Source organism: Cherax quadricarinatus, chromosome 18 (assembly GCF_038502225.1).
Source record: "Cherax quadricarinatus isolate ZL_2023a chromosome 18, ASM3850222v1, whole genome shotgun sequence".
NCBI classification, from domain to species: domain Eukaryota; kingdom Metazoa; phylum Arthropoda; class Malacostraca; order Decapoda; family Parastacidae; genus Cherax; species Cherax quadricarinatus.
The window spans coordinates 41,699,453-41,771,541 of NC_091309.1; the positions used below are offsets into that span (position 1 = coordinate 41,699,453).

At 42.7% G+C, this 72,089-nt stretch overlaps 1 protein-coding gene across 2 annotated transcripts; it reads left to right on the top strand.

Moving 5' to 3' along the window:
• The first annotated feature begins 7,735 nt into the window (after window positions 1-7,735).
• Window positions 7,736-58,126, top strand: LOC128689247 (protein spaetzle 5). Of its 2 annotated transcripts, XM_070086445.1 has the most exons (7): window positions 7,736-7,904; window positions 15,611-15,750; window positions 31,498-31,582; window positions 32,118-32,308; window positions 39,176-39,331; window positions 41,239-41,278; window positions 56,784-56,920. In XM_070086445.1, the coding sequence occupies exons 1-6, from the start codon at window positions 7,782-7,784 to the stop codon at window positions 41,276-41,278; spliced, it is 735 nt and encodes a 244-aa protein (XP_069942546.1). In that variant the 5' UTR covers window positions 7,736-7,781; the 3' UTR covers window positions 56,784-56,920. The 2 variants fall into 2 exon arrangements, with proteins under 2 accessions (XP_069942546.1, XP_069942545.1); XM_070086444.1 differs by lacking the exon at window positions 41,239-41,278 and having other exon boundaries at window positions 7,737-7,904; window positions 56,784-58,126.
• The last annotated feature ends 13,963 nt before the right edge of the window (window positions 58,127-72,089 follow it).

The window sequence follows — 72,089 nt, forward strand, 5'->3', positions numbered from 1 at the left end:
ACCTAGGTTTATACCAACAATAAAGACACCCAAGTGTTGCACATGTGTCTCGGTCATCAACTTACAGGTAATTCACACCATTTTCAACCTAACTATCTCTCTCTCTCTCTCTCTCTCTCTCTCTCTCTCTCTCTCTCTCTCTCTCTCTCTCTCTCCCTCTCTCTCTCTCTCTCTCTCTCTCTCTCTCTCCCTGGTGATGAGCAGGTGTTCATCACATGCTCCTAGACTGAGGGACTGATTACCTCAGCTTCCACTATTTGCTGTATACATTTTTATCACCATGTATTGTACTGATAAAGCCACTGGATGGTGATAGATCTTTAAGTAAAGATACCCAGATGTTCCACATGTATCTAATTGATCAGTCCTACAGTTCCCTATAACCCTACGTCTCTGCAACACTCAACAGCTTACCACACAAACTAGCGTGTTGCATCATCCGTCACACTGCTTCCCTATCCACCCATTTATGCATGAACAGTGTCCGTCTTATCTGAGTGTTGCTAGCTTATCTGTGTGTTGCTAGCTTATCTGAGTGTTGCTAGCTTATATGTGTGTTGCTAGCTTATCTGAGTGTTGCTAGGTTACCTGTGTGTTGCTAGGTTACCTGTGTGTTGCTAGGTTACCTGTGTGTTGCTAGGTTACCTGTGTGTTGCTAGGTTACCTGTGTGTTGCTACCTTACCTGTGTGTTGCTAGGTTACCTGTGTGTTGCTAGGCTACCTGTGTGTTGCTACCTTACCTGTGTGTTGCTAGGTTACCTGTGTGTTGCTACCTTACCTGTGTGTTGCTAGGTTACCTGTGTGTTGCTAGGTTACCTGTGTGTTGCTAGCTTATCTGAGTGTTGCTAGCTTATCTGTGTGTTGTTAGCTTATCTGTGTGTTGCTAGCTTAAGTGAGTGTTTCTAGCTTATCTGAGTGTTGCTAGCTTATCTGAGTGTTGCTAGCTTATCTGAGTGTTGCTAGCTTATCTGAGTGTTGCTAGCTTATCTGTGTGTTGTTAGCTTATCTGTGTGTTGCTATCTTAAGTGAGTGTTTCTAGCTTATCTGAGTGTTGCTAGCTTATCTGAGTGTTGCTAGCTTATCTGAGTGTTGCTAGCTTATCTGTGTGTTGCTAGCTTATCTGTGTGTTGCTAGCTTATCTGTGTGTTGCTAGCTTAAGTGAGTGTTTCTAGCTTATCTGTGTGTTGCTAGCTTATCTGTGTGTTGCTAGCTTATCTGTGTGTTGCTAGCTTATCTGTGTGTTGTTAGCTTATCTGTGTGTTGCTAGCTTATCTGAGTGTTGCTAGCTTATCTGTGTGTTGCTAGCTTATCTGAGTGTTGCTAGCTTATATGTGTGTTGCTAGCTTATCTGAGTGTTGCTAGCTTATCTGTGTGTTGCTAGCTTATCTGTGTGTTGCTAGCTTATCTGAGTGTTGCTAGCTTATCTGTGTGTTGCTAGCTTATCTGTGTGTTGCTAGCTTATGTGTGTTGCTAGCTTATCTGTGTGTTGCTAGCTTATCTGTGTGTTGCTAACTTAAGTGAGTGTTTCTAGCTTATCTGTGTGTTGCTAGCTTATCTGTGTGTTGCTAGCTTATCTGTGTGTTGCTAGCTTATCTGTGTGTTGCTAGCTTATCTGAGTGTTGCTAGCTTATGTGTGTTGCTAGCTTATCTGTGTGTTGCTAGCTTATCTGTGTGTTGCTAGCTTATCTGTGTGTTGCTAGCTTATCTGTGTGTTGCTAGCTTATCTGAGTGTTGCTAGCTTATCTCTCAGTAGTAGTAACCAGTTACCAGTAACCAGTTACCAGTAACCTGTCCGTTGACTCAACGACCAACCGTCTTGAGTCACGGTCTGTGCTGAGCTGACAATATTTCAAAAGACCCATTACGGGGTACTGGCCAGCCGGCTAGTCAGTTTGACGAGTGTAACCAAGGAGATAGGTAACGGCTGCGGGCTCCCTCCACATAACAGCAATTATAAGTAATAACAGCCTACGTGAGTATTTCTACCCTAATCCACGTATCGAACTCCCACATGATAAATGGTGTACAGCGGTGTGGAGCGTGGATTTACGTTTTTAAGGGTAATTCAAGGCGTTTGAAGACTGTTGTGAGTAGCCGGCAGGGTCAAAGGTGAATCTCCAGCCAGCCAACCTCCCCTCACACCCTCTAGCCAGCCGTTTATACCTTCACTCACAACCTATTGCCTGCAAGCCTGTTGCAGCCGTTTCAAGCTTCCTGGCTTAGTTCGTGTGCTAATTGCTTCAATCTCCGAGGGGTTGACCCGGATTTTGCAATTAAGCCAGTCAGTAAGCCAGACTGTGGAAGTGAACGCCAGTCAGCCTATCATCCAGCCTGTCTCCTGTCATCCAACTGCTCCTCCGTGCTTTGTGCATCGTTACACGTCTTCCAGTCAGCCATTCTCGTGGGGTAAGCCAGTCAGCCAACCCAGCTTCTAACCCAGCTGAGAGAGAGAAGTAAGCCACGCAGTAAGAAGTAAGCCAAGCTCCTCTGAGGTATTGTTTATATCGCTTTGTGCTCCCTGTTGGATGCTAAGAGTGGTTTTCACCATTCCTGTGGCATAGAGTGGGTTAAGCCACCTTCGTGGGTAGTGGAGTGAGCGCGTCCGCCAGAGAGTCTTCTCCCCACCATTCTCTCACACCACCCGGGGTGCGCGGCAGAAGCAACCACCCCACCACCACCACCAGCCATCCACCCATCTACCTGTGGTTGTTTGCACCCTTGTACCGGGTCCTAGTACTGTTTTGGCTCACATAATTGGTCAAGAGATTGTAGCTGGTGCCAACGAGATAAAGCCAGTTATGTGAGTTCGCCTAGAAAGCACATCTCTTCACAACAACAGTGAATGTCGGAGGCGTCATCACCACGCGGGACACCATACACCCGCCCCCACCAGTACTCACCGTCCGTCTCCTACTCCCGACTTCAGTGATAATTTTCTTGAGACATTTTTCTTGCATTTAAAGACATTTGCGTGTGTGAGACATTTATAGTAAATTGTTTGTGTACTCTAAACCTTGTGTTTTTCAGTGTAAACGCAGTATTCTTTGACTCAGTATTTTTTACAATATTTTTCAGTGTTTTCACTTATCTTATAATATTTTTATTCTGTGTGTTTTTTTTTTCTTATGCTACTCCTGTCTCTAGTAAGTATTATTGTGTAGTGTACCAGTCAGTCACTCTGTGTGAAGTGATTCATTTTTTTTTATTGTATTCTTTCAGCATACCAAATTATCCATTTATTTCTATGTGTGTCTTTTTTTTCGTATGCCAGCAGTGTCTCATTCCTCTAATTTTTTCGCAGACTGTGTACCATTATTTTTGCCAGCAAATTTTTGTCGTATCAGTCACAGCAAGATTTTGTTGTATCAGTCACAGCAGGAATTTGTTGTAAGAATAAACTAATACTGTTGGGTGCTCCGCCACTGTAAGTGTTATATTCCCTGTTTTGTTCCTGTGTTTTATTTTTTTTCATATTTTTATATTCTTGAACAAATTCACTCTTGATGCAATTTCAATTACTTTTAACGTAAAGTGTTTTCTTACTCTGTTTGAGTAAATTGTTTTGTCTAATTTACAATTAAGAGTTAAAGTGTTCAATCAGTTTATTTTTTTTTTTTCTTCTTAATTTTAATTCATTATTTTACCTGAGTTTTCCCAGTGACACTTTATTACTGCAGTGATTGTTTCTACACCTTATTTTGTTGCACTTGTTCTGAAGTGAATTATTTTGTTGAACTGTTCTGCAGTGAATTATTTTCTTTTATTGCTATTTTTATGATTTATATTTTAATTTTGTCTATGCATTCTTAGAAAATACTTAAATTTCCCAGTTAACAATTTAATAATTTTATTTTACACTTTCACATTGATTTAAATAATTTAATTAATTAATTTTTTATTAGCAAGAGTAAAGACAGCTCATTTTGAATTTAATTCAGTCTCCAGTAATATTTTTACTTGTATATTTCAATGTAAATTTTTTTTTTCTTGGTCAATAGTCCTTTAAATTGAGTTTTCCTTCCTCTTGCAGTGTATTTAGACATTATTCTGCAGAATTAGTTGTATATCTTTTCATTTCAATTCTAGAATTTTATATCATTTTATTGTTCATTATTTTTGCTTTATTTGTTCTCGTGTTACTTTGCCATTATGTCTCACATACCGTCAAGTGATACTTTAGTGAATGTCGACACTCAGACCTCTCAGGCTACTACTGCTGGTCCTGTCATCAGTCCTTACATTCCCTTACTGACTGACAGACAATACCTAGCCCTCGAGCAATGTGTTTGTTCTCACAGCTTGTATCTGAGATTTGTTAAAGTGCTGCGAAATGTGAAGTTCAGATTAAGTTCCTATAGATCCGTGAATTACTATTAACGTAGCCGAGCGGTCAGGCACTAGTATACTGTCACTCCTGTCTGGACTCCAGCCACAATATCATGCACGCAGGATAGTGCTACTATCCTTGCGATGGCGACTTGTTCAAGTATTCGTTCCTTCCCAGGGGACGCTTTGAGAAGAACTTTACTTGCAACGAGTTATGCCATCTCTTGCTGATGCCACAAGCCGTGCAGAAAGACGTTTCTGTGGCTAGTGTGCTCACTTGAGTGTTTGTTGTCCCTTGTGTTTCAGATTGTGATCCCATCCTAGTTGACAGTAATCAGTGCATTGTAAGAAGTTATTTCTCGAGTAACTTCCACGTTGTTAAAGTTTGTAAGTGTAGTTTCTTTATAGTTGATACCTCGTGTCACTGTGTGCGACTCAGAATATCAGCATTGTTCACCGTGTTCATTTCTTTTCTCCTGTGCTTGCAGTTTGAGATAGTAGATTCGTTCTCCCTTGCTCATATTGCGTGTTATAGCGTTAATTTTTCAACCGGGGGGAGTCATCCACTCCACCGAGTTTGTTCATTCCTCCAGTAAGAAAGAACCGATCCCTTGTGGTCTGGTGTGATTCGATTCCTGCTCCAGGAAGATCTTATTCTGAATGTGAAGCCACCAGCTCCCATCAGTGACTTTCTCATGAACCAAGAATTACTGTATCGAACAGCCGAGTTGGGTACTCCTAGCAGAAGAGTATACCAGTTAGTAATTCCACAGTCACTAGTGAATGTAGCCTTACAGCTAGTTCACGATGTACCAGGTGTTGCACACCCTGGTATGGATCGTTCAGTAAAACAAGCCAGATTGAAATACTTTTGGCCTCGTATGGCAACTGATATTTCTGAGTATGTTAAGAAATGTAGTGTCTGCATGCAACATAAAGGCAATGCTAATGGTCCTAATCCAATCCAAGTGTATCCAACTACTAGCGAACCTTGGGAAAGAGTTGCGCTAGATTTGTTAACTAATTTCCGATGTTCCCTCCAAGGTAACAAACATCTGTGTGTTATGGTAGACCATTTCACCAGATATTGTGAGTTAGTTCCTATTGCAGATAAGACTGCCGAGACAGTAGCTAAAGCGTTTAAAGAACGCATTATCTGCAGGCATACCACCCCTAAGTCCCTAGTAACAGATAATGGAGGTGAATTCTGTAATGAAATTCTTGAAAATTTGTGTACCTTGTACAAGATCTCTAAGCCCACCATTGTTCCTCATCATCCTGCCAGCAATGGGTTAGCGGAACGAACCAATAAGAAAGTACTTGATGTATTGAGAGCCACTATCAATCCCAATAGTGAAACTTGGGATGAAGTTATACCTGATGTGCAGTGTGCTATAAATTCTGCTTACAATGTTTCTATAGGTGACACTCCACATTATGCATTGTACGGTGTAGATAAACGTTTGCCTTATGAGTTGTTATATTCTAATCCGAAACCAAATTACAACCCTGATGATTTCATAGCAACTCGTACCAGCTTAGCTCAAAGTGTTTTTAGAAGAATCCGTGAAACACTTCATAAATCAACAGCTGAATTCACAAGAGTCGCAAACACTCGATCAAAGCCATCCAAAATCAAAGTAGGTTCGAGAGTTATGCTGACTAATTTTAACAAAACGTCTGCAATGCCAAAGCTTGATCAAAAGTTTGTTGGTCCTTATCGCGTAGTTGAACATATCACTGGTAATAAGTATAAGGTTAGAGAGATTAGTACTGGTCAGTATAAAGAATCGCATTTGGATCATATGAAGTTAGTATGTGATGATAATGATGTTCCAACCCAGACTAATGTGACAGACTCTGACAGTCCTCCTGATCCTGTACTCTCTTCCTCTGATACTCAGTCAGATGATCAACCTGAATGTCGTTATTCCCTACGTACACGACAGGTATTGAGAAATCCTCAAGTATCATTTGTAACTTCCAATTCAGATTTGCCTCAAATACAGCATGAGTTAGCCAATGCTACAGAGTTTGATCCTCCCAGAGATGACACCCATTCTGCATATGCCAATCTTACCTTAGCAGAGTTGGGGATAAATGTAAATAACCTGTATAGATGAATAATTACAGTATCAACTTATCAGTATTCAAGAATTTTTTTTTTGTGTGTTCGTGTTCTCTCCGCATTCTGAGAGTTAACAGTCTAGATTTGCGTGCACCGAATCTGCCTTTCTGTTAAACACTCTTTCTTTGTATATATTCCTTCCTCAGAATCCGTAGATCACACGAATACAGATCGATCGATCAAAATTTTTTTTTATCACTTGTAATCTCAATGTTGAGTTCGTTGTTCATTTGTTGAGTTTTAAGTTGTACTATAGTATACCTTGTATTGCATTACAGTTTCAGTTACGTAAGCTTTCATTCCAATGTTCTACTTATGTATCTATAATGTTTCATGTTGTGTACTTTGACATTGTATAGAATCAGCCCAAGCCGTATACCTGCCATCTCTAGTTTGTATTAGTTGTATGTCGGGACGACATACGTTAGCGTCGCCGAGCTCTCAGTAGTAGTAACCAGTTACCAGTAACCAGTTACCAGTAACCTGTCCGTTGACTCAACGACCAACCGTCTTGAGTCATGGTCTGTGCTGAGCTGACAATATTTCAAAAGACCCATTACGGGGTACTGGCCAGCCGGCTAGTCAGTTTGACGAGTGTAACCAAGGAGATAGGTAACGGCTGCGGGCTCCCTCCACATAACAGCAATTATAAGTAATAACAGCCTACGTGAGTATTTCTACCCTAATCCACGTATCGAACTCCCACATGATATATCTGTGTGTTGCTAGCTTATCTGTGTGTTGCTAGCTTATGTGTGTTGCTAGCTTATCTGTGTGTTGCTAGCTTATCTGAGTGTTGCTAGCTTATCTGTGTGTTGCTAGCTTATCTGTGTGTTGCTAGCTTATGTGTGTTGCTAGCTTATCTGTGTGTTGCTAGCTTATCTGTGTGTTGCTAGCTTATCTGTGTGTTGCTAGCTTATCTGAGTGTTGCTAGCTTATCTGAGTGTTGCTAGCTTATCTGAGTGTTGCTAGCTTATCTGTGTGTTGCTAGCTTATCTGAGTGTTGCTAGCTTATCTGAGTGTGGCTAGCTTATCTGAGTGTTGCTAGCTTATCTGAGTGTGGCTAGCTTATCTGAGTGTTGCTAGCTTATCTGAATGTTGCTAGCTTACCTGAGTGTTTCATTTATCTGAATGCTAACAACTGCAGTCTGAGTTTATTTCTCCCGGAGTGTTACACTTCAGAGCTCAGTAGTTTTGTGCTCCAGATTATCACCAGACAAACAACACCAAATTCCTCACTAATAATGAGTCAGCAACAAACTGACTAAAACTCACCTCCTGTGTTGATGATAATATTCGTGTATTGTGTTGACAGGTTGCAGCGGTGATGACGGTGGTGATAGCATCAAGCAGCAGCAGCGGTGCAGCGTGGTCACAGCACAACCCTACTCACAGCATTTCCTTGCCTAGCGGAGGTCGCAGCAGCGGCTCCAGCATTACTTTTCTAGAGGTAACTGCATATCATCGATGTGGTCAGTCCATCAATCTACTCAAGATTGATGGACTGAACACATCGACTCAAGGTTGAGGGACTGATTACCTCATTCTCCTCCTGTTCTTCAAGTTTCTCCTATGTATGGACTGATGAAGCCACTGTGTGGCGAAACGTTTCCTCAATAAAGATACCCAAGAGTTGCACATGTGTCTAATTTATCAACATGTCGGTTCTCTGAACCATTCATCTACAAACCTTTACTGAAGAAGTTTCTATCCTGGGCCCTTGATGTTTCAGATGTAGAGTCAAACCTGCTGGATTTGGTTATAGCTGACAAAATAAGCCTTGTTAAGTAATCTGCAGACTGCAGAGAAAATGGTATAAAATACCGACAGGTTGTTAGGTAAGACACATATGCAACAGTTAGGTATCTTTATTTAGAAACGTTTCGCCTACACAGTATAAAATACAGTATAAAATACCTGTCGGTATTTTATACCATTTTAATGTTCACGCTGTCAGACACTGCAACACAAGGGTAACTTGGTACAGACCTGAAATCAACTTCTACTAGTGAGAATGGCTGGATTTGAGAGGGACGTGACCTCCCAACGACTACATTCTTACAGCTACTAGCGGCCTACATCTCACCTCCTGGCGGTATATAAGGCTCCATCCTGTCACTTCAACTGAGTGCAATACTAGTGGTAGTAGTAGTAGTAGTAGTGAGATAAGTTGTAGTAGTAGTAGTAATGCAATATGTAGAACAATTTACTCGCACAAGAGTACATGTTGGCCTTGTTGCGCACACTAAGGCACTGCTGTCTTGGCTTTAGATTTCTGCTTACCATGACTCCCAAGTCTTTTTCACATTCTGTATGATCAAGCTCTACTTCACCTAGATTATAGCTTCGAGGGTTATTTTCATTACCAAGGGCAAGTACCTTACACTTATCCACATTGAACTTCATCTGGCATTTTGAAGATTAGGACATTAATTTGTTCAAATCCTCATGGAGTTCATTGCTTTCCTCCTCAGAATGAATTATATGGTCTATCTTTGTATCATCAGCAAACTTACTCATGTCACTCGTAATCCCTTCATCAAGGTCATTAATGTAAATTATGGACAAGAGAGGGCCTAAAACTGATCCTTGTGGAACGCCACTAGTGACTAATCCCCAGTCAGATTTCACCCCATTAATGGTAACTCTCTGCTTTCTATTGGTAAGCCATGCCTAGAACTTTACCTCCTATACCATGAGCTGCCACTTTTCTTAAGAGTCTCTTGTGAGGTACTCTGTCGAAGGCTTTACTAAAATCCAAATAAACAATATCATATTCCTTATCACTGTCAACTGCCTCAAATGTTCTATTGAAGAACGTCAGTAAGTTTGTCAGGCAGGAACGACCTCTCGTGAATCCATGCTGAGATTCATTTATCAAGTTATGCTTTTCAAGATGACTTCTAATAATGTCAGCTATAATTGATTCTAATAACTTGCCCACTATAGATGTCAGGCTTATTGGACGGTAATTTGAAGGAGTGGACTTATCCCCTGATTTGAATATAGGAACCACATTCGCCATCTTCCACAACTCTGGCACAACACCGGTAAGAATGGACGCATTAAACACACTCGTTAATGGCTGACTAAGCTCCATCTTGCATTCCTTAAGTACTCTGGAAAACAACTCATCTGGTCCCGGGGACTTATTTTGCTTCAGTTTGTCTATCTGTTTAATAACCATGTCCCTCGTGACAGTAATATTAGTTAATTTAAATTCATCAGGAACTAAATAATTGTTAATTACTGGAATCTCATTTACATCTTCCTGTGTAAAAACTGACAAAAAATAGTCATTAAATAAGGAACACATTTCCAGTTCGTTATCCGTCAGCTGTCCATTTCCAGATTTCAGAGGTCCTACTTTTTCCTTCACCTTCGTCCTATACACTTGAAAGAACCCCTTTGGATTAGTCTTTGATTCATTAGCAACTCTAATTTCATAGTCACGTTTAGCCTTTCTAATCCCCTTTTTCACTTCTCTTTTAAGCTGAACATATTGGTCAGTAAGGTTAACCTCTCCTCTTCTGATGCGCCTATAAATTCCCCTTTTCTCCCCTAATAGATGCTTTAGCCTACTGTTAACCCATTTGGGATCGTTATTATTAGACCTAATTTCTCTCTGGGGAATGTATATACTCTGGGCACGGTGTACATTATTAAGAAAACAATCATAAAAGCAGATCCCTTCATAATCATAAGTATGATCATCGCCAATAAAATCATTAGCTAGATAACCCCAGTCAAGATTAGACAGGTGTTCCCTAAGTCCATTATAATCGGCAGAACGGAAATCAGGGATTTTTACTATATTATCATTATTCTTGCATTCCCAGTTAATGCTAAAGGTGATGGATTTGTGATCACTTGCGCCAAGCTCTTCAGTGATCTCCAGATTATTTACGAGTGTTTCCTTATTTGACAAGACTAGGTCTAGCGAATTATTACCCCTGGTAGGCTCTGTTACACACTGCTTCAGAAAACAGTCCTGAACTGTTTCCATAAAGTCACTGGACTCTAGATTACCTGTCAAAGAATTCCAGTCAATTTGACTAAAGTTAAAGTCCCCTACTATGACTATGTTGTTGTGTCTAGAAGCCCTAACAATTTCGTCCCAAAGAAGTCTCCCTCTATCGTGGTCCAAGCCTGGAGGTCGGTATATTACACCTAGAATTAGTTTTTCTTGACCCTCTACAAACTCTACCCAAACAGATTCTGTTACTGTTCCATCTATTTTTATACCTGTTTTTGTGCAACAATTAATATTTTCTCGAACATATAATGCAACTCCTCCCCCCTTCCCATTACATCTATCCACATGGAAGAGCTTAAACCCTTGAATATTACACTCAGCAATCATATCCCGACTCCTTAAATCATACCAAGTTTCAGTTAATGCAATGATATCAAAGTTCCCAGCACATGCTACCAAACGTAGTTCATTAATTTTATTTCTTGCACTTCGACTGTTAGCTTAAAATACCATCATATGTTTTTTCTTCTGCGCATTTTTCCTATTCATCTTTGTTTTTACACAATTTCTGAAGTTATCATTACCCAGAGTTACTCCATGACAGTTACTATTAAGATTCTTAATATCAGAGCATAAGTCAATATATCCATACTCATTATTAATCATTTCTAAACCCATACCTCTAACTAATCCTAGTTTAAAGTCCTAACAACCCCCTCAACTGAGTTAGCAAGAAAACCCACACCTGCCCTGGATAAGTGAACCCCATCCCTGGCATACATGTCATTTCGGCCATAGAAGTTGTCCCAGTTGTCAATGAATGGTACTGCATTATTCTTACAGTGTTTATCCAGCCAACAATTAATACCAATTGCTCTGGACAACCATTCATTACCAACACCTCTTCTTGGCAAAATGCCACATATAACATGGCGCCCCCCCTTCTTCCTAATTATGTCTATAGCTGTCCTGAACTTTCTAACTAAATCCTCACTTCTACGCTTGCCTACATCATTGCCTCCAGCACTGAGGCAAATAATAAGATTGATCCCATTACCGTTCATGATGTTGTCAAGCCGGCTAACAATGTCCACCATCCCAGCCCGAGGAAAGCAAACCCTCTGTCTCCTATTCCTGTCCTTCAAGCAGAACGCCCTATCCATGTATCTAACCTGGCTATCCCCAACAACAACAATATTCTTACCTTCCTTGGTGTCGTTCGTCGTGACGTTCCCAGTAGTCGACTCACATTCGTCGGGTAGCACGGAGAATGCATTAGATGTTTCCACAGCAGTCTCTTCTTCATCGTTTCTGTCTTTCCATTCTTCTTGATCGTCAACTTTGTTCCATGCTGTCCAGCCACTGACCACGTTCCCTTCTTGACCTGAGGACTCAAAACAGGAGGACTACTACGAATCCTCTTGTTTTCCTCAGTCAACCGCCGTATCTCCATCTTCGCTACTCTCAATTCTTCCTTAAGCTTTGTAGATGAATGGTTCAGAGAACCGACATGTTGATAAATTAGACACATGTGCAACTCTTGGGTATCTTTATTGAGGAAACGTTTCGCCACACAGTGGCTTCATCAGTCCATACGTAGGAGAAACTTGAAGAACAGGAGGAGAATGAGGTAATCAGTCCCTCAACCTTGAGTCGATGTGTTCAGTCCATCAATCTTGAATAGAATACGGCATATCAGCGGAGAAGCAGCTTATAAACCGTATGGCAGGAGAGGTGCAGCAGTCATAGGTCGTGTCACATTTGTTCAATGTACAATAAGAAAATGCCTTGATAATCATACTTTGATTCACGAGTGTCAACACTGACTCACATGGTTCCTCCCACCTGTCAAGGGGGCTGTAGGGCAAATTTCAGCGCGCGCACACCCAAAAACGAAAAATTATGGAAATTGAGTTATATATACCGAAAAATAGCTTAACTCTTTGGCAATACAATGGTACCAGAATGAATGTTCTACGACGTTTCTACAAGAAATTATAGTCATTTATATCAGGTATGGTGACGGTGATATTGGTAGCGAGTCTGCTCACGGCCCGTATATTTTTTGGATTTTTTTCCTTGTTTTTTATCGCTTTTTCTTGCATTATTCTTTCTAATATAATAACTGACTATTTGGCATCATATAAGAGTAGGCGGAGCTTATAATTAGACTTAGAGACAACCAGGAACCAGATGGGAACGCTCGGCAGTGTTCCCGCTACAGAGAGTGCCAGGAGAAATCACTTCATTATTACACTTATATATCAACTCTACGGCTTATTTGTCTATCAGAATTGATCTAATATGATATAATAAACACTCTAAATAACATACAAACATGTTATATACTCTAGACTGAATAAAATAGGCCATAATATGGCGAGAGATTATCGGGAATATTTCGATATTATTGAGCTACTCCTCTCCTTGTCGTATTCTTTTGTCTCTGAGTAAGAGAAAACGGTGTTTTGAAAAGGATAACTACACTAGAACATCAGTTTACTAAGAAATACACCCAAACAAATGCGATTTTCGCGATTTTTTTTTTTTTTTTTTTTTTTTTTTTTTTTTTTTTTTTTTTTTTTTTTTTTTTTTTTTTTGAGACGGGGGCCGGCCGGCGCTCCCGGCCGATATCTCGGAAGTAACTTCCCCTCAAGGAAGGTTCCTTGATGTTGGTGAGGGGCTCTTGATTTAGGGAATTGGATCTGTGCTCCAGTTCCCCGGCCTGAATGCCTTCCACATCCCCCCCCGGCGCTCCCGGGTTTAGGCTTCCCGGCCGATATCTCGGAAGTAACTTATTCACCTAAAGTCCATAATTCTTCCTTTATTACTTAATTAAAAGGAATAATATTCACAGAAATTGTAGAATAATGATTTCTCTAATTTCCAATAAGAAATTTTTGGAAATATTCCAAATACTTTGGGAGTTATACACCTCAGTCGTATTTCTCCTAACTGTATGCCTTTCCAGAGATGCAGATCCAGTGCTCTCAGTTCATCCTCGTAGGATAGGTTTCTGATGCATGGGATCACTTTTGTCATCCTTCTCCATGTTTTCCAGTGCATTCATGTCCATTCTATAATATGGAGACCAGAATTACCAAAGATGATATAAATGAAGCCATAACAAGCATAAATAAAGCTGAGGTAAAACCTGAGGTCTCCTCTTATTTAAACTTTTTGAAAAGAGGCCAATATTTTTATTTACTTTATTACGATCAGTTATACACTGGTAGGAAATACCGACATGTTGATGAGTAAGACATGTCCAACGGTTGGGTATCTTTATTGTTGAAACGTTTCTCCTACGTGGTAGGCTTCGTCAGTGCTCCTCAGTTTATGCTTTCTTGCTTCTGCTGATGAACTCCCTTCCCTACAGGGTCTTCGAGATCTTCCACTTCACCGTCGATAGTATTAAGGCTCCATTCTCATGCTTCAGTCAGCTTCATATCGTTCCAAACTGCAGAGCTGAACTCTTCTCCAGGCTGAGGGACTGACCACCTCAAACTATTTCTCAAAGGTTAATGGACTGATTACATTATCTTTTCCTCGCCACTACTACTGCTGCCTACAATACACTCTCCTCTGTATTTGACTGATGCGTATATATGTCCTATCAACTTATGAACTGTTGTCTTGGCTTTAGATTACTGCTAACCAGAACTCCCTCAGCTTTGGAGTTGGTGTGAAGAGTTGTATACTATTCATGTACAACCTGTCAGACACTGCAATATCATGGAATCTTGGTTCAGAGGACATCTCCACAACCTTCTTCACTACTAACTTGTCCCTCGGGTATGACCTACTTCCACTGGGGAATCCCACCTACCAGTGACAATGCCTTCGTCTGCTACCTGTCCCTTTCCACCTGACGCCAGTATATAAGTGCCAGCATTCTTGCCTGTGCTCCAGATTCTTCACGACTACGGTGCTCTTCACACCAGCTCCAAGGCTGAGGGACTGATTACCTCATCTTTTGTATATAGTTCTACTGTCTTCCAATAATGTTCTTGAATTTATATTGACAAAGCTACTGGATGGCGAAACGTCTACATTAAAGATACCCAGATGTTGCACATGTGTCTAATTTTCATCTTGTCGGTATTTTATACCATACATGTGCAATCTTACATTTACCTAAACTAAACAACGTCTGCCACTTCACTGACCACTGCATCAGTATATCCAGATCTTCTTGCAGAACTCTAATATTCTCATCAGAACTAATGTGTCGGCCTATTTTAGCGTCACGGGCAAACCTGTTTATGTCGCTGTTTATTCCCTCATTTATGATGTTTATGTATATTGTGAACAACAAAGGTCCCAGTACCTAGATGGGGTACCTCTGCCATAATGTAAACAACAAAGGTCCCAGTACCTAGATGGGGTACCTCTGCCATAATGTAAATAACAAAGGTCCCAGTACCTAGATGGGGTACCTCTGCCATAATGTAAGATAAGATAAGATTTCGTTCGGATTTTTAACCCCGGGGGGTTAGCCACCCAGGATAACCCAAGAAAGTCAGTGCGTCATCGAGGACTGTCTAACTTATTTCCATTGGGGTCCTTAATCTTGTCCCCCAGGATGCGACCCACACCAGTCGACTAACACCCAGGTACCTATTTGCTGCTAGGTGAACAGGACAACAGGTGTAAGGAAACGTGTCGAAATGTTTCCACCCGCCGGGAATCGAACCCGGGCCCTCCGTGTGTGAAGCGGGAGCTTTAGCCACCAGGCCACCAGGCCACCACCATGTAAATAACAAAGGTCCCAGTACCTAGATGGGGTACCTCTGCCATAATGTAAATAACAAAGGTCCCAGTACCTAGATGGGGTACCTTCGCCATGATGTGAACAGTGGACCTCTGACAGCTGTCTTGTTCGATATCTGTCTCACTATAAATAAAAAAAATAAAAAAAAGGCACAATACCGTGATTGGGACGATACTATATTAAACACTTGATTCTTTTCCCAGAAAAATGTTCCATATTTTTTTCCTTTCATTTCTCAGGACACATTATTATTATTATTATTATTATTATTATTATTATTATTATTATTATTATTATGTCAAATGTTGAACCCGTATGGGCCACTGACGGAGAAGAGTAGGGTCGAGGTTTAGTTCGCAAGTGTCGGTGTTTTCTTTCTGACTTTCTCTCTGCTACTCCTGTCCAGAACAGGAACGACGGTGCAGCATCAGGACGCATCATGGCCCCCATGCTCCGCACCAAGGAGAAACCAAACTGTGCCTCAGCCCGAGGACCTAACGAGGGAGAACCCTGCATGGATGACACCGACTACGACAAATCTGTGAAGTAAGTGGCTTGATGTTGGGAGATAGGGGTGGGGGGTAATAACAACAATAAATAATAATAATAATAATAATGGTCAGTGAGATGGAGAGAGGGGAGAGAGAGAGCCAAAATACAAACACGAAGTAAATTTTGTAGGGAAATTAGATATATCTGTAGTGTACTGCAGCCATATTTTATGTGATAGTTACACGATGGGAACACAAGCTATGTTACCGTTCATATAGCATCACAAGGAACAGATTACAAACGTAGTGTTGAAGTCTGTTTAGCCTGAGCTGGACGACTTCAGTTTTCCCTCAAGAGTTTAGCAGCTATGGGAGTTTCAGAGTATTTATTCCAGCAAAGCTGCAGTTACTTGAGAATTACCAATTCTCAGGATGGCTTATCCTGAGAGTTGGTAATTCTCAAAATATTTTTTTTTATGAGCATATGTCCATCACAGAGAGCGGCAACAAAAATTATAATATAAAGAGTGGGAAGGAAATTTTGACTAAATTATGTCTCTAAGACTTCACAAATATGTTTGCAATACAATTTCGATAATTGAAAACTAAGTTATATACCTAAGAAAACCTACAAATAGACACTGGGTAAATAATTAATTGCTGCACTAGCAATTAATATCGCCAGCCATAATGTCACCAAGCACTGCTACGCCAGCGCTAAGCAACGCCCCTTAAATATAAGCCGGGCTAAGGGATATATAATACATAAATTTATCAGGGTAAGTACAGGTAGCTACGTTAGTTTGGTGACCACACAAATAACCTGCAGACGGGAGACTGAAACATATGATGACGTTTCTGTCTGACTTGGACCATTGACTGACTTGTCATTGGTCGAAGCGAAACCTAAATGTCGTCCAAGTTTTACTCTCCTGCATGTAGGTTATTTATCTTGTTATTGTCCTTTATTATTTATAGTTTGGTGGAAAAGGAGGCACACCATGTTAATTTACATTGATACATACACTGCAGAATAGTCATCACACACACCCACACACACAAGCATGAGCACTCACACACATGCGCACTCACACACATGCGCACTCACACACATGCGCACTCACACACATGCGCACTCACACACATGTGCACTCACACACATGCGCACACTATAAACGATTATCAACGATAACCAGCAGGGATTCATGGAAGGCAAATCCTGTGTCACAAACCTCCTGGAGTTTCATGACACGGTAACGGACGTAAGACACGAGAGAGACGGGTGGGTTGACTGCATTTTCTTGGACTGCAAGAAGGCCTTTGACACAGTTCCTCACAAGAAGCTAGAGGATCAGGCGGGTATAACAGGAAGGGCACTGCAATGTATCAGAGAATACCTGACAGGGAGGTAACAATGAGTCATGGTACGTGATGAGGTATCACAGTGGGCGCTTGTGACGAGAGGAGTCCCAGAGGGGTCAGTCCTAGGACCAGTGTTATTTTTGATATATGTGGATGACATGATGGAAGGGATAGACTCTGATGTGAAGTTAATGAGAAGAATTAAATCAGATGAGGATCAGGCAGGACTTCAAAGAGACTTGGAAAGGCTGGACACGAATTCAACCCTGCCAAATGCAAAGTCATAAAGATCGGGGAAGGGCAAAGAAGACCGCAGACAGAGTATAGGCTAGGTGGACAAAGACTGCAAACCTCACTCAAGGAGAAAGATCTTGGGGTGACCATAACACCGATCACGTCTCCGGAGGCACACATCAACCAGATAACTGCTGCAGCATACGGGCGCCTGGCAAACCTGAGAATAGCATTCCAAGAATAGCATTCAAGACACTAAACACTGTGTACGTCAGGCCCATACTGGAGTATGCAGCGCCAGTTTGGAACCCACACCTGGTCAAGCACGCCAAGAAATTAGAGAAAGTGCAAAAGTTTGCAACAAGGTTAGTTCTGGATCTCAGGGGAATGTCCCACGAAGAAAGGTTGAGGGAAATCTGCCTGACGACACTGGAGGACAGAAGGGTAAGGGGAGACATGATAATGACATACAAAATTCTGCATGGACAGAGGCAGGATGTTCCAGAGAGGGGACACAGAAACAAAGGGATGTTAGGAAGTATTTCTTCAGTCACAGAGTTGTCAGGAAGTGGATTAGTCTAGCAAGTAGTGTAGTGGAAGCAGGAACCATACATAGCTTTAAAACAAGGTATGATAAAGCTCATGGAGCAGAGAATGGACCCGGTAGCAAACAGTGAAGAGGCGGGGCCAGGAGCTGAATCTCGACCCCTGCAACAAGTAGGTGAGTACTCGTATGAAGAAAGACATCGGGGTTGGAGAGAGATTGAAAATATCATCAAACACATATATATATATATATATATATATATATATATATATATATATATATATATATATATATATATATATATATATATATATATATATATATATATATATATATATATATATATATATATATATATATATATATATATATATATATATTATTTATTTATTAACACATCGGCCGTTTCCTACCATCACTGTCTTGCCAGAGGCATGCTTACACTACAGTTATAAAACTGCAACATTAACACCCTTCCTTCAGAGTGCAGACACTGTACTTCCCATCTCCAGGACTCAAGTCAAGCACTGCCGGTTTCCCTGAATCCCTTCATAAATGTTACCTTACTTACACTCCAACAGTACGTCAAGTCCTAAAAACCATTTGTCTCTAACCTGTCTAACACGCTCACGCATGCTTGCTGGAAGTCCAAGCTCCTCGCACACAAAACCTCCTTTACCCCCTGCCTCCAACCTTTCCTAGGCCGACCCATACCCCACCTTTCCTCCATTACAGATTTGTATACTCTCAAAGTCATTCTATTTCGTTCCATCCTCTCTACATATTCAAGCCATCTCAATAACCTCTCCTCAGCTCTCTGGATAATGGTTTTGGTAATCCCACACCTCCTCCTAACCTCCAAACTACGAATTCTCTGCATTATATTCATACCACACATTGCCCTCAGACATGACATCTCCACTGCCTCCAGCCTTCTCCTTGTTGCAACACCTTACAACAAATTCAAGTGTACTAATATTGGATATAATTATTATAATCAAACAGAAGACTAATATTGTATAAATATTACATTTGTCACATGACTTCATTATACTCCATGTTTCTTAACATGGCTTATATAATTATATGTAGATTTAATAAATCGTTTTTAATAATCATACTAAAATAATTAACAAGACTGAGAATGAACAATAACGTACATTGAATGTGTGCGCCGCAGGTAGAGTCTGCTGTCCGTACTTGACTTCCCAAGCAGTAAGAAGGGTAGTGTGCATGAGAAAGGTCTATCTGGTACAATGTTGTAACTACTGGTGGGGTCTATTAGATGTTTTATGTACTTTGTAAACTCATCATTGTGTGAAAAGTAGTAGTTCTTGAATCAGTGTTATGCAGCCACCCAAAACCCTGTCCAGAATCTACATGTCTACCAATAGATTCATAATCTTAATTTGCAACACGTCAAAAAAAATGTATTGGTTCTAAAAAAAGTTTGACAAAAGCAACAGGAAATCTTAATGAATATCAGTAAGAGTCTATAATATAGCAGTTATTCAATTAGTGGATTGTGGTATCGTCGTAGACGTGTCAGTAATCCCCAGCACTTCAGGGATTTAACGAACTCCTCATATCGGGGGGTGATTTAGATGATAGACGGCTTCTTGTCTTTATGACTGAGTGCTGAAAATCTTGCCTCACACAGGAAAGATGTAACAAAGGGGAGGAACACTTTCAGGATTTCACCTTCAAGAATCTGATTATCTACGTAAATTCGATTCAGAATGAAGTCCGATTCTTTTTTTCCACTAAAATTTATAACGAAGTTTTGCGTCATCCTAAATCTCGATGAGCTGCTCCTGAAGTTTGCTGATGCTGGAAATATCGTCAGGTTCAGTGATGAAGGGGGTCCTTACCTAGGTGTATTTCATCTCAATCTCTGAAACGCAGTGATCAAACTTTGTGATCAGTTTGGGAATATGTTCCACGATGATGCTGAGGACCTGAGTGATAATGTTTCCTCCTCCAGACATTCACTCAAGGATGGAAATGACGCAGTCTTCCCAGCCTCAGTTTTTCTCTTCGACAACTTCCATTTTCTTCTTGATTGCTGTTAGCTTCACCTGAAAGCCAAACAAACGTTTTGATCTCCAGTCTATATTGAAATGTTGAAGACGTTAATCTCAGTAAAAATATTGGCAAGACAAGTAACTTGCATCATCCATTTTGAATCTGAGAATTTTGAGGGGCCAATGGATTATTTCTTTCAGCCAAAAATATCTCAGACTTGATCCGTATTTCAAGCAATCGTTGGAGCAACTTTCCTGGTGATACCACCTGACCTCAGGGGAACATCGTTGGAGCAACTTTCCTGGTGATACTCCTGACCTCAGGGGAACGTCGTTGGAGCAACTTTCCTGGTGATACCACCTGACCTCTGGGGAACATCGTTGGAGCAACTTTCCTGGTGATACCACCTGACCTCAGAGGAACATCGTTGGAGCAACTTTCCTGGTGATACCACCTGACCTCAGGGGAACATCGTTGGAGCAACTTTCCTGGTGATACTCCTGACCTCAGGGGAACGTAGTTGGAGCAACTTTCCTGGTGATACCACCTGTCCTCAGAGGATCGTCGTTGGAGCAACTTTCCTGGTGATACCACCTGACCTCAGGGGAACATCGTTGGAGCAACTTTCCTGGTGATACCACATGACCTCAGGGGAACATCGTTGGAGCAACTTTCCTGGTGATACCACATGACCTCAGGGGAACATCGATGGAGCAACTTTCCTGGTGATACCACCTGACCTCAGGGGAACATCGTTGGAGCAACTTTCCTGGTAATACTCCTGACCTCAGGGGAACGTCGTTGGAGCAACTTTCCTGGTGATACCACCTGTCCTCAGAGGATCGTTGTTGGAGCAACTTTCCTGGTGATACCACCTGACCTCATGGGAACATCGTTGGAGCAACTTTCCTGGTGATACCACCTGACCTCAGGGGAACATCGTTGGAGCAACTTTCCTGGTGATACCACCTGACCTCAGGGGAACATCGTTGGAGCAACATTCCTGGTGATACCACCTGACCTCAGGGGAACATCGTTGGAGCAACTTTCCTGGTGATACCACCTGTCCTCAGGGGAACATCGTTGGAGCAACTTTCCTGGTGATACCACCTGACCTCAGGGGAACATCGTTGGAGCAACTTTCCTGGTGATACTCCTGACATCAGGGGAACATCGTTGGAGCAACTTTCCTGGTGATACCACCTGTCCTCAGGGGAACATCGTTGGAGCAACTTTCCTGGTGATACCACCTGACCTCAGGGGAACATCGTTGGAGCAACTTTCCTGGTGATACCACCTGTCCTCAGGGGAACATCGTTGGAGCAACTTTCCTGGTGATACCACCTGAACTCAGGGGAACATCGTTGGAGCAACTTTCCTGGTGATACTCCTGACCTCAGGGGAACGTCGTTGGAGCAACTTTTCTGGTGATATCACATGACTTCAGGGGAACATCGTTGGAGCAACTTTCCTGGTGATATCACCTGACCTCAGGGGAATATCGTTGGAGCAACATTCCTGGTGATACCACTTAACCTCAGGGGAACATCGTTGGAGCAACTTTCCTGGTGATACCACCTGACCTCAGGGGAACATCGTTGGAGCAGCTTTCCTGGTGATACCACTTAACCTCAGGGGAACATCGTTGGAGCAGCTTTCCTGGTGATACCACCTGACCTCAGGGGAACATCGTTGGAGCAACTTTCCTGGTGACACTACCTGACCTCAGGTGAACATCTTCCCAACCAAAACCTGAAGACATATTAGTGAACATCCCGGAATTAACTACCAGAGCTTTAATAAAATTAACCTCCTAAATGACCTATTGCAACACATTCTGCAACTCACTTGACAAACTCTGAGAAGCTAGATTTTCATGGTGGAGACAGAACAGTTAGCACTTGCGGATTTTCCCTTTCGCTCTAGCAGTTAAACCTGATGTGCTTCTAACATTGCTGGTGCACCATCACGACGGACACTAAAACACTGAATCCACTGAAGACATCTTCTCCAGTTGTGTGTAATGGTCAGCAGAACAGAAATTCTACCATATACACTGGACCATGTTACTTTAGGTAAGAGTTGGGCATCATCACTAGCATTTGAAGAATCGTCCAGCTGGACACTAAATTGTCACACATTTGTATGACTGCAATCACCCGGTTTTTTATGTCACACATGTTCTTAAATCGTTGACTAATTGTATCATTTGATAAAGCGAGTATTACTTGTTGCAAATAAACACCTGTGTTGGGAGGAGCATCCAGTCTTGGATGCTCCTCCAGTTCTTGTATTTATCTCCCAAGTACCTCGTAAGCTTGTTCTGCTTGAGTGGTTCATTACTGAAGACTTCCCCACAAATAACACACTGTGGTTTATGTACCCCACGTTGAGTGATGAATCTGAAGCCAACATTAACATGTTCCTCCTCGTACTGAATTTTGCCATAATTTTCAAGTTATACTGCTATTAATAATAATAATGATAATATTTATTTCTAAAGTTTTTAATACAACTTATTCAGTCAGAGAAATGCCTTCTGAATGCAGCATACAGGGTTATAAACTATCCCACACTGATAGGGTCAACAGGAAGGGTGGTGGAGTGGCGATGTATGTCAGAGATAATTTAAATATTTGTCTTAGACATGATATAAGATTAGAAACATCGAACACAGAATCTGTTTGGCTACAGCTTCTGGAGGGTCGTGAAAAATTAATTTTGGGTGTGATTTATAGGCGCCCAAACCTTGATAGGGAGTGCAGTAAGCTGTTATGGGACGAAATTCATAAGGCGTCTAGATACGAAAATGTTGTGATAATGCGAGATTTTAACTTTAGACAAACTGATTATAACAATACGGCAGGAAATCTTGAGTCTAGTGACTTTCTTGATACGGTTCAGGATTGCTTTTTAGAACAGTTTGTGACAGAACCAACTAGAGGAAACAATCTGCTTGACTTGGTTCTTGCCGACAAAGATTCACTAATTAATGATCTTAAGGTTAATGATGATCTTGGGGAAAGTGATCATAAGTCACTTAGATTCAATATGTAATGGAATTACCCGGATAACTGCAGTCAAATCTCTGTCCCAGACTTTCGCTTGGCCGATTTCATGGGTCTGATAAATAACCTGGGTGGGCTAAATTGGGATGACCTGACTATGGGTCAGGTAGGTGATCTTGGTTGCCAATATGACTTTTTTCAGAGTATAGTTATAGCTGCCCAGACAACTTTTGTTTTGAGTAGGGAAATTAGATCTAACAAAAATGATCCCAAATGGATGAACAATAGATTAAAACATCTCATTGGTCAAAAGAGAGGCATATATAGACGTATCAAAAGAGGGAAGGGCCAGTTAAGAAATCAATGTATTCAATTAAAGAGAGAAATAAAAAAAAAAAGAATAAGAAAAGCAAAAAAGGATTATGAGGCTAAGGTCGCAAGGGATTCAAAGACAAACCCAAAAGGGTTCTTTCAGGTATAAAGAAGTAAGATTAGGGACAAGATTGGCCCACTTAAGAGTAACTCTGGTCAGATCACTGACAGTGAAAAGGATATGTGAGAAATTTTCAGTACTTTCTACTTCTCCAGGAAAATACTAGCGAAATTTCTTAAATAATAAATTATGTAGAACAGGACGGCAATAAACTATGCACGATTCCGGTAACTAGTGACATTGTGATATAGTTCAGCTGGGTTTGTGAGGTCTCTAGGGCGACCTAATTATTTGGTCACCTTGCCTTGGCAAATAGCTGTAAAAGCCACGCCTTTTCGGCTTAGGTCTCAGCTCCTTTGTTTGTCACTGGCGCCAGATCTCGGCGTCAGGTCAAGACACGTGGTGCACACCCAATTGTGGGGGTTGCTTGGACCACCATATAAGCCCAAGGAACAGCTGAGCAGAAGAGATTCGTGCTGAGCTCTGGCCTGGGTGCAGAGCTCTGAGCAGAGATATTCGAGAAGGGCTCTGGCCGGTGAGCAGAGTTCAGGATAAGGCTGCTGGAGAGTCGAGCAGAGCTCTGGCCTGTGAGCAGAGCTGAGCTGGAGAGTCTCGGGAGGAGAGACTGTGGGAGACATTAGGCAGAGTACTGGCTTGGAGCAATACTCGTGCTGTGTAGGTTTTGGGACCTGTGGCTTAGTTCCTGTGGTGAACTGTCCTCTGAACTATATTATAAGTTATATTCATTTTCGTCAAGTTGATTGTGTTCCCTGTCTCACTGCTTATGTGTACCATCCCATTTATCTAAACCCAACAATGTTCTCCTGTTCCCAAATATATTATTGTACAAGGACTTAATAATAAACTGTGTTTGAGTGGAATAGTAATATTCACTGTCCCCTTTATTTGTTCTTTTATTCATTAATTTATTTCAAGTAGTGAGAGGGTGAGTAGTGTGGTGGTAGAGTAATGAGAGGTGATGGTGTTGTCGTCAGTGACCTCACATTACCTGCCTCCGCTAATCATCTCTCCTACCACCTCGCCTGCATTTCCCCTGCCTACATAACCCCCGTACTCCCATATTCCCCGATTAATAATTACGTTCCATTACCCCCCTCCCCGACATGACAACATGGTCCTCAGACAAATAGAGAAATTTAAACCTAACAAATCCCCAGGCCCTGATGAACTGTTTGCAAGAATGTTAAAGGAATGTAAAGAGAAACTTAGCATACCTTTGGCTAATCTTTTCAACATATCACTATAAACTGGCATAGTGCCTGGTAAGTGGAAAATGGTAAATGTAATACCTATTTACAAGGCAGGTGACAGGTCCTGGGCTTCGAACTATAGACCAATAAGCTTTACCTTCATAGTAGGAAAATTTATGGAATCAATAATTGCCGAAGCAATTAGTAGCAATCTTGATAGGCATAAATTGATTAATGAATCTCAACACGATTTTACAAAGGGGCGTTCTTGTCTTAGGAATTTACTAGCTTTTTCACTAAGGTGTTTGAGGAGGTAGATCATGGTAATGAATATGATATTGCGCATATGGACTTCAGTAAGGCTTTCGATAGAGTTCCACATCCGAGGCTATTGAGGAAACTTAATTAAGGCACACGGAATAACATAAGAACATAAGAACGAAGGAACACTGCAGAAGGCCTACTGGCCCATGCGAGGCAGGTCCAAGTCTCCTACCGGCTTAAGCCAATGCACCCAACCTAGTCAGGTCAGGTCACATTGACTTAAGGGAGGAACACGGCAACCGACCTGGTAGCACAAGCTATCAGGTCTAACTCACACCCACCCACATCTACTCATGTATTTATCCAACCTATTTTTAAAGCTACACAACGTTCTAGCCTCTATAACGGTACTTGGGAGTTTGTTCCACTCATCCACAACTCTATTACCAAACCAGTACTTTCCTATATCCTTCCTGAATCTGAATTTTTCCAACTTAAAACCATTGCTGCGAGTCCTGTCTAGGTTAGATATTTTCAGCACACTATTTACATCCCCTTTATTTATTCCTGTCTTCCATGTATACACCTCAATCATATCCCCCCTAATTCTACGTCTTTCTAGAGAGTGCAGTTTCAGGGCCCTTAGTCTATCCTCATAGGGAAGGTTTCTGATACATGGGATCAACTTTGTCATCCTCCTTTGTACATTTTCCAGAGAATTTATATCCATTCTGTAATACGGTGACCAAAACTGTGCAGCATAATCTAAATGAGGCCTAACCAAGGATGTATAGAGTTGAAGAACAACCTGAGGACTCCTATTATTTATGCTTCTTGATATGAAGCCAAGGATTCTATTAGCTTTATTGCGAACACTTATGCACTGTTGTCTTGGTTTCAGATTACTGCTAACCAGAACTCCTAAATCTTTTTCGCAATCCGTACTATTAAGATCTACATTATTTAGTTTATATGTGGCATGGTTATTGTCCTGTCCAACATTTAGAACTTTGCATTTGTCTATATTAAACTGCATCTGCCACTTCTCCGACCACTGCATCAGTCTATTCAAATCTTCCTGGAGTGCTCGAATGTCCTCGTCAGAATGAATTCGACGGCCTATTTTGGTGTCATCGGCAAACTTGCCGATGTCGCTCTTTATGCCCTCATCTATGTCGTTTATGTAGATTGTGAACAGCAGGGGGCCCAACACTGACCCCTGAGGAACACCGCTCGTGACACTTCCCCACTCTGATTTCTCCCCATTTATGCAAACTCATTGCTGCCTATTTGTCAACCATGCCTCTATCCAGGAAAAAATTTCTCCTCCTATTCCATGTGCTTTAATTTTCCTCAACAGTCTCTGATGTGGGACCCTGTCAAAAGCCTTACTGAAGTCCATATACACAATATCATATTCATTACCATGATCTACCTCCTCAAATACCTTAGTGAAAAAAGTTAATAAATTCGTAAGGCAGGAACGCCCCTTTGTAAAACCATGCTGAGATTCGTTGATTAATTTATGCTTTTCAAGGTGGCTACGAACTGCCTCGGCAATTATTGATTCCATAAATTTTCCCACTATGGAGGTCAGGCTTATTGGTCTATAGTTCGAAGCTAAGGACCTGTCACCTGTTTTGAAAATAGGTATCACATTTGCCATTTTCCACTTATCTGGCACCATGCCAGTTTGTAGTGATATGTTGAAAAGATTAGCCAAAGGTGTGCTAAGCTCCTCTTTACATTCCTTTAGAACCCTTGCATACAGTTCATCAGGGCCTGGGGATTTGTTAGGTTTTAATTTATCTATTTGCCTAAGGACCATGTCACTTGTGACCCTAATAGTGCACAGTTTATTATCGTCCTGTTCTACATAATTTATCATTACTGGAATATCGCTGGTATCCTCCTGTGTAAAAATTGAGAGGAAGTGTGTGTTAAAAATTCTACACATTTCCTTATCACTGTCAGTGAGCTGACCCGAGGAACTTTTGAGTGGGCCTATTTTGTCCCTGATCTTACTTCTGTATACCTGAAAGAATCCTTTTGGGTTAGTCTTCGATTCTCTTGCAACTTTAACCTCATAATCTCTTTTTGCTTTTCTAATTCCTTTTTTTATTTCTCTCTTTAACTGAATATATCGATTTCTCAATTGCCCCTCTCCTCTTTTGATTTGCCTATATATGCCTCTCTTTTGACCAATCAGATATTTTAATCTATTGTTCATCCATTTAGGATCATTTTTGTTTGATCTGATTTCCCTATTTGGAACATAATTTGACTGAGCAGCTAGAACTATGCCCTGGAAAGCATCATATCGGCAACCATCACCACCTACCTGACCCTTAGTCAGGTCATTCCAGTTCAGCCCACCTAAGTAATTTTTCAGTCCTATGAAATCAGCCAAGCGAAAGTCAGGGACGGAGACTTGATTGCCATTATTAGGGGAATTCCATGATATATTAAAACTGAGTGATTTGTGATCACTTTCCCCAAGCTCATCATTAACCTCAAGATTATTAATTAGTGTTTCCCTACTGGCAAGAACCAAGTCAAGGAGGTTATTTCCCCTAGTTGGCTCTGTCACAAACTGTTTTAAAAAACAATCCTGGATCGTATCAAGAAAGTCACCTGACTCTAAATTTCCTGTCAAATTGCTCCAGTCAATCTGTCTATAGTTGAAATCTCCCATTAGCACAACATTTTCGTATGTAGATGCCTTACGAATTTCGTCCCATAGAAGTTTACTGCACTCCCTATCAAGATTTGGGGCCCTGTAAATCACACCCAAAATTAGTTTTTCTCGGCCCTCGAGAAGCTGTAACCAAACAGATTCAGTGGCTGACGCTTCTAATTTAATATCTTGTCTAACACAACAATTTAAATTGTCTCTGACATACATCGCTACTCCACCACCTTTCCTGTTGACCCTGTCAGTGTGGAATAATTTATAGCCTTGTATGTGACATTCAGAGGGCATCTCTCTATCTTTCAGATTGAGCCAGGTCTCTGTTATAGCAATAATATCTATGTTTCCTGCACTTGCAATTAATCTTAGCTCATCTATCTTATTTCTTACACTCCTGCTATTAGTATAGTAAACCTTAAGGGAGCTAGTCCCTTGCTGCCCTCTGCTGTCCCCCTTTGTTTGCTGACCTGATCTATTGTCTTTATTTATAACTTCATGCTGAATGCCTTTTATACATTTACTGTTTCCAACCCAAGTGTTGCAACCTGCTTGTTTCCCACACACACCCATTCCTCTATCTTCCATCAGTTTAAAATCATAGGCATTTCACCAATGGCCTTCTCAATCGAGTCTGCAAGTGCTACCACCCCAGCCCCAGAGAGATGTACCCCATCCCTTGCATACATATCATGTTTGCCATAAAAGTTGTTCCAGTTGTCAATGAATGGGATTGCAAGTTCCTTGCAGTATCTGTCTAGCCAGCAATTTACACCAATTGCCCTAGACAACCATTCATTTCCTACTCCCCTTCTAGGCAAGATGCTACATATGATTGGGATCCCTCCCTTAGACTTAATGAAATCTATATCTGACCTGTACTTATCTAGCAGCTCTTCTCTCCTACCCTTCCCAATATCATTTCCACCAGCACTGAGACAGATAATGGGCTTGTTCCCATTACCTGACATGATATTATCCAGCCTGTTGACAATGTCCCCAACACCAGCTCCAGGGAAGCACACTCTATCTCTCATCTTCTTATTCCTATTACAAAAAGCACGGTCAATATATCTTACCTGAGAGTCACCAACCACAAGAATGCGCTTACCTCCATTAGCAGGGGCAGTAGTACCCTTACCTTCACTGGCCACTGAAGTACATTCATCCTGAAGAACAGAGAAGCGATTTCCTACCTTCAGATCTTCACTCTTAACTTTCCTTACTCTGATGCGCCTTCCATTACTGTGAACCACTCGCCACTTGTAGCAGGTGCTGGACTGCACCTCACTGCTGGTAGCCGTTGCTACCTCCCCAACTACAGCCTCCTCACAGCGAGAGACAGACTGCACCTCACTTGAAGCCTCATTCCCCACAACTCCAGCCACCTCACACTCTCTCCCAGACCCATTGAAGTGGTCCTTCAGCCTCCTAATCTCCTCCTGGAGAAGCAAGACCTCCTCCTTCAACTCTCCAACCTCAATTTTTAAAACACTGCAGAAGCAAGCCATGCTTTGTAACCGTCCACACTAATCCCCAAAGCAGCTCAGGGTCTGTGACCTCACGTGACGACTGACCACTGACGACTCCCAAGGTGGAGAAATTTTTTCCTGGGTAGAGGCATGGCTGACAAATAGGCAGCAGAGAGTTTGCGTTAATGGGGAGAAATCAGAACGGGGGCACGCTCAAGTGGTGTTCCGCAGGGGTCAGTGTTGGGCCCGTTGTTGTTCACAGTTTACATAAACGACATAGATGAGGGAATAAATAGTGACATAAATGCATTAGTGTTCGCAATAAAGCTAACAGAATCCTTGGCTTCATATCTAGAAGTATAAATAATAGAAGTTCTCAAGTTGTTATTCAACTCTATATATCTTTGGTTAGGCCTCATTTAGACTATGCTGCACAGTCCTGGTCACCGTATTACAGAATTGATATAAATGCTCTGGAGAAATCTTCCCTATGAGGATAGACTGAGGGCCCTGAATCTGCACTCTCTCGAAAGGCGCAGAATTAGGGATGATATGATCGAGGTGTATAAATGGAAAACAGGAATAAATAAAGGGGATGTAAATAGCGTGCTGAAAATTTCCAGCCAAGACAGGACTCGCAGCAATGGTTTCAAGTTGGAAAAAATCAGATTCAGGAAGGATATAGGAAAGTACTGGTTTGGTAACAGAGTTGTGGATGAGTGGAACAAACTCCCGAGTACAGTTATTGAGGCTAAAACGTTGTGTAGTTTTAAAAATAGGTTAGATAAATACATGAGTGGGTGTGGGTGGGTGTGAGTTGGACCTGACTAGCTTGTGCTACTAAGTTTGATGCCGTGTTCCTTCCTTAAGTGGAAGTGACCTGACTAGGTGGGTCATTGGGCTAATCCGGGGGGACATGAGCTTGCTTCGCATGGGTCAGTAGGTCTGCTGCAGTGTTTCTTCATTCTTATGTTCTAACTGACATCAGTGACATACTATGTAGAAAGCCCCTTGTTATCCACAGCATTTCCGGGAAATTAGGTTCAGTTTGCCCCCAGGATGCGACCTACATCAGTCGGCTAACACCGATGTACCTATTTACTACTAGGTGAACAAGGACAGCAGGCGTCTTAAGGAAACACGCCTTAATTAATGTTTACAGCCGTACCGGGGATTGAATCACAGACCTCAGGGTGGTAGCTGAGTGCGCTACCAACCCAGCTATCAACCTGAGAAGCAGCGAGTTGGTATCGCCAAGTGTGACTCAGAGTTGAGCAGAAATGTTCCGTCTACGTCTGAAATTTATAACAAAATATTGGCTTCTGGAGATAAATTTCAAGCAGAGATGTATTATAAAAGCAGACAGCAGAGATGTATTATAAAGGCAGGCAGCAGAGACGTATTATAAAAGCAAGCAGCAGAGACGTGTTATAAAGGCAGGTAGCAGAGACGTATTATAAAGGCAGGCAGCAGAGATGTATTATAAAAGCAGACAGCAGAGATGTATTATAAAGGCAGGCAGCAGAGATGTATTATAAAGGCAGGCAGCAGAGACGTATTATAAAAGCAGACAGCAGAGATGTATTATAAAGGAAGGCAGCAGAGATGTATTATAAAAGCAGACAGCAGAGATGTATTATAAAGGCAGACAGCAGAGATGTATTATAAAAGCATACAGCAGAGATGTATTATAAAGGCAGGCAGCAGAGATGTATTATAAAGGCAGACAGCAGAGATGTATTATAAAAGCAGACAGCAGAGATGTATTATAAAGGCAGGCAGCAGAGATGTATTATAAAAGCAGACAGCAGAGATGTATTATAAAAGCAGACAGCAGAGATGTATTATAAAGGCAGACAGCAGAGATGTATTATAAAGGCAGGCAGCAGAGATGTATTATAAAAGCAGACAGCAGAGATGTATTATAAAAGCAGACAGCAGAGATGTATTATAAAGGCAGGCAGCAGAGATGTATTATAAAGGCAGACAGCAGAGATGTATTATAAAAGCAGACAGCAGAGATGTATTATAAAGGCAGGCAGCAGAGATGTATTATAAAGGCAGGCAGCAGAGATGTATTATAAAGGCAGACAGCAGAGATGTATTATAAAGGCAGGCTGCAGAGATGTATTATAAAGGCAGACAGCAGAGATGTATTATAAAAGCAGACAGCAGAGATGTATTATAAAGGCAGGCTGCAGAGATGTATTATAAAGGCAGACAGCAGAGATGTATTATAAAGGCAGGCTGCAGAGATGTATTATAAAGGCAGACAGCAGAGATGTATTATAAAAGCAGACAGCAGAGATGTATTATAAAGGCAGGCTGCAGAGATGTATTATAAAGGCAGACAGCAGAGATGTATTATAAAAGCAGACAGCAGAGATGTATTATAAAGGCAGGCAGCAGAGATGTATTATAAAGGCACGCAGCAGAGATGTATTATAAAGGCAGACAGCAGAGATGTATTATAAAGGCAGGCAGCAGAGATGTATTATAAAAGCAGGCAGCAGAGATGTATCATGACTCTCATATCTAAGACGTAGGTATCTTTCAGGGATTATGTGTCATTCCTGATAAAGAGGAACAAGAGACTGAACGACTTAGTAGCTGATCCAGTCCTCAGCAACATTCTCAATGATGTAAGTATCATAATGATGTATCATTAAGATGTCAAGAGTTTTTTTCAAAACACACTTTCATTGAGAGAACGTTTCGCTCTATGTAGAGCTTTGAAAGATAATGAGATAATAAAGCTGTATGTAAAGCAAATCGTTATCTGGATAAAGGCTTTCTTCACCACGTGTGATTTTCTTCAGTATATCCGGCAGTCTGCCAGTTGGAGTCTCCTCACTGGACTCCCTCTGCCAGACTCATCGCAACAATCTTCACTTTATATATAACCTACTTATATTTTCCAAGCTATAACATAAGCGTTGTTAATTTTATTCGATATATAGTGAGTGGTTTGCCTTAATATGCGGCACTCAGAATGGCCGCCTCCAAAATGTAATTCTCTAGTAATGTTAGATGTTTATATGAAGGCAGTAAAGTTCGGCCTAAAAGTCAGATAATGTAATATTGTGGGTTGGACTTATAGGTGGGTGGGAATGGTTGGTTTAGGCCTTGTATAGGCCAGTAGTCCTTCTACAGTGTTCTTACGTTATGTTCTCACAGTCACCTGCTCCAGTAGAAGAGTCAGTGCTGAGCACTCGGTTCGGTGGAGACCTGGAGCAGGAGTCCCCAGTGTGCGCCTCCAAGGAAACACTTATATATCCCAAGAGAGGCAAGACAACAAAGGACGACTGGGTGTTCGTAGTGAACCAGGAGAACGTGCAGCAAGCTCTTAGAGTGGAGAAATGCATCAAGTAAGTGCTGACCTGGGACACAGCTCTGTTTGTTTGGTGGGAATGATATTGAATCTTCTTATGAAAGAGATGGATAAATAAGATAACTTTTGATTACTCCTTCACAATCACCTTAAAATGCACCAACACTCACATACATATCTTCAAAACCTATTTTTTTTTTCGCTATACAACCGAGCTACAAGTAGGACTCAGCCCACGATGCCTCTTTCACCGGCCACATATGTCACTGCGCATGATGCTTCCCTCTTCTCGATGCCTGATGCCCAGGATGATCCACTCCTGATGAATCGTGCTTCTGAAGAGTCTGTCATTTGTCCCAGATGAATCTTGTCAGTCATGATGCGAGAATGACTTGAAGAATGTTGTGTGAGACAAACTTGAAGAATGTTGTGTGAGACAAACTTGAAGAACGTTGTGTGAGACAAACTTGAAGAATGTTATGTGAGACAAACTTGAAGAATGTTGTGTGAGACAAACTTGAAGAACGTTGTGTGAGACAAACTTGAAGAATGTTGTGTGAGACAAACTTGAAGAACGTTGTGTGAGACAAACTTGAAGAACGTTGTGTGAGACAAACTTGAAGAACGTTGTGTGAGACAAACTTGAAGAATGTTGTGTGAGACAAACTTGAAGAACGTTGTGTGAGACAAACTTGAAGAATGTTGTGTGAGACAAACTTGAAGAATGTTGTGTGAGACAAACTTGAAGAACGTTGTGTGAGACAAACTTGAAGAACGTTGTGGGGAGCAGAGGGGTGAGTTGTATTGGCAGGGGAATGAGTTGTAGGGGCAGGGAAGTGAGTTGTAGGTAAATGGGATTGAGTTGTAGGGGCAGAGGATTGAGTTGTAGGGGCAGGGGATTGAGTTGTAGGGGCAGGGGATTGAGTTGTAGGGGCAGGGGATTGAGTTGTAGGGGCAGGGGATTGAGTTGTATGGACTGGGGAGTGAGTTGTATTGGCAGGGGAGTGAGTTGTATGGGCAGGGGAGTGAGTTGTAGGGGTAGAGAAGTGAGTTGTATGAGCAGGGGATTGATTTGCAGGGGCAGGGGATTGAGTTGCAGGGGCAGGGGATTGAGTTGTATGGGCAGGGGAGTGAGTTGTATTGGCAGGGGAGTGAGTTGTATGAGCAGGGGAGTGAGTTGTAGGGGCAGGGGATTGAGTTGTAGGGGGAGGGGAGTGAGTTGTAGGGGCAGGGGAGTGAGCTGTAGAGGCAAGGGAGTGAGTTGTAGAGGCAGGGGAGTAAGTTGTAGGGGCAGGGGATTGAGTTGAATGGGCAAGGGATTGAGTTGAAGGGGCAAGGGGTGAATTGTATTGGCAGGGGAGTGAGTTGTATGGGCAAGGGATTGAGTTGTAGGGGCAGGGGAGTGAGTTGTAAGGGCAGGGGAGTGAGTTGTAGGGGCAGGGGATTGAGTTTAGGGGCAGGAGAATTAGTTGTAGGGTCAGGGGATTGAGTTGTAGGAGCAGGGGAGTGAGTTGTAGGGGCAGGGGATTGAGTTGTAGGGGAAGGGGAGTGAGTCGTAGGGGAGTGAGTTGCAGGGGCAGGGGAGTGAGTTGTAAGGGTAGGGGATTGAGTTGTAGGGGCAGGGGGTGAGTTGTAGGGGTAGGAGAATGAGTTGTAGGGGCAGGGGGGTGAGTTGTAGGGGCAGGGGGTGAGTTGTACGGGCAGGAGGATGAGCTGTAGGGGCAGGGGAGTGAGTTGTATGGGCAGGGGATTGAGTTGTAGGGGCAGGGGATTGAGTTTAGGGGGTTGAGGATTGAGTTGCAGGGGCAGGGGAGTGAGTTGCAGGTTCAGGGGAGTGAGTTGTAAGGGCAGGGGGTGAGTTGTATTAGCAGGGGAGTGAGTTCTATGGGCAGGGCGTGAGTTGTAGGGGCAGGGGGTGAGTTGTAGGGGCATGTGAGTGAGTTGTATGGGTAGGGGATTGAGTTGTAGGGGCAGGGAATTGAGTTGTAAGGGCAGGGGAGTGAGTTGTAGGGGCAGGGGATTGAGTTGTAGGGGCAGGGGATTGAGTTGTAGTGGCAGGGGAGTGAGTTGCAAGGGAAGGGGATTGAGTTGTAGGGGCAGGGGATTGAGTTGTAGGGACAGGAAATGAGTTGTAGGGGCAGGGGAGTGAGTTGTAGGGGCAGGGGAGTGAGTTGTATGGGCAGGAGAATTAGTTGTAGGGTCGGGGGTGTGAGTTGTAGGGACAGGGGTGTGAGTTGTAGGGGCAGGAGAATGAGTTGTAGGGTCAGGGGAGTGAGTTGTAGGGGCAGGGGTGTGAGTTGTAGGGGCGGGGGGGTGAGTTGCAGGGGCAGGGGAGTGAGTTGTAGGGGCAGGGGGTGAGTTGGGGCAAGGGTGTGAGTTGTAGGGGCAAGGGTGTGAGTTGTATGGGAAGGGGAGTGAGTTGTAGGGTCAGGGGAGTGAGTTGTACGGGCAGGGGTGTGAGTTGCAGGGGCAGGGGAGTGAGTTGTAGGGGCAGGGGGTGAGTTGTAGGGGAAGGGGAGTGAGTTGTAGGGGCAGGGGAGTGAGTTGTAGGGGCATGGGGGTGAGTTGTAGGGGCAGGGGAGTGAGTTGTAGGGGTAGGGGGGTGAGTAGTAGGGGAGGGGAGTGAGTTGTAGGGGCAGGGGGTAAGTTCTAGGGGCAGGGGGTTGAGTAGTAGCGGCAGGGGAGTTGTAGTTGCAGGGGAGTGAGTTGTATGGGCATGGGGTGAGTAGTAAGGGCAGGAGAGTGAGTTGTATGGGCAGGGGAGTGAGTTGTAGGGACAGGGGGTGAGTTGTAGGGGCAAGGGAGTGAGTTGTAGAGGCAGGGGAGTGAATTGTAGGGGCAGGGGGGTGAGCTGTTGGGGCAGGGGAGTGAGTTGGAGGGGCAGGGGGTGAGTTGTAGGGGCAGGGGAGTGAGTTGTAGGGGCAGGGGGGTGAGTTGTAGGGGCCGGGGGGTGAATTGCAGGGGCAGGGGAGTGAGTTGTAGGGGCAGGGGATTGAGTTGTCTGGCCTGGGGAGTGAGTTGTATTGGGAGGGGAGTGAGTTGTATGGGCTGGGGAGTGAGTTGTAGGGGCATGGGAGTGAGTTGTATTAGCCGGGGAGTGAGTTGTAGGGGCAGGGGATTGAGTTGTAGGGGCAGGGGAGTGAGTTGTATGGGCAGGGGATCGAGTTGTAGGGGCAGGAGGGTGAGTTGTATGAGGGCAAAGGAGTGAGTTGTAGGAGCAGTGGGTGAATTGTATTGGCAGGGGAGTGTGTTGTATGGGCAGGAGAATGAGTTGTAGGGTCAGGGGATTGAGTTGTAAAATCATGGGAGTGAGTTGTAGGGGCAGGGGATTGAGTTGTAGGGCAGGGGAGTAAGTTGTAGAGGTATGGGAGTGAGTTGTAGGGGCAGGGGAGTGAGTTGTAAAGACAGGGGATTGAGCTGTAGGGGCAGGAGAATGAGTTGTAGGGTCAGGGGTGTGAGTTGTAGGGGCAGGGGAGTGAGTTGTAGGGGCAGTGGAGTGAGTTGTAGGGGCAGGGGGGTGAGTTGTTGTGGCAGGATAATGAGTTGTGGGTGCAGGAGAATGAGTTGTAGGGTCAAAGGAGTGAGTTGTAGGGGCAGGGGAGTGAGTTGTAAGGGCAGGGGATTGAGTTGTAGGGGCAGGAGAATGAGTTGTAGAGTCAAGAGAGTGAGTTGTAGGGGCAGGGGAGTGAGTTGTAGGGGCAGGGGATTGAGTTGTAGGGGCAGGAGAATGAGTTGTAGGGTCAGGGGAGTGAGTTGTAGAGGCAGGGGAGTGAGTTATAAGGGAGTGAGTTGTAGGGGCAGGGGATTGAGTTGTAGGGGCTGGGGATTGAGTTGTAGGGGCAGGGGATTGAGTTGTAGGGGAAGGGGAGTGAGTTGTAGGGGAGTGAGTTGCAGGGGCAGGGGAGTGAGTTGTATGTGTAGGGGATTGAGTTGTAGGGGCAGAGGGGTGAGTTGTAGGGGCAAGGGGGTGAGTTTTAGGCGTAGGGGAGTGAGTTGTAGGGGCAGGGGGGTGAGTTGTAGGGGCAGGAGGATGAGCTGTAGGGGCAGGGGATTGAGTTGTAGGGGCAGGGGATTGAGTTTATGGGGTTGAGGATTGAGTTGCAGGGGCAGGGGAGTGAGTTGCAGGTTCAGGGGAGTGAGTTATAGGGGCAGGGTGTGAGTTGTATTAGCAGGGGAGTGAGTTGTATGCGCAGGGGGTGAGTTGTAGGGGCAGGGGGTGAGTTGTAGGGGCATGGGAGTGAGTTGTATGGGTAGGGGATTGAGTTGTAGGGGCAGGGAATTGAGTTGTAAGGGCAGGGGAGTGAGTTGTAGGGGCAGGGGATTGAGTTGTAGGGGCAGGGGATTGAGTTGAAGTGGCAGGGGAGTGAGTTGTAAGGGAAGGGGATTGAGTTGTAGGGACAGGAAATGAGTTGTAGGGGCAGGGTAGTGAGCTGTAGGGGCAGGGGAGTAAGTTGTAGGGGCAGGAGAATGAGTTGTAGGGTCAGGGAAGTGAGTTGTAGGGGCAGGGGAGTGAGTTGTAGGGGCAGGGGTGAGAGTTGCAGGGGCAGGGGAGTGAGTTGTAGGGGCAGGGGGGTGAGTTGTAGGGGCATGGGAGTGAGTAGTAGGGGCAGGGGAGTGAGTTGTAGGGGCACGGGGGTGAGTTATAGGGGCAGGGGAGTGAGTTGTAGGGGCAGTGGGGTGAGTAGTAGGGGGAGGGGAGTGAGTTGTAGGGGCAGGGGGTAAGTTCTAGGGGCAGGGGGTTGAGTAGTAGCGGCAGGGGAGTTGTAGGGGCAGGGGAGTGAGTTGTATGGGCATGGGGTGAGTAGTAAGGGCAGGAGAGTGAGTTGTATGGGCAGGGAAGTGAGTTGTAGGGACAGGGGGTGAGTTGTAGGGGCAAGGGAGTGAGTTGTAGAGGCAGGGGAGTGAATTGTAGGGGCAGGGGGGTGAGCAGTAGGGGCAGGGGAGTGAGTTGGAGGGGCAGGGGTGACACCGTGACCTGGTGACACCGTAGCCTGGTGACGCCGTGGCCTGGTGACACCGTGGCCTGGTGATACCGTGGCCTGGTGACACCGTGGTCTGGTGACACCGTGACCTGGTGACATCGTGGCCTGGTGACGCCGTGGCCTGGTGACACTGTGGCCTGGTAACACCGTGGCCTGGTGACACCGTGGCCTGGTGACGCCATGGCCTGGTGACACCGTGGCCTGGTGATACCGTGGCCTGGTGACACAGTGGCCTGGTGACACAGTGGCCTGGTGACACCGTGGCCTTGTGACACCGTGGCCTGGTGACACCGTGGCCTGGTGACACCGTGGCCTGGTGACGCCGTGGCCTGGTGACACCAGGCCACTGTCAGTGAAGACAGTAACTGTATCATTCAACTTGTTATCTTCCACAGTGAAGACAGTAACTGTATCATTCAACTTGTTATCTTCCACAGTGAAGACAGTAACTGTATCATTCAACTTGTTATCTTCCACAGTGAAGACAGTAACTGTATCATTCAACTTGTTATCTTCCACAGTGAAGACAGTAACTGTATCATTCAACTTGTTATCTTCCACAGTGAAGGCAGTAACTGTATCATTCAACTTGTTATCTTCCACAGTGAAGGCAGTAACTGTATCATTCAACTTGTTATCTTCCACAGTGAAGGCAGTAACTGTATCATTCAACTTGTTATCTTCCACAGTGAAGACAGTAACTGTATCATTCAACTTGTTATCTTCCACAGTGAAGGCAGTAACTGTATCATTCAACTTGTTATCTTCCACAGTGAAGACAGTAACTGTATCATTCAACTTGTTATCTTCCACAGTGAAGGCAGTAACTGTATCATTCAACTTGTTATCTTCCACAGTGAAGGCAGTAACTGTATCATTCAACTTGTTATCTTCCACAGTGAAGACAGTAACTGTATCATTCAACTTGTTATCTTCCACAGTGAAGGCAGTAACTGTATCATTCAACTTGTTATCTTCCACAGTGAAGACAGTAACTGTATCATTCAACTTGTTATCTTCCACAGTGAAGGCAGTAACTGTATCATTCAACTTGTTATCTTCCACAGTGAAGACAGTAACTGTATCATTCAACTTGTTATCTTCCACAGTGAAGGCAGTAACTGTATCATTCAACGTGTTATCTTCCACAGTGAAGACAGTAACTGTATCATTCAACGTGTTATCTTCCACAGTGAAGACAGTAACTGTATCATTCAACTTGTTATCTTCCACAGTGAAGACAGTAACTGTATCATTCAACTTGTTATCTTCCACAGTGAAGACAGTAACTGTATCATTCAACTTGTTATCTTCCACAGTGAAGACAGTAACTGTATCATTCAGCAACGTGTTATCTTCCACAGTGAAGACAGTAACTGTATCATTCAACGTGTTATCTTCCACAGTGAAGACAGTAACTGTATCATTCAACGTGTTATCTTCCACAGTGAAGACAGTAACTGTATCATTCAGCAACGTGTTATCTTCCACAGTGAAGACAGTAACTGTATCATTCAACGTGTTATCTTCCACAGTGAAGGCAGTAACTGTATCATTCAGCAACGTGTTATCTTCCACAGTGAAGACAGTAACTGTATCATTCAACTTGTTATCTTCCACAGTGAAGACAGTAACTGTATCATTCAGCAACGTGTTATCTTCCACAGTGAAGACAGTAACTGTATCATTCAACGTGTTATCTTCCACAGTGAAGGCAGTAACTGTATCATTCAGCAACGTGTTATCTTCCACAGTGAAGGCAGTAACTGTATCATTCAACTTGTTATCTTCCACAGTGAAGACAGTAACTGTATCATTCAACGTGTTATCTTCCACAGTGAAGGCAGTAACTGTATCATTCAACGTGTTATCTTCCACAGTGAAGGCAGTAACTGTATCATTCAACTTGTTATCTTCCACAGTGAAGGCAGTAGCTGCAACTTTGGAATGCCACTACCGGGGAATGCAAGAGCAGTGTGTCGCCAGAAGTACGTGTACCGGAGAATGCTGACTGTAGCCAGCAACAGCATTGATCCCGAGGAGGTGCTTATGCCCTCCTGCTGTGTTTGTTATGCCAGGTGAGCCCATTATAAGGCTAGTGAGAGGTAGGTATTCAGTAAGTAATCCCAGGTGTGTCAGGTCACCACCATCCTTGACCTTACCTTCAAGGTCTTCACCAGAGTTCGTCATAAGAACATAAGAACGAAGGAACACTGTAGAAGGCCTACTGGCCCATGCGAGGCAGGTCCAAGTCTCCTACCGGCTTAAGCCAATGCACCCAACCTAGTCAGGTCAGGTCACATTGACTTAAGGGAGGAACACGGCAACCGACCTGGTAGCACAAGCTATCAGGTCCAACTCACACCCACCCACATCCACTCATGTATTTATCCAACCTATTTTTAAAGCTACACAACGTTCTGGCCTCTATAACTGTACTTAGGAGTTTGTTCCACTCATCCACAACTCTATTACCAAACCAGTACTTTCCTATATCCTTCCTGGGAGACTGAGAAAATGGTTTTGGCAATGTTTGTATCAGCGGTCGGCAGCTAGGCAAGGCTTGTTGCCTCTGTTAGTTACACAGACTGACACTTATTATTGCGTAGAGACATAGATGTGCAGGGAGTTAACTTTGGTATTTTGGTATTAATTTTCAATGGCCTTTATATACTCTTGAACTATAATTATGGTTATATCCATTTATATTTTGGATATATACTTATTACGTGATGTTCAATGATACAGTAGTGTGTTGGTTATGTCACGTTTAATAAGGCACAGAGTGTGATTTTGGCTGGTAAAGCAACGATATAAAGCAACGACATAAAGCAACGACATAAAGCAACGACATAAAGCAACGACATAAAGCAACGACATAGTTATAGAGGTTTTGTATTAATTAATGCTGACTGTTTTGTGGCCGAGAGTATTAGGTTAAACTATGTTAAACTATGTTATGTTCATGTTAGTCAAGGTGAGTCATGATGTCAAGTTGGTTTTGGGGTAAAAACAAATTATATCATTATTTTTCACAATGTATATTAATATGCAAGGGAAAAATTTCCGGGATTAATTTATATACTTTTTTTGGCCAGTTCTACTTATCTGATCGACAGCTTAAAACCATAACGCTAACGTAAGCTGCAAGATTAGTTATGTTAATAACGCCGTAGAGCTACTCTTGGTTGACGTCGTGAATGTCTCACTTCAGTTGTGCTTCACGTCGTGAATGTCTCACTTCAGTTGTGCTTCACGTCGTGAATGTCTCACTTCAGTTGTGCTTCACGTCGTGAATGTCTCACTTCAGTTGTGCTTCACGTCGTGAATGTCTCACTTCAGTTGTGCTTCACGTCGTGAATGTCTCACTTCAGTTGTGCTTCACGTCGTGAATGTCTCACTTCAGTTGTGCTTCACGTCGTGAATGTCTCACTTAAGTTGTGCTTCACGTCGTGAATGTCTCACTTCAGTTGTGCTTCACGTCGTGAATGTCTCACTTCAGTTGTGCTTCACGTCGTGAATGTCTCACTTCAGTTGTGCTTCACGTCGTGAATGTCTCACTTCAGTTGTGCTTCACGTCGTGAATGTCTCACTTCAGTTGTGCTTCACGTCGTGAATGTCTCACTTCAGTTGTGCTTCACGTCGTGAATGTCTCACTTCAGTTGTGCTTCACGTCGTGAATGTCTCACTTCAATTGTGCTTCACGTCGTGAATGTCTCACTTCAGTTGTGCTTCACGTCGTGAATGTCTCACTTCAATTGTGCTTCACGTCGTGAATGTCTCACTTCAGTTGTGCTTCACGTCGTGAATGTCTCACTTCAGTTGTGCTTCACGTCGTGAATGTCTCACTTCAGTTGTGCTTCACGTCGTGAATGTCTCACTTCAGTTGTGCTTCACGTTGTGAATGTCTCACTTCAGTTGTGCTTCACGCCATGATTCTCATATCAGCCGTGTCCAGTCATAAGAAACATTTTTCTCTTCACAGGGACCAGACTTTCGACATATCTGCCTTGGTCAGGAAGTAGGTACGGTTATCACCATTCCTCTTTTATATGTATTATGTAGATTATACAAACTTTATCACTGTATCTAAACAATGCTTTATCACCCTGTGCTATACTTTGTTTATTACTCTTCAAGAAGTTAGAGTTGTTATTTGTAGTTATCCTTCATCCCTTTCTAAACACACACACACACACACACACACACACATATCCACTGCTCCGAGGCTATGGGTCCCACAATTTACACCAGAGGTGGACCCCAGCCTATATATATATATATATATATATATATATATATATATATATATATATATATATATATATATATATATATATATATATATATATATATATATATATATATATATATATATATATATGCAATAAGATCACAGTAAACAGGTGATTTCAGAATATGCAAAACATTATCAAGGAACAATGCAAGGAATTCCTTGCATTGTTCAAATCTCTAGTAAGGCATGCAGGGGACGAGATGAAAAGCTGTAAGCCTTCTCCCTGAAAGCTGGCTGCCTTGGATCAAACGTGTAGCTCATGCTACACGTCAAGGTATTGTCCAGTGTGGGTAGATTGGTAAAGCACTGCGTACCTTGTCCTAAGGTTCGTAGGTTCGAGTCTCCTTCAGCCAGAGATCAGTGTTTGTATATATATATACTGCTCGTGGAGGCTAGTACACCAAACGAGGATGAAATTAGCTCTGAAGCACCCACACCATCGTATGTCCTCGGACTACGGTACAACATCTACTTCTACTAGGTGCGTGATTCTTGTAGGATTTTTTGGTCCCATGGGTTAGTGTGTCGTGAATTTTCGCTTACTATGAGGCGGACTAAAACAACACCCGTTCGAATCCTTGGCTAATCGCAGTGTTCTTATTCTGAGAGAGCCAGCAGCAGGTTATAGACCCTCACTGCGCTGTTCTGAGAAAACTTCCCCTCACTCCTTCAGATGCAGCCTTGCAACAATGCATACCTCCTGATGATGCACTGAGAAGTGCGAAAGTACTTGAGCTAAAGATTTCCAACCCCTGTGGCTTGTCTCGCATAGGTAAGAGCACCTGTCTGCGATTGTTTGCACACACACACACACACACACACACACACACACACACACACACACACACACACACACACACACATATATATATATATATATATATATATATATATATTGTAACCACAAAAGAGTAGTACTGATCATTAACAATACTGCGACTAGCCGAGGATTCGAATCCATGTTGTTTTGGCTCACCTCATGGTGAGTTAAAATCACACATGGTGCTCTAACCCATGGGACCACACACTGTCCAGCGCCTTGTTGAATACAGCCAGGGGTCTATTGGTAATCACCCTTACGTATGCTGGGAGGCAGTTGAACAGTCTTGGGCCCCTGACATTTATTGTGTTGTGTCTCAGTGTACTCGCCCGGGAATGTTGCATCTCCTGCTGAGTCTTTTGTTTTTACAGGGAGTGATTTTCATGTGTAGATTTGGGACTAGTCCCTCTAGGATTTTCCAAGTGTATATTAACATGTATCTCTGCCTCTTGCATTCTAGGGAGTACAGTAACTGAGGTGTTTATCTCCGTTATGCGCGCCGTGAAGTTTCTCTGTACATTTTCTAGGTCAGCAATTTCACCTGCCTTGAAAGGTGCTGTTAGTGTGCAGCAATATTCCAGCCTAGATAGAACAAGCGACCTGAAGAGTGTCATCATGGGTTTAACATCCCTAGTTTTGAAAATTCTCATTATCCATCCTGTCATTTTTCTAGCAGATGTGATTGATACAATGTTGTGATCTTTGAAGGTGAGATCCTCTGGCATTATCACTCCCAGGTCTTTTACATTAGTTTTAATTTCCTTACGTTTTCCATATCGGAGTAATTGAAATTTCTCATCATTGAACTTCATATTGTTTTCTGCGGCTCATTTAAAAATTTGGTTGATGTCCGCCTGAAGTCTTACAGTGTCTTCAGTTGAGGACGCTGTCTTGCAAATTCGGGTGTCATCTGCGAAGGCAGATATGGTGCTGTGGCTTACATTCCTGTCTGTCAGATACGAGGATGAGGAGCAGGATGGGAGCAAGTACTGTGCCTTGAGGAACAGCTGCCTCAGACTTTACTCTGTTTACTACTATTCTTTGTGTTCTATTTGTTAGGAAATTATAGATCCATCTACCAACTTTTTCTGTTAATTTATCGCGCATTTTGTGCGCTATTACACCATAGTCACACTTGTCAAAGGCTTTTGAAAAGTCTGTGTATACATCTGTATACAGTATATATATATATATATATATATATATATATATATATATATATATATATATATATATATATATATATATATATATATATACTGATCATTGTACTAGTACACCAAGCAGGGAGTAGAACGAAATTAGCCTAGAGTCATCCACACCACTGTATGTCCTTGGGTAGCGAGTACAACATCCAGTTCTGCTGGATGCGCTACTCTTAAGGATTGTGTGGTCCCGTGGATTAAGGCGTCACGAATTTTCGCCCACGATGAAGTAGGCCAAACTAGCATGGGTTTGGCCGTTTCCCACCGAGGCAGGGTGACCCAAAAAAGAAAAAAAATCTTTCATCATCGTTCAACACTTTCAACATCACTCGTACATAATCACTGTCTTTGCAGAGGCGCTCAGATACGACAGTTTAGATATCACTCCAAACAACCAATATCCTAAATCCCTCCTTTAAAGCGCAGGCATTGTACTTCCCACCTCTAGGACTCAAGTCCGGCTAACCGGTTCCCCTGAATCCCTTCACAAAATGTTATCCTGCTCACACTCCAGCAGAACAACTGCAAAAGGCTATAAAAATGCAACTCAAGTCATTAGGGGATAAACAGAATTTGGTCTCGGCCTTCTGTACTGTCGTCAGCACTTTGAAAGGGGCTGTGCAATGTTGCAAGAGATTGTGGTAGGTAGGAGGAGTGGAAATTCTCAGAGGTAGCACTGTAGTGTGTAGCCGGCGTCATACCGATCTCCAACTTGTCACGAGTGTGACCAGCTCTACCTGGAGCTCATTACTTTTGTAACTTGTCATGATTGTGACCAGAGATAGTTCACTACCTTTGTAACTTGTCATGATTGTGACCCGACCTACCTGGAGTTCATTATCTTTGAAAATTGTGAGTCCATTACCTTTGTAATTGTGAGGTCATTACCTCTGTAACTTGCTCAGCTATCAAAATTTTGGAGTCCAGTCCCTGGAACAATTATGTACCTCTGTAATCTTTTGACTAGCGCCCACAGGATGGGTATGGTGTGACTACCACCCACAGGATGGGTATGGTGTGACTACCGCCCACAGGATGGGTATGGTGTGACTACCGCCCACAGGATTGGTATGGTGTGACTACCACCCACAGGATGGGTATGGTGTGACTACCACCCACAGGATGGGTATGGTGTGACTACCACCCACAGGATTGGTATGGCGTGACTACCACCCACAGGATGGGTATGGTGTGACTACCACCCACAGGATGGGTATGGTGTGACTACCACCCACAGGATGGGTATGGTGTGACTACCACCCACAGGATGGGTATGGGCTCCATAATAAACATATTAAACTAACTTAAGCTAACCGGTCTCTAGAATACCCCGCGGGAGTACGGGTGGGCACTCATATCAGATGTCCAGCACCATTAAAAGCAGAACACCAACGTGATGGAAAATTGAAAATATTATTCAGTGTAAGTATTCACGTGTCTAATGAAAAAAATATTACCTAGCAGTTTTGTAATAACGTTTGAAGGGGGAGATATATGACTTGTTGCCAACCTGCTGTGTACACTTAGATTGTAGAATGATCAATATATATATTACTCACATCACCTAGTCCAGTAGTTACTGGACTTGTGTAATAGCATTTAGGTGTCCCGGAGCTCGGTTAGTAGCGAGCTCAGCTCACACCCTCAGGTCCGTGGTTCGATCCCCGGTACTGGTGAGAACATTACGACGTGTTTCATTAAGACAGCTGCTGTCCCTTTTCCCCTAACACTAAATAGGTACCTGGGAGCTTTCTGTATAGTAGTATGTCACTGATGTCACCTGTCTAAGTTGCTTTATGTACTTGTAGAAATAAAGATTATTATTATTTTTAATTTCCCATGCTGATTAGGGCAATGGGGAAAAACGAATCTCAATAAATAGATGACGAAACGTCTAAGTTAAGAGCTAAATGGTATAACCGGATGTATTTCCAGGTGATATCTAAAGTTCGGAGTTCCTACCTGCAACATTGTTAAAATTACCGTAGCTCTCCTGACAATATTAAAGTCCTCAATTTAATGGGTTAAGAAAGAAAACGTGTGTTACTGAAAATGTACAACCTTATGGGTAGACTCCTCCAACTGATGTGGGGTGAGTAGCAGTGTTCTTGGAATGTATTTGTCATTCCCATACATGATCTCTAAGGTAAATTCCATTATGGTTACTATGAGTTAAACATGCCCAGGCCAGGCAGACGACAGGCTAACATGGGACTGTCCAAAAATATCATTTGTAAAACTGACGTGAGTAACAGTGACATGCGAATGATCATAATACGGCCATACTTAAATTCCAAGAGTGCCCCACCATGGCTGCTGCTATCTTGATATAGTGGAATATAGTTTGTTGATAACGAGCAAAACATGTTCAGGCTGGGGAGATCCTGGTGTAATGCATATCTGGCATAAACTACCAGTTATTGAGGGGATAATGTTGCGTAATGAATTATTTTGTGATCACCACAAGACGACAACTCAACTAGATAAGGGTCAAGTTTATATAACCCTTGACTCCTGTTGTACAAAGCATGACTTCATGTTTTATAAGATATTCAGTTATGTTTCTCTCCACAATGGAACTATAATGGACTATGACCTGGGCACATGTCAAGTTTGGCAGATGACTGGAAGGTCTAACGTGGTAAAAAATCACATTGGACTTCTGTGTTGTCCTAAGTAATGTTGTGTTGATGTTTTGATGATCACACCCAGTAGAGAGGCCCTTATAAACACCTCGACCCACTTTGGGTGGTGCATTCTTGATTTGCCTGAATTTGGCCGTCACTGAATTCTTGAAAAAACAACATTTATATTGAATCTTTTCAGTGCACGAGATATACAATATATTAGATCAACAGCAAACAAGACAATGATACATGAATTAGTTTACTGGTGCACTGCCAAAGATTGACACGTGTTCAGTGATGACAGGGGAGGCAAGGTGAAATGCAACAGTAATGTGGATGGTCTGCTGGTGGAGGTGTGTGCCTAGGGAGGAACTGGGAAAAACCAACGTAAAATCCCACATATGATGTGCTCTCACTGCCAGGAGGTGAGCTCTGTCCTTCCTCAACAAACTCTCAAACATTGTTGAAGCTAGCGCAGGTCTGGCTCCATTAATAACTTTTGGTCATGAACCACAACATTGTCCCTAAGGTTTTTAAAGAAAATTCCTGATACAAATTCATCTGATGACACACATAAAAACAGAAAAGCGGGAAGTATAATCTGTGTTGCTTTGCAGATACCAGAGCTTCCCAGCCAGTTCACGTTTCCTGCTTATTATTGTTATGCCATCCAGATCTAGTTAAAGTGGGTCTGATTTTGTCCACGATTTTATTCTTCTACAGTTGAAAGGATCCTTCGACATTTGTTTTAATTTCCTATTCATTCATTTGGGATCGTTTAACGAGACTTAATTTCTTCAGAGGAATATATATTCTTTGGGAACATTGTACATTATTACGAAAAATACCAAATTTGTAGTTCCCTTCGTTACTGTTAATACGATCTGTGTTAATGGAATCGTTAGCCAAATAACTCATGTTAATGTCAAACAGGTGTTTCTTAAGTCTATTATCTACAGCCTGAAAATCTGAGAGTAATTAAATCTTAATGATAATAAATTTGTCATCGCTAGTACAAGCACTTCAATAACTTGTGGATATTGGTGTCTCTGACAAAACCAGGTTAATCAGGTTGTTCCTTTTATCTGGGTAAGTTAGAGATTACCTCATGAAAGCCGAGTCTAAACTACTGCTTGCAACTTGTTGGACACTATATTACCAAATGAAGAATTCCAGTCTGTTTAGCATAAGTTAAAATCCCCTATAATTACTAGGTTTTGAAGCCATAACCTCGTTCCAACTCTCTCTCTCTACCTCGCTTACAAATTTCTGGATCACTGTGTCATAACTAACATTAAATTTTCACATCCTTCTTGAAATTCTTCCCAGGAAAATTATGGAACAGTTCTTCAGGTGTTCTGTCTACTAGTATCTAGCAAATCAAGTTCTCCCAGACATAGCACCACCTCGCCCTCTTATAATAATAATTAATATCTTTATTTACTACAAGTACATGCACAAGGTATACAGTCCTAGCTGACATCAATGACATACTACTATATAGAAAGCTGCTTGTTGTGCTGAGCATTTCGGGGAAATAAGGTCAGTTTTGTCCCAGGATGCGACTAACTCCTAGATACCCATTTTACTGATGGGTGAACATAGACAATAGGTGTAAAGAAACGTGCTCAATGTTTGTACCCTGGCTGGGAATTGAACCCAGACACTCGCCGTGTGAAGCGAGAGTTTAGCCACCAGGCCACCCCCAAAAATATCAGTGAGTCATCGAGGACTGTCTGTCTTATTTCCACTGTGGTCCTTCAGTCTTGTCCCCCAGGATGCCACCCACAACAGTCGATTAACATCCAGGTACCTACCTGCTTGCTAGGTGAACGGGGACACCTGGTGTAAGGAAACACGCCCAATGTTTCCACCCTTGCCGGGGATCAAACCATGGGAACTCAGTGTGCGAAGCGAGAGTGCTGCCTACCAGGTCCCGACTCTTCAATCTAGACCATGTCTCAGTTACTGTAAAAACTATAACTTTTCTTGCAAATATTACTATTAGTAACTCGTTCATCTTCTTGCTAATGTTACGACATTTGTATAATAATGCCAGTGGTTATTTATTCTGCATCCTTATGCCTATAATTTAGCGTAGAGGCAAGAACCTCTACAGTGTGCCTCTTCCTTTAATTGCACGCCACACAGAAAGTTCTAAGTCGCCTTCTGAACCTAAAAATGGACTGGTACTGCGGTTAACCTTCTGGCTAATCAATTTTTAAAGGCTACTGAGGTGTCAGCTTCCATGACTCGACGGAAAGTTTCACTCATCTAGAACTCTGTTCCTAAACCTCTACTGTACTATTACATGTAGCATCTTGAAGTTATTTTCATACAGTAATTATCTTATAGCAGTGTAGTTAACACAAATCTGCTTTCTAGATTTTCAAGAGTATTGTTAAATTTGTAGCTGGTGTTGGGACTATAATAATGTTGTACGCATCTATAACTATAAAATGCAATTCTGTCAAATGTATAATACCGGTAAGTTGATGAATAAGACGCATGAACAGTATTCAAGTATGGTAAACAGAGAGAGAAATGCAGCGTAATGTGATTCTGTACTGCCAGTGTTGAGCCCACACTGGTATCTTAACGAATCGGATAAAACCTGGTTGAGAGTAGGTGAGTTAATGTGGGGTTTGGGAGCATAGTGCAGTGAACAAGTGTTGTGAGGTGTGTAGATCACTGTGGCAGATCACTACCTCGACACTTCACCAGGGACTGAAGACTCTCTCCATCATCATTAACTCACTCAGACAAAATACCAACTCTGTTTTTAAGCATATACACAACATTTTATATCAAAATTCATAGCCAGTAAGAGACACCACCAACAAACACACAACTGCTGGGTTACACGCAATTTCGTGCAACGATAGTAAGAAAAAATAAATCATTCAGCGACCTTCAAAAAAGCATTTCCGAGCACCAGTGGGTCAGCAGAATTGACAGCTTGTATAGCCGTCAGTTCTGTGTTTCACATCGAAATTCCTACAGCTAAGTAATTAATGATCAGTGGCGCATTACTCGTTGGTAAGGAAGAGGACATCTAGTGAGGAACCAGGACTCGTTGGTAAGGAAGAGGACATCTAGTGAGGAACCAGGACTCGTTGGTAAGGAAGAGGACATCTAGTGAGGAACCAGGACTCGTTGGTAAGGAAGAGGACATCTAGTGAGGAACCAGGACTCGTTGGTAAGGAAGAGGACATCTAGTGAGGAACCAGGACTCGTTGGTAAGGAAGAGGACATCTAGTGAGGAACCAGGACTCGTTGGTAAGGAAGAGGACATCTAGTGAGGAACCAGGACTCGTTGGTAAGGAAGAGGACATCTAGTGAGGAACCAGGACTCGTTGGTAAGGAAGAGGACATCTAGTGAGGAACCAGGACTCGTTGGTAAGGAAGAGGACATCTAGTGAGGAACCAGGACTCGTTGGTAAGGAAGAGGACATCTAGTGAGGAACCAGGACTCGTTGGTAAGGAAGAGGACATCTAGTGAGGAACCAGGACTCATCTGTCTTCCCGCACAGCAATAGATCAGAGGAACTATGCAATGACTCACCGACTTTACACCACTACAGTGATCTGCTTACCTCACACCACTACAGTGACCTGCATACCTCACACCACTGCGATCACCTGCTTGCCTCACACCACTACAGTGACCTGCATACCTCACACCACTGCGATCACCTGCTTGCCTCACACCACTACAGTGACCTGCAAACCTCACACCACTGCGATCACCTGCTTGCCTCACACCACTACAGTGACCTGCATACCTCACACCACTGCGATCACCTGCTTGCCTCACACCACTACAGTGACCTGCAAACCTCACACCACTGCGATCACCTGCTTGCCTCACACCGCTACAGTGACCTGCATACCTCACACCACTACAGTGACCTGCTTACTTCACACCACTACAATGACCTGCCTACTTCACATCTCTACAATGACCTGCCTACCTCACACCACTACAATAACCTGCCTACCTCACACCACTACAATGACCTGCCTACCTCACACCACTACAATGACCTGCCTACTTCACACCACTACAATGACCTGCCTACTTCACATCTCTACAATGACCTGCCTACCTCACACCACTACAATGACCTGCCTACTTCACACCACTACAATGACCTGCTTACCTCACACCACTACAATGACCTGCCTACTTCACAACACTACAATGACCTGACTACCTCACACTACTACAATGACCTGCCTACCTCACACCACTACAATGACCTGCCTACTTCACACCACTACAATGACCTGACTACCTCACACCACTACAATGACCTGCCTACCTCACACCACTACAATGACCTGCCTACTTCACACCACTACAATGACCTGACTACCTCACACCACTACAATGACCTGCCTACTTCACACCACTACAATGACCTGCCTACGTCACACCACTACAATGACCTGCCTACTTCACACCACTACAATGACCTGCCTACTTCACACCACTACAATGACCTGCCTACTTCACACCACTACAATGACCTGCCTACTTCACACCACTACAATGACCTGCCTACCTCACACCACTACAATGACCTGCCTACTTCACACCACTACAATGACCTGACTACCTCACACCACTACAATGACCTGCCTACTTCACACCACTACAATGACCTGCCTACTTCACACCACTACAATGACCTGCCTACCTCACACCACTACAATGACCTGCCTACTTCACACCACTACAATGACCTGCCTACTTCACACCACTACAATGACCTGCCTACCTCACACCACTACAATGACCTGCCTACTTCACACCACTACAATGACCTGCCTACTTCACACCACTACAATGACCTGCCTACTTCACACCACTACAATGACCTGCCTACTTCACACCACTACAATGACCTGCCTACTTCACACCACTACAATGACCTGCATACTTCATACCACTACAATGACCTGCCTACTTCACACCACTACAATGACCTACCTACCTCACACCACTACAATGACCTGCCTACTTCACACCACTACAATGACCTGCCTACTTCACACCACTACAATGACCTGCCTACTTCACACCACTACAATGACCTGCCAACTTCACACCACTACAATGACCTGCCTACTTCACACCACTACAATGACCTGCCTACTTCACACCACTACAATGACCTGCCTACTTCACACCACTACAATGACCTGCCTACTTCACACTACTACAATGACCTGCCAACTTCACACCACTACAATGACCTGCCTACTTCACACCACTACAATGACCTGCCTACCTCACACCACTACAGTGACCTGCCTACTTCACACCACTACAATGACCTGCGTACTTCATACCACTACAATGACCTGCTTACCTCACACCACTACAATGACCTGCCTACTTCACACCACTACAATGACCTGCTTACCTCACACCACTACAATGACCTGCCTACCTCACACCACTACAATGACCTGACTGCTTCACACCACTACAATGACCTGCTTACCTCACACCACTACAATGACCTGCCTACCTCACACCACTACAATGACCTGTCTACTTCACACCACTACAATGACCTGTCTACTTCACACCACTACAATGACCTGCCTACTTCACACCACTACAATGACCTGCCTACTTCACACCACTACAATGACCTGCCTACTTCACACCACTACAATGACCTGCCTACTTCACACCACTACAATGACCTGCCTACTTCACACCACTACAATGACCTGCCTACTTCACACCACTACAATGACCTACCTACCTCACACCACTACAATGACCTGCCTACCTCACACCACTACAATGACCTGCCTACGTCACACCACTACAATGACCTGCCTACTTCACACCACTACAATGACCTACCTACTCCACACCACTACAATGACCTACCTACTTCACACCACTACAATGACCTACCTACCTCACACCACTACAATGACCTGCCTACCTCACACCACTACAATGACCTGCCTACTTCACACCACTACAATGACCTGCCTACTTCACACCACTACAATGACCTGCCTACTTCACACCACTACAATGACCTGCCTACTTCACACCACTACAATGACCTGCCTACTTCACACCACTACAATGACCTGCCTACTTCACACCACTACAATGACCTGCCTACTTCACACCACTACAATGACCTGCCTACTTCACACCACTACAATGACCTGCCTACTTCACACCACTACAATGACCTGCCTACTTCACACCACTACAATGACCTGTCTACTTCACACCACTACAATGACCTGCCTACTCCACACCACTACAATGACCTGCCTACTTCACACCACTACAATGACCTGCCTACTTCACACCACTACAATGACCTGCCTACTTCACACCACTACAATGACCTGCCTACTTCACACCACTACAATGACCTGCCTACTTCACACCACTACAATGACCTGCCTACTTCACACCACTACAATGACCTGCCTACTTCACACCACTACAATGACCTGTCTACTTCACACCACTACAATGACCTGCCTACTTCACACCACTACAATGACCTGCCTACTTCACACCACTACAATGACCTGCCTACTTCACACCACTACAATGACCTGCCTACTTCACACCACTACAATGACCTGCCTACTTCACACCACTACAATGACCTGCCTACTTCACCACACTACAATGACCTGCCTACTTCACCACACTACAATGACCTGCCTACTTCACACCACTACAATGACCTGCCTACCTCACACCACTACAATGACCTGCCTACGTCACACCACTACAATGACCTGCCTACTTCACACCACTACAATGACCTACCTACTTCACACCACTACAATGACCTACCTACTTCACACCACTACAATGACCTACCTACCTCACACCACTACAATGACCTGCCTACCTCACACCACTACAATGACCTGCCTACTTCACACCACTACAATGACCTGCCTACTTCACACCACTACAATGACCTGCCTACTTCACACCACTACAATGACCTGCCTACTTCACACCACTACAATGACCTGCCTACTTCACACCACTACAATGACCTGCCTACTTCACACCACTACAATGACCTGCCTACTTCACACCACTACAATGACCTGCCTACTTCACACCACTACAATGACCTGCCTACTTCACACCACTACAATGACCTGCCTACTTCACACCACTACAATGACCTGTCTACTTCACACCACTACAATGACCTGCCTACTTCACACCACTACAATGACCTGCCTACTTCACACCACTACAATGACCTGCCTACTTCACACCACTACAATGACCTGCCTACTTAACACCACTACAATGACCTGCCTACTTCACACCACTACAATGACCTGCCTACTTCACACAACTACAATGACCTGCCTACTTCACACCACTACAATGACCTGCCTACTTCACACCACTACAATGACCTGTCTACTTCACACCACTACAATGACCTGCCTACTTCACAACACTACAATGACCTGCCTACTTCACACCACTACAATGACCTGCCTACTTCACACCACTACAATGACCTGCCTACTTCACACCACTACAATGACCTGCCTACTTCACACCACTACAATGACCTGCCTACTTCACCACACTACAATGACCTGCCTACTTCACCACACTACATTGACCTGCCTACTTCACACCACTACAATGACCTGCCTACTTCACACCACTACAATGACCTGCCTACTTCACACCACTACAATGACCTGCCTACTTCACACCACTACAATGACCTGCCTACTTCACACCACTACAATGACCTGCCTACTTCACCACACTACAATGACCTGCCTACTTCACACCACTACAATGACCTGCCTACTTCACACCACTACAATGACCTGCCTACTTCACCACACTACAATGACCTGCCTACTTCACCACACTACAATGACCTGCCTACTTCACCACACTACAATGACCTGCCTACTTCACACCACTACAATGACCTGCCTACCTCACACCACTACAATGACCTGCCTACTTCACACCACTACAATGACCTGCCTACTTCACACCACTACAATGACCTGCCTACTTCACACCACTACAATGACCTGCCTACTTCACCACACTACAATGACCTGCCTACTTCACACCACTACAATGACCTGCCTACTTCACACCACTACAATGACCTGCCTACTTCACCACACTACAATGACCTGCCTACTTCACACCACTACAATGACCTGCCTACTTCACACCACTACAATGACCTGCCTACTTCACACCACTACAATGACCTGCCTACTTCACACCACTACAATGACCTGCCTACTTCACACCACTACAATGACCTGCCTACTTCACAACACTACAATGACCTGCCTACTTCACACCACTACAATGACCTGCCTACCTCACACCACTACAATGACCTGCCTACTTCACACCACTACAATGACCTGCCTACTTCACACCACTACAATGACCTGCCTACTTCACACCACTACAATGACCTGCCTACTTCACACCACTACAATGACCTGCCTACCTCACACCACTACAATGACCTGCCTACTTCACACCACTACAATGACCTGCCTACTTCACACCACTACAATGACCTGCCTACTTCACACCACTACAATGACCTGCCTACCTCACACCACTACAATGACCTGCCTACTTCACACCACTACAATGACCTGCCTACTTCACACCACTACAATGACCTGCCTACTTCACACCACTACAATGACCTGCCTACTTCACACCACTACAATGACCTGCCTACCTCACACCACTACAATGACCTGCCTACTTCACACCACTACAATGACCTGCCTACTTCACACCACTACAATGACCTGCCTACTTCACACCACTACAATGACCTGCCTACTTCACACCACTACAATGACCTGCCTACCTCACACCACTACAATGACCTGCCTACTTCACACCACTACAATGACCTGCCTACTTCACACCACTACAATGACCTGCCTACTTCACACCACTACAATGACCTGCCTACTTCACACCACTACAATGACCTGCCTACCTCACACCACTACAATGACCTGCCTACTTCACACCACTACAATGACCTGCCTACCTCACACCACTACAATGACCTGCCTACTTCACACCACTACAATGACCTACCTACTTCACACCACTACAATGACCTGCCTACCTCACACCACTACAATGACCTGCCTACTTCACACCACTACAATGACCTACCTACTTCACACCACTACAATGACCTGCCTACTTCACACCACTACAATGACCTACCTACTTCACACCACTACAATGACCTACCTACTTCACACCACTACAATGACCTGCCTACTTCACACCACTACAATGACCTACCTACTTCACACCACTACAATGACCTGCCTACTTCACACCACTACAATGACCTACCTACTTCACACCACTACAATGACCTACCTACTTCACACCACTACAATGACCTACCTACTTCACACCACTACAATGACCTACCTACTTCACACCACTACAATGACCTGCCTACTTCACAACACTTGTTTCACACCTCATTATATTTATTTATATAAACTAACTTTACACGCTTAATTTGTGATTGACTTAATAAAACACGCAGAGTGGGCGAAACATCGTTATTAAAGAATAAACTATACTGCGTTTTACCTCTCGTTTTTTACCAACATGTCATAATTAAACTATGTTTCTAGCCTTTGGATAGTTTTAAGAGACGTCTTATTCATCAAGTACACAGTAACACAGAACTTCAACAGTTGTCAAGATATACACACAGTAGATATAGATATAAATTCCTCTGCTTATAGTAGATATAGATACAGGTACAGTGTGCGTAACGCACGGCTGCCATAGTCGAGTTCGGTTTATGGAAGTTGGTTGGGTATTGTTTTAAATGTTCGATTATGGGTTATTTTACTAATAAGTTTAGATTATTATAATAAAGGGGGAAGCGCTAAACCCGGAGGATTATACAGCGCCTGGGGGGTATGTGGAAGGCATTCAGGCTTAATTCGGGGAAATGGAGCGCAGATCCAATTCCCTAAATCAAGAGCCCCTCACCAACATCAAGAAACCTTCCTTGAGGGGAATAAGTTCAGAACAATTAGTCTCATAACTAAATACTTTTTACTCTTACTAGGTGCAGCGCCTTGCTCCCCTTGTGGGTTTAGCGCTCAGCTTGGATTGCAATATTTAGAATGTTTTTTGATAGTAAATTGTTAGGGAAGCCTGATTTTTGTACCACTCATCAGAAAGTTCTTCGTACAATGGATGCTCAAAGACATTTATTCTCTTCTGAGATAATGTATAAATGTTACAGTGTTGTAAATAGCGTTAAACGAGCCCTGTTATCTCTGTTTCCAATATTTTTCATTAGCGGAAGTGTATTTAGGTCAGAGGCTGTGAAACCAATAAGCTGATGAAGATACTATAGTAGAAAGAAGCTTGAAAAAGCTTAGTCTCCAAGTGAAACTTTCTCTCAGTTTAAGCTTTCAATTCTGTCTATATTGAAATATTTTTCAACTCCCCCCATGCATAAATTCTCATTGTCTTTTCAGCAAATCAAACTTCGACATTGCTGTGCGAATACTGAATGCAACTGCACTGTCAGCAGGGGGGGCAGCGACCCCCTCTGCACTTCCTATTAACGCCGCTAATCGTGCCACCCAACCACTCCGACTCCCACTAAGTGGCGTTTCAAACCGTCGGCCACAACGAGGCTATCCTGCCGGTTATAACTACTATGGCTGAAATAATTTTCAGTCTCTCACCGTAATACTGGCATTTACCATGCAGTATATAGGCACCTACCATGCAACACAGGCACTTACAACCATGAGCCATTCTGAAAGAAACTTTCCAGCCATTCCACGTAAGAGATTAATGAAAATCCACCATTACACTTATCGCCTAGTAATTTAATGAGTCATTTAAGAGGAACGTAAGTTCCACCGTCTTCTAATAACAAGCTCATTTTTCATTAACCATAATTACTATCGCATTTTCTTTGTCTGTTTCGTAAGGTGAAGTCTAGGATTTTCCCTTAATTCATAGTTCAACTTAACAAATCCTTGAGGACAATTGTGTTGCAGAGATCTGAACTTTGCTCACACCTCTGCAACACAATTTTCATCAAAGATTTGTTAAGTTATACCATGAATTAAGGAGATCTTAAACTTCACCTTATGAAACCGACAGAGCAAATGCGACAGTAATTATGGACAAGGTAGATAGGGGAAAGATGATCATGTTATTATAAAACGGGGATACTTAGATGCCCCTTAAAAAATGTTATTTTAGTCACGCTGAGATCAAAAGAGTGTGTTGTGGCGTGTGTTGTGGCGTGTGTTGTGACGTCTTGCTTCAAGTGTTACACCAACGTAACTTTATATCTGAATTCATTATACGATTCTGCAACTTTCTTAATAAAATTTATGCACTTTATTTGTAATGTTAAATTTGCTTAAGCAAATAGGTTTTGGGCATTGTAAACTGTGACCAGTAATTAACTTTATTTACTAAAGAGTGACCAGTAATTATTATACTTTATTATACAATATGGTAACCCTTAATAAGGCTTTATTACACTCAAAAATCATCAATGATTATTATATTTTATTCCATTTTATTATTGTTTACTTGGCAGTAATTCTAAGAGTTGATGATACAAATACTATCTCTCTAAAGAAAATTGTTTATGAATCTTTATTTTTATAATTATGACAGTGAAGCTCTAAATCCAAGGGGATGGGAGATTAGCTCTAATTCCTTGGATCAAGAGCCCTTCGCCAGTATCAACGCACATTCTTGTACTGATTTAGCAGATGCATAATAAGAATGATCTGTTGTATAATGAATAATTGTCTTTTTTTTTAAAACAATATAGGATTATTGCTTATGATGAGGTGTATCATTATCCTTAATGTCCTGTTATTTTGATAATCAAAAAGAAGAGCTAAACCTGAGTCATAAAGCCCTACTGCCGTATTATCCTCTGTTGTTTATCATTGTGTCTTCCCGTCCTGTGTGTGTAGCAGACGATAACACACTGGTAGTGAGTGGCCCATTGTTTAATAAAGTAATGGATCCCAATCTTCCACCATTAAGTACAGTGTTGACGACAGTGACCATGAGGCTGACCACATACATTGTATTTGACTTCATCTATGTAGATAACAAACTGTCTGAAGTACTTGTGACCAGACCTGAGCCTGGCTACAACATCAGTCTGTTTATATTGCAAGTTGCTCCGTACTAGTATGCTTAACTACGTTCGTGTTATCGTGGTGAGATATAGATATATACAGGCTTCTTAGTGTAATCACATGACATTTAGATTCGTTATTTACTTTTCTCGTAATACTATTCTCAGATTCACCCAGTTTATGTTCAAAATAACATTGTCGTTTAGGTTACTATGGTTAACCACTTTACCATGTAAAAGCGTAATTCAACGTGTTACAGAATTCATAAGATTTGTACATTAATCCCTTTCTCGCAGATTTTTTTTACCCTCTAAACTGGGTTTCTCCAATAAGTATGATGTTAAGAGTCAATGAGTCAAGTATCTTTAGTGATAACATTGAATCTGTAATTATCAAAGAGTCAAGCTCACTTTACAGTGTAGAAGCCCAGGTGATAATTCTTATCTCTAACTCTGCATGGTTGCTATACTTCTTATCTGGGAGTAATAATAATAATAATAATCTATTTTTTGGAGTACATGATACAACTTACACAGACTATAGCTGACATCAGTGACATATAGAAAGCCCCTGCTTACCCAGAGCATTTCGGGCAACTTAAGTTAATCTTGTTTCCCAGGATGCGACCCAATCAAGTCGGCTAACACCCAGGTACCTACTTACTGCTAGATGAACAGAAACAGCAGGTGTAAGTAAACAGGCTTAATGTTTCCAACCGTACTGGGGATCGAACCACGGACACTCATTGTGTGAGTTGAGTGTGTATCAGCCGAGCTACGACACACCCCTAAGGATACGTCTACACCAAAATAACGAAGGTTCAACGGTGCTCATTGTTTCATCCAGCAAACGTAAGAAAGATTTATATCATGTGGTTGTCAATGTCTTAGAATTAGTTGAAGATATAAGGAGGCCTGGTCGATTACATCTTACTTGAGCACAGTTAAGAATGGTATTCATTTTTTAAAGCCCTGTTTTATGGATCATGATGTCGTCAGTACATCTCAAAGCTGTATGTTTAGGTGAGGTAGGTAGAGCATTTAGGAGAGCACTGGGACATTAAATAGCATGGTACAAGAACTCTTTTGTGTGGTGTAACTAGGGTCATTTCTTTGGTTTCTTTTAAAGCCTTATTAGAGAAGAGAAGCTAATCTACTGGATATAACCTACTATCCAGTTAAGTAGGTCGTCACCAATGTCCTTCTTGGCTGGGAGCCGTAACGCCATAGTTTGCTCTGTCAGCGACCTAGCCACCTGCTGGTTTGTTCTGCCAGCGACCTAGCCACCTGCTGGTTTGTTCTGCCAGCGACCTAGCCACCTGCTGGTTTATTCTGCCAGCGACCCAGCAACCTAGCCACCTGCTGGTTTGTTCTGCCAGCGACCTAGCCACCTGCAGGTTTGTTCTGCCAACAACCTAGCCACCTGCTGGTTTGTTCTGCCAGCAACCTAGCCACCTGTTGGTTTGTTCTTCTAAATGCCTAGCCACCTGATGGTTTGTTCTTCTAGCAACTTAGCCACCTGATGGTTTGTTCTTCCAGCGTCCTAGACACCTGTTGGTTTGTTCTGCCAGTGACCTAGCCACCTGCTGGTTTGTTCTGCCAGTGACCTAGCCACCTGTTGGTTTGTTCTTCTAGATACTTAGCCACCTGTTGGTTTGTTCTTCTAGATACTTAGCCACCTGTTGGTTTGTTCTTCTAGCGACTTAGCCACCTGCTGATTTGTTCTTCCAGCGTCCTAGACATCTGTTGGTTTGTTCTTCCAGATACCTAGCCACCTACTGCCTTGTTCTTCCAGCGTCCTAGTCACCAGCTGGTTTATCACAACCATCACTTTCTCCCCATTTTAATAGACCGTACATCGGTCCATGGCTTTGTACATCCGCTGGTTTTAGAATTGTTTGTATTTATTCATTAATTTCTTTTTTTTTCCGTAATAAAGTTGTGTGCAGATACCCATGGGTGAAGCGATTATGGCCGATGCGGAGACGGGAGAGCGGTTTCCCGAGTACGGCATCGGTGGAAAGATCGTCACCAACCTAAAAGTGGTTTAACAGTGTGCAATTTGTTATGGTGCATGTTCTATCACCGTTGTTGCCAAAAGCCGCGAAGACGGACAGAGATGGCTGTAAAATAGTCTATGAACGGTATACCTGTATAGGAAACCGGAAGATCACGTACCGCTGACCACGCAGCAGCATCCACCTTTTCATTGCCCTGTACATCATCGTGTCCAGGGACCCGACAGTAAACGAAGTCTTTGTTTTTGCTAGCCAAACGACGCAAGAAAAGTAGAATACGAAGGGCCAATGGATGAGGGGAATCAAATTGTTTAATGGCCTGTAATGTGGAGAAATTTTCTCCAGGAGGGGGGTATCAGCTCCCTTCAGCCCCTTTCAGCCCCTTTCAGCCCTGAGGGGCCCAGCCCTCTCAGAAGGGGCAAGCATCTTGTTTACTGCTACAGCGTGTAATTGATAGCAGATGCAGAATGAGTATGGGATGTGGTCGCTTCGACAAACGCTCCTTGCAGTGTTGCAAAGTGCAGTTTAATAAGAGACAGTACATCTCTTACCTTAGCAGGACAATTAAGGAAAATCCTGCTCCCACTTTATTACCATAGTAAAGATAGTGGACATTGTTGTCTATGCTTAAGGCAGCAAGAATCAAACATTCTGCTATGCTTCATCGAGGAAGTGGCAAGGAAGCAAAAGTACTAGGTCAGCTTGTCCTTTGTGCTGGGGGCAGTGACGGCGTGGGGTGCTGTGGCGTCTTCAGATTACTTTTGACTCTACTGAGAGTGACACTGATGCCAGGATAACCAACAAAGAACGATCTGTGCGTTAGTGTGAACAAAGTGTCTCACAAAACACAATAAACACTTACAGAGAAGTGTGATCAGCTTCTTCAGTGATACTGTGTGAACAATTATTGATGAACAGTGTAACAACGAGTGTTGCGATCCAACAGAGTGTAGTGCGACATTCTTCAAGGAACACTATTCTTCAATCAACTCAATGGATATCCGGGCGTAATTACGGGTCAGATACATATACCCAGGTAAGTGTTCTAACTCATGATGTGCTACTATTGACTGCGCAGTTGAGTATAAAATCGTGAGTTAGTCACTTATCATAAACCCCGGTGATATGCAGACCTTTGAGTCCACACACGTAAGTTTGTCAGCCATCAGTGAATGAAATATGCTGACATAACACCCCCTAGGGGTAATTTATAATCTTACAAATTATAACTCATTTACAGCCCATTGAGAGATGATTTCGATAGCTTCTCAAGACCTCGTCTGCAGGGGCGGCTGTGCAGGTGTTGAGAAATGGCATTACCAGCTAAGTTTAAAGAGTTTGTACTTAACTTAGAAAGACAGCTCATCACCTGCACAGCCGCCCCTGCAGACGAGGTCTTGAGAAGCTGTCGAAGTCATCTCTCAATGGGCTGTAAATGAGTTATAATTTGTAAGATTATAAATTACCCCTAGGGGGTGTTATGTCAGCATATTTCATTCACTGATGGCTGACAAACTTACTTGTGTGGACTCAAAAGTCCGCACCTAACTGCCGACTACAGGTTGATTACAAACTCCTTGCGACTCAAGAACTGCGCAGTTCCCCGTACTACAAGAAATTCGTAACCTACCTTGCTCTTGTAGCGTGAGCTATGGTGTTCTTCACACCTTCGACAGGTATTGGTGACTTGATAGAAGCTGAAATGTCCTTGGATGTCCACATCTTCCATAGTCTAGGAATATGCACACTGGTACACTGTGTTCCACAAGATTTGTCTTTATTGTTCACAATCTTATCACTAAAGAAGCTGATCACACTTCTCTTAAGTGTTTATTGTGTTTTATGAAACACTTTGTTCACACTAACACACAGATCGTTCTTTGTTGGTTATCCTGGCATCAGTGTCACTCTCAGTAGAGTCAAAAGTAATCTGAAGATGCCACAGTGCCCCACGCCATTACTCCCCTAGCACAAAGGAAAAGCTGACCTAGTACTTTTGCTTCCTTGCCACTTCCTCGATGAAGCAAAGCAGAATGTTTGATTCTTGCTGTCTTAAGCATAGACAACAATGTCCACTATCTTTACTATGGTAATAAAGTGGGAGCAGGATTTTCCTTAATTGTCCTGCAAGGTAAGAGATGAACTGTCTTTTATTAATCTACACTTTGCAACACAGGACCGCACGGAGCGTCGAGCCACGTCACATACTGGTACTGCATCTGGGGTCAATTACTCGCTGTAGCAGTAAACAAGATATTTGCCCCTTCTGAGAGGGCTGGGCCCCTCAGGGCTGAAAGGGGTTGAAGGGGCTGAAAGGGGCTGATACCCCCCTCCTGGAGAAAATTTCTCCACACTGGGGGGCGGCAGAGGTTCGCTGCAGGTGAACTATTCATCACTTAATATTAATTTGATTTTCTCACTCGCCACCACTGCTGCTTGTCTTTTCTGAACAGCTTTAGTCTGTGTGGTTTCTGGAGAATAACTAATTTTGTTTTCAACACTGTGTAATTCTAACGGTACTAGTTTATTTATTGTCCGCTTATTCACTACACCTTTGCTCAAAACATCAACTGTCCTGATGATTCCATTTGCATCAGGATATATGGTCACAATTTTTCCAAGTGGCCATTGGGACCTCGGACCATCATTGTCAATAATCACTATGTCACCAGGTCTTAATTAAGGACTTATGATTTTCAGGAACACCAGCTCCATAGAAGTGTTCTCTCAATGAGGTGAGATAGTCTTCTCGCCAAATTTTCTCCCAACGTTCAATCACTTTATTAAGGTGTTTGAATTTACGTCTGAGTTGCTCAGGTTCGAAATAAGTAGGATCCTCTATGATTTCTTTATCATTCATGGGAGGAACAGGTTCGAGCCTTCTGCCATGGAATAAATGAGATGGACTTAACACTTCTAAATTGTCTAGATCATCGATAACATAAGTTAGAGGTCTGTTGTTGATACTGTTTTCTATTTCAGTCACAACTGTACGGAATTCTTCTAAGTCGATTCTCTGACGATGAAGAGTCTTCCTTAAACAACGTTTTACAATGCCGATCATTCTTTCATAAAATCCGCCGTGCCATGGAGATTTAGGAGGAATGTATCTCCAACGACAACTGCGTTGATTCAGCATCTGTTGTACTTCTGGTTGATCAAAGATTTTGCTTATATAAGCAGCACCAGCAACAAAGTTCGTTGCATTATCTGAAATCATCAGTCTGTGACATCCCCTTCTGGCTGCAAACCTTCTGAATAATTTGATAAAGGTTTCAGCAGACATGTCAGTGGCTACTTCTAGATGTACTGCTCTAGTTGTAGCACAAGTGAACAAACAGATGTACACCTTGATGGGAACTTTGTCAACTGTTTTGGTTAAAATTATTGGTCCAGCGTAATCTACACCTGTCACCTCAAATTGAGTGATATGACAAACTCTTTCAGAGGGATATGGAGGTGGACCTGGATACTGACATACTCGCATATCGTAGTGACGACAAGTAATACAGTCCTTTATTTGTTTTTTCACACTTTGTCGACCTTGAGGTATCCAGTAGGACTGTCGTATATGACAAAGTGTGTCAGCTACCCCACCATGTAACACGTTACTGTGGGCGTTTTGCACAATAAGTTTTGTTAGCCAATGATTCTTGGGGATCAATATTGGATGTATGGCTTCTTTAGGTAGTGAAGAATTATGAATTCTTCCTCGACATCTTATAATCTTTTCTGAGTCGAGATAAAGTCCTAAAGAATTAATCATGACAGGTTTCTTTGGGGATTTATCTTGTGTTTCTAGATATTTATATTCTGTAGAGAAAATATCTTTCTGTATTAGTTTCACCCAGTATTTAATGGGTTCAAGACATTCATAATCAGGTTTTATTCCTTTAATGAATTTAAAGACAAGAGCTGTAACTCTTAAGAGTTTACCCAAAGATGAGTATTTAGATCCATCAATGACTGTTTCTGTCGTGTCAGTAGTATTTACACAACTTATTTCTGCTGTGTTCAAGAAGACTATTTCTTCTGGCATAATGTGAGCTTTTTGCTGAGACCAGTTATTTTCATTAGAGAGCCAGTTCGGTCCGTGGAAACATAATTTATTATCCACAAATTTCTTGAGTGGGACACCACGTGACAACATGTCAGCTGGATTCTCTTGGGTAGAGACGTGGAGAAAGAGATAATCCCTCTGCCTCTCTATTATTTGTGCTACTCTGTTCTGTACATAGACCAACTTACTCTTATTATTTCTTAACCACTGGAGAACTGCTTCATTATCACTCCAGATCACGGTTTTTTCAATAGTGAGATGATCAAGTACTTTGTTGAGATAGACAACTAATTTTGTACCTACATAGAGTGCTGTCAGTTCCAATTGTGGTACTGTTCTGACGTTCAAGGGTGCTACCCTGGCCTTTGAAGTAATTAGTGTACTTCCTTCAGCATTACTCATGTAAGCTACAGCGCCATAACCTCTGGTCGACGCATCACAGAACACATGTAATGTGCAATTGTTTCCCTCTTGACCTATTTGTCTGGGAAATTTAATTTGATGAAGTTGTTTAAACTCCTTGGATATTTCATCCCATGCTTGACTCATTTCTAGAGGCAAGTTCTCATCCCATCCAATTTTGAGCTTCCATGCCTCTTACATAAGCATTTTACCCTTTATGGTAATTGGTGAGACGAGTCCTAGAGGATCAAAACATTGAGATACCTCTGACAGTAAACTACGTTTAGTGAGTGTACTGCATGATTTATTGTTTATCTTTTTGAGACTCAAAGTATCTTCCTGTGTGTTCCAATTAAGTCCCAGCATATTGTTGCAATCAGGAATTTCAGTTACAGTGAAATCTTCTTTGATAAGTTTCCTTAATTGCTTTGAATTTGTATTCCACATCCTTAGAGACATATTTGCTTCTTTCATCTCCTTGTTAGCTTCTCTGTATAAGGATTTCAAATCCTCCTCTTTATTCACACTACCTTGAAGATTGTCCACATAGAAACTTTTCTTTAAGATTTCTTTGAAGGGACTTTCAGATTTCTTCAAATGTGTATTTAGAGTAGCTTCTAGTAAGAATGGAGAGGATGTTGCACCAAATAATACTGATTTGAAACGATAAGTTTTCACAGGACTTTGAGGATCATGTGGATTTTCAGGCCACAAGAATCGAGTATAATCTCTATCTATTTCTTGTAGTCCTACTCTTAAGAATGCTTTGGAAACATCAGCCGTGTAGGCATATGGGTTTGTGAGAAATTTCATAAGCACGTCTCCAAGCTTCTCAGTTAGTGAGGGTCCGGTCATCAGACAGTCATTAAGACTTGCTACATCTTTATTTGCACGTGCACTGCAATTATATACAACACGTAGTGGAGTGGTTTCAGAATCTTTTCTGACTCCATGGTGCGGGAGATAATGAGCTTCTGTCTTCAACTTATCTTCGACTATTTCCTCAATGAATTTATTGTCCAACTGTTCTTGTATGATATTATCATAGACAGTCAGTAGCTCTGGATTCTTCCTGAGCTCATGTATTTGTGCCTTCATCTGTCCGAAAGCCATGCGATAATTGCTAGGCAGATGTGGTGGATTTAATTTTCATGGTAACCTAACCCAATACTGTCCATCTTTATATTTGACAGTGTCCAAATATTGGTTATAAGTCTGAGACTCTTGTGGGCTTGGTTTATTTACATCAATACTTATCGCATCTAAATCCCACAACTTATCAACTGGTTCATTCATTTCTTCCAGTAATGATAATTTTTGCTGTGGTACATGATCAGCGGTTATTCTCGTAACTAGTACATTTTCCACTGAATCAATATCAGCTTCTTTCCCACTTTGAGAGGGAATGGGACCACATATCATGTGGCCTCCTGCTGTTTTCAGCAAGTGAACATCATGTTTACTTACTATATTTTGCACAAAACAGTGATAATAATCACTTCCAATGATTAAATCAATTGGACTAATTGTGTCCATCTGTATGTCAGGACAGGCTAACTTGATCTTAGCTGCTTTCAGTGCTGCAACTGTTTCTTTTAATCCCTGGATCTGCACAGGCTTAGGCAAATCATCTACTACCACAGTTTCTACTGTCTTTTTCCTGTTTCCTAGACCAATAGTGATTCTGGCTAGGTCATATGCCTGTTTACCAGAATTGTGGAAAAAAACCAGCTATATCTAACTGTATTTTGGCATAGAGTTGTTTATTCAGTTTCTGCAACACTGTTCTTCTTATGAAGGACCTTTGTGAGCCTTGATCAAATAGTGTTAGCACATTGGTTTTGTGTAATTTATTAGATAACTCAACTCGAGCTATCGGGAGAGTAGTTGCTTTAAACTTATCTCTCACATTTAATGCTGTTGCTTGTTGACTTCCTGATTCTGTGGAAGTCTGCTGCTGTTCAGCAAAAATATTTGGGCATAATGCTGTATGATGCATACCCTTGCATTTAAAACACTTCTTCAGTGAGCATTTTCCTCCCTTGTGTTCACCTAACACTTGATGCACATTTTCAGCTGATGAACACGTTGTTTACGTGCCTCCATTGATGTGTATTGACTACAATACTGTGCCCAATGTGTTCCATCACAAAGTACACATTTTGGAGTACGTTTATGTATGACAGTCTGTTTACTGTCTGTTGTATTCACAGCCTGATAAATGCCTATATGGGATTTCCCATTCTGTGGTTTAGTGGGAGTAGGTATACTCTTTTTATACTGAGTTGAAGGTTTGTTATCCACGGGATTTGTGGATTTTTCATCTTGTCTCGTTGCTTGCATGCATGAAACTATTGTTTGTAAACCATTGCTAATTTCCTCACAAGTGAAATAGCATTTGTTGAACATAATATTTAATCGTTCAATAGTTTGTGGTGACAACTTATCTTGTACAATACCACTGATAAACCAATCACATTGTCTTAGGTCATATTTAGCATCTAGAGATCTGAGACTATTGTCTAATGTAATTCTAAATGCCTGTAAGTCTGAAAAACAATGTCTGGGTGGCTTCAAGCTTGATATTAAGACTGCATGTCTAACTCTGGCCTTGTCAGCATCAAAGTAATTGTCTGCTAAGACACGTAAGGCTATTTGATAATTACCTTTAACCACCGGAAATGACTTAATCAGTTCATAGGGTTCTCCCTTCACAAGACATTTAAGATGAAGAATTGAGACACTTATGCAACACATGGGAATCTTTATTGAAGAAACGTTTCGCCACACAGTGGCTTCATCAGTCCAATACAAAGTAGAAATGGGTAAGGAGAGTAGAAGTATGAGGTAATCAGTCCCTCAACCTGGATTCGATGTGTTCAGTCCATCACTTACTACAAGAGTGATGGACTGAACACATCGAATCCAGGTTGAGGGACTGATTACCTCATACTTCTACTCTCCTTACCCATTTCTACTTTGTATTGGACTGATGAAGCCACTGTGTGGCGAAACGTTTCTTCAATAAAGATTCCCATGTGTTGCATAAGTGTCTCAATTCTTCAACTTGTCGGTTTTCAAAACCATTCATCACAGACATTTAAGATAATTGAACTTAGCAATCTCATCTATGTCAGTTCGTGAATTTACTATGGATTGAAACCCACTAATGAATTCTTCATAATTATGACCTTGGAAAATAGGTAATGACAATGTAGGTAAGCTTGGTAATGGGACACTTGTTGTTGTTACAGGTGTAACAGGTGTTTGACCACTAGTTACAGTAGGTCTCTGTGACAGAGTTTTGCGGCAGATAGCCTGTACTCCTGTCCACCTTAATTGTTGATTACTAAAAGTATCCAAAACATTTTTAATTTCATCCTCAGATGGATCTGATTCAAGAAATTTCTTTTCATAATGTGTATAGTCTGAATTAATTATTTTCAGACGTTGTGTAAGTAATTCAAATTTAACCTCAAGATCATCAAAATCTATGTTTGTATCTTGAGATAATCCTATACAGACTGAAATTAGATTTTCTAATTGTGTAATCTTAGTCTGTAAAGACTGAAACTGAGTTTTCAAACAAGCCATTTTAATGGTATACTGAAAATTCTAGCACCACACTTAGAGTGTTTAAAAATCACTGTACTGCTATAAACAGCTGAGTTTTTGTTATGCTTAAGTCAGCAATAATCGAGTCAGACACTACTGACCTACTAAGCTTAACCTCAGGGTCAATGACCATGAAGGGTACAGGGTACATGTGTCTGGTGTTTATGGCTTGAGTTTGCTGTGTCAGCCTGACCACGATGATTAATCGTAAATAACGATGTTATATACTTCATTCACTATACACTATAAAGTCACTGTATAACTGTAAATCACACGTGAATATTACTTACACATATATAAATGTCACTGTTAATATATATTTGAAAACTTACATTTTTATATATGGTTCCTTTAATATAACATGTAGATCTATAAGAAACAAACTTTAACACAATCTTGTCTCTTAATTTCTGTCTATAAACATTATAAACACTATGTGTATATACACTCAGACAAACCGAACATCACTTGGGTTGTTGTTGTCTTAGTCAGCACTTCTTCGAGCTTGGAGCAGCGGATGCCGGGTGCCATCCCCCGTTTTCTTGTTGGGTGAGTCACCCAGCTCCCGTTTTCTTTGGGTGAACGCTGGGTGAGCGCCCCTTTTCTTTTGGCTGCCCATTCTCTGTGATTGAGTCTGGAGGGACTCATTTATACTGATTTATATTGTAAAAACACTAGTTTTACAGCTTTTTTCGAAGGACCTTGGCTCGTAGGTTATTTGTACACTGTAGTACAACGTATTTGGACCACAGTGTGGCCTTTATCCGGTTCGAGCACGACCAATATGTTGAGAAATGGCATTACCAGCTAAGTTTAAAGAGTTTGTACTTAACTTAGAAAGACAACTCATTGCCTGCATAGCCGCCCCTGCAGACGAGGTCTTGAGAAGCTGTCGAAGTTATCTCTCAACGGGCTGTAAATGAGTTATAATTTGTAAGATTATAAATTAACCCTAGGGGGTGTTATGTCAGCATATTTCATTCACTGATGACTGACAAACTTACGTGTGTGGACTCAAAGGTCCGCATATCACCGGGGTTTATGATAAGTGACTAACTCACGATTTTATACTCAACTGCGCAGTCACATCTATATAGGTTATTACCCGGGATCCATATTTCATTGTCAAAGTGATCCTTTATGTGGGTCTCTGTGAAAACCGCAAACATTGCGTTTGACTCTGTAAGCAGTCCACAGATGAAAGATATTTTGCTGTTCATTGCTGGTTTTAGACCCTGTATATTTGCAAAAATGAATATCGTCGAATTGGTGGTGTTGATGGTATGGAAGGGGGAATTTTTTTCCTGTCACTAATATCTGTTGTTGTGGAGTGGAAGCCGTCGACCGTGATTGCACTCCAGAAATTATCAAAATTAGTGTACGATTTCTGTCATTTCCTGCTACTTTTTTTTTGTCTTTCTGGCGCTAAAAATAACTTCTCTGGAGTGGTTGTGGCTACCTAGATTTTCCAGTGGTCTGGATGTTCTGTGTCTTCTTGTCCCCTTTAGGTGGTGTGCCTGGCAATATAAATTATAGCATTTTCTTTCCTGAACTGAAGAGTGGCACATTTCAGGGTGGAAAAGCTTACAGGATGGAAGGTTACATTCTCCTGTTGTTATATGGGCACAGCATTTCTTAGGGTGGTCATAGTTGCACGTCCCATCTGTTTTTCCAGATATTCCATGCTTGCAGATATCTAATGCATAGAATTTGCGTAGGCCTGATTTTTTTGTGACTGTATTCCCTACGGGTGGTGTGTGTTTTCCTGTCTCATTACTATCTTCAGTGCTAGTACTAACAATGGTGCCTTCACCAGTTATTTCGGGTATTTTATCTTCACTATTTCTTAGAATACCTACCATTGCCCTGTTGCTGTCTTTATATTTTTCTTTTGGCCTTCAGTTCTGTGGCAGGTTGTACATCACTGCAATTACCACCTTATGGCCCCCAGACTCTATTCTTACTATGTAGTCTCTTTAGCTCATTCCGTCCATTCTTTCCATTTCCTCAATTTCCCATTAGTTTTTAATGAACAGTGTAACTCCCCCCCCCCACTGCTTCTCCTATCTTCCCTCAGATCTGATATCCTGGTGGAAAGATTACGTCTGTTATCGTCTCGGTGAGTTTCGTTTCTGTGAGTGCTATGATGTCTGGGGACATCTTGATTCTTTTATGCTACACCTTACATTTATTTGTCATTCCATCAGCATTTGTATACCAGACCTACAACTCCTTTTCTAAAACTGTGGTCTGGGGAGTATGTTGGGGTTGGGGAAGTGGGAGACCTGGTGAGGAACTATGAAAGGTTGCTCTGAAGGTATAGTTTGTGATGAGGGGGGTGGGAACAGGGGGTATGGTGTGTGAGTTTTGGGTTAAATTGCTTGGTTGCATTGGGGTTGTTGGGGTTGAGGATCTTCTGTAGTTGGCTCTGAGGGAGGTTGTATTTGCTCTTCCTCCTGAGTCTGGGTTCTCTTGCCTGTCTTTGGCTCTCTTTCCTCTTTGCATTTTTGTGTCCTCTTTTTCAGTTTCTGCTTTTCTTCTTGTGTTCTGTCACAGTCAATATGCACCCTACGGTACACTGATATGTCCCTCAGCTGAGCTGTCTCCTGCAGGATCCTGTTTCAAGCCAATTCTGCCTTGAAAATCACTTTGACTGGCCAGTTTTTTACTCTTGCAAACCCCCCTATTTTCAGAAAATTTATCACCTTGGTCATGCTTGCATCATACTTTCAATCAATTTTTTCTCTCCCTGTCTTCTTGCTTCATAAGTTTCCTGTGTGTGTGTGTGTGTGTGTGTGTGTGTGTGTGTGTGTGTGTGTGTGTGTGTGTGTGTGTGTGTGTACTCACCTAATTGTACTCACCTAATTGTGGTTGCAGGGGTCGAGACTCAGCTCCTGGCCCCGCCTCTTCACTGATCGCTACTGGGTCCTCTCTCTCTCTCTGCTTCCTGAGCTTTGTCATACCTCCACTACTGTCCTGCCTCCACTACTTCACTTGCTAGGCTATTCCACTTGCTGACAACTCTATGACTGAAGAAATACTTCCTAACGTCCCTGTGACTCGTCTGAGTCTTCAGCTTCCAGTTGTGACCCCTTGTCCCTGTGTCCCCTCTCTGGAACATCCTATCTCTGTCCACCTTGTCTATTCCCCACAGTATCTTGTATGTCGTTATCATGTCTCCCCTGACCCTTCTGTCCTCCAGTGTCGTCAGTCCGATTTCCCTTAACCTTTCCTCGTACGACATTCCCTTGAGCTCTGGGACTAGCCTTGTTGCAAACCTTTGTACTTTCTCTAACTTCTTGACGTGCTTGACCAGGTGTGGGTTCCAGACTGGTGCTGCATACTCCAGTATGGGCCTAACATACACAGTGTACAGTGTCTTGAACGATTCCTTATTAAGGTATCAGAACGCTATTCTCAGGTTTGCCAGGCGCCCATATGCTGCAGCAGTTATTTGGTTGATGTGTGCCTCCGGTGATGTGCTCGGTGTTATGGTCACCCCAAGGTCTTTCTCCCTGAGTGAGGTCTGTAGTCTTTGTCCACCTAGCCTATACTCTGTCTGCGG

Excerpts from the sequence above, each read along its gene's own strand:
- LOC128689247 (XM_070086444.1), top strand. The coding sequence starts at position 7,782 with ATGACGGTGGTGATAGCATCAAGCAGCAGCAGCGGTGCAGCGTGGTCA. Across the intron at positions 7,905-15,610 it reads CCAGCATTACTTTTCTAGAG|AACAGGAACGACGGTGCAGC; the intron begins GTAACTGCATAT and ends ACTCCTGTCCAG. Across the intron at positions 31,583-32,117 it reads TCAGCAACATTCTCAATGAT|TCACCTGCTCCAGTAGAAGA; the intron begins GTAAGTATCATA and ends ATGTTCTCACAG.